The 72089-nt window shown below is 36.4% G+C and overlaps 3 protein-coding genes across 15 annotated transcripts; all 3 read right to left on the reverse strand.

Annotated features, from left to right (window-relative positions):
• Nucleotides 1–14037: 14037 nt before the first annotated feature.
• On the reverse strand, nt 14038–22733 carry LOC110916850 (monooxygenase 2). Of its 13 annotated transcripts, none has more exons than XR_004884735.1 (15): nt 22306–22733; nt 22127–22203; nt 21490–21611; nt 21235–21353; nt 21085–21155; nt 20874–20984; nt 20686–20797; nt 20539–20607; nt 20177–20342; nt 19870–20104; nt 19480–19564; nt 19258–19335; nt 18366–18922; nt 15007–17914; nt 14038–14539 (listed from the first exon to the last, which is right to left on the reverse strand). XR_004884735.1 is itself a non-coding variant. In XM_035986034.1 (10 exons), the coding sequence occupies exons 5-9, from the start codon at nt 20691–20693 to the stop codon at nt 19295–19297; spliced, it is 519 nt and encodes a 172-aa protein (XP_035841927.1). In that variant the 5' UTR covers nt 20694–20797; nt 20874–20984; nt 21085–21353; nt 21490–21775; nt 22127–22721; the 3' UTR covers nt 18626–18922; nt 19258–19294. The 13 variants fall into 13 exon arrangements, 2 of the variants coding, with proteins under 2 accessions (XP_035841927.1, XP_035841926.1); XR_004884734.1 differs by having other exon boundaries at nt 14040–14539; nt 21490–21775; XR_004884733.1 differs by having other exon boundaries at nt 22127–22732.
• Nucleotides 22734–25609: 2876 nt separating this feature from the next.
• Nucleotides 25610–32606, reverse strand: LOC110916849 (WD repeat and HMG-box DNA-binding protein 1). Its single transcript, XM_022161510.2, has 11 exons — nt 32226–32606; nt 30133–31226; nt 29314–29490; nt 29119–29232; nt 28733–28972; nt 28596–28651; nt 28419–28521; nt 28218–28334; nt 27953–28079; nt 26413–26543; nt 25610–26340 (listed from the first exon to the last, which is right to left on the reverse strand). The coding sequence occupies exons 1-11, from the start codon at nt 32500–32502 to the stop codon at nt 25900–25902; spliced, it is 2877 nt and encodes a 958-aa protein (XP_022017202.1). The 5' UTR covers nt 32503–32606; the 3' UTR covers nt 25610–25899.
• Nucleotides 32607–33737: 1131 nt separating this feature from the next.
• On the reverse strand, nt 33738–37502 carry LOC110917966 (rhamnogalacturonan I rhamnosyltransferase 1). Its single transcript, XM_022162386.2, has 8 exons — nt 36538–37502; nt 36314–36381; nt 36144–36232; nt 35904–36069; nt 35524–35813; nt 35238–35442; nt 35001–35158; nt 33738–34400 (listed from the first exon to the last, which is right to left on the reverse strand). Exons 1-8 carry the CDS (start codon nt 36875–36877, stop codon nt 34139–34141), a joined length of 1578 nt encoding a protein of 525 aa, XP_022018078.1. The 5' UTR covers nt 36878–37502; the 3' UTR covers nt 33738–34138.
• Between the last annotated feature and the right edge of the window lie 34587 nt (nt 37503–72089).

The raw sequence follows: 72089 nt of genomic DNA on the forward strand, positions 1-72089 counted from the left end.
ATATGATTTCTCTATGAACAAATGGAAACGAAATTGGTACACATCGAAACGAAGTGAAGTTGCAAGTCTGATTAGTTAAAAAAAATAGGTTTAATGAAACTGGCTGTTAAAGAAAAAAAATATAAAAATATAAAGAAATGGTATTTTTTAATTTAACATTCTTAATAAAAAAAGTCATGTGACTATGCAAGCAAGCATTACCGAGTCTCATTTATCAATCAAGGGGAGGGGAGAGAAAATGAGGGAAAAGAGATGAAAATATAAAAAACCATGTTCTTGAGTTTCATTTAACAGGGGAAGGGGAGGGAAAATTAGGGAAAAAGGAAGAAAATATGACCATATATATTCATCCTCTCAAATTGGAGAGATTCCCCTCCCCATGTTAAATGAGACTCAGGGAACATAGTGTAAAACTTCTAAATTAAAATGTTACCTGACATATCATTAGGGCAATCTAGTAAATTACTAAGGTTGGGGTGTGGTTTAAAGCTCCTAGGGAATTTATAGTGCCACGTCAGATTCACATCAGCGCCATGTCACATAGGGGGCTTTAAAGCCCCTACCTTTAACTTGCATGCAATAATTTAAAGCCCCCTATTAAACAAAATATTTGATTGGTTAATGGTTTAAACCCACCCGCACACACCCTTTAGCGCTCGTTAGTGTGTTGGTGGGCCGTCAATGGCGCCCCCTCTTTCGCGGGAAAGGGGTGGCTGAGGGGTGCTAACGAAGGTGATGTGGTGAGGGGCGGTATACCACACCCCCTGGCCTAATTACGCAAAATTGGAACATTATGTGAAAGTTAAATGAATTTAGAGCATTTGTTGTGGATTCTTTATCTATACATATATTTACACTAAAAACAACTATTGTTTCTCTTTTTTTCAATAAAATAATATTTTTTATACCTTTAACATTATCTTTCTCTCTTCTCCACTCACAACCATTTCTAAAAATATTAAAAAAATATTTATAAGGTTTTCTCTATCCAAGATTTTTTCCCCATATATTTACAGATAAACAGTAACTTTCCCATATATGGAAAAAAATATGGATATAGAAAACCTTATAATTTTTTTTAATATTTTTAGAAATAGTTGTGAGTAGAGGAGAGAAAGATAATGATAAAGGTATAAAAAATATTATTTAATTGAAAAGAAAAGATAAAAGTATTTATTTTAATGTACATATATGGATAAGAAATTCACTGACAATGCTCTAAAGTCACTTAACTTTCATATGTTGTTCCAATTTTGTATAATTAGTAATTTACCAGGTTGCCCTAATGATATGTCAGGTAACATTTTAATTTAGAAATTTTAATGCTTGCTTTGATTAAACATAGTGACATGGCTTTTTTTATTAATAATGTTAAATTAAAAAATGTCATTACTTTATATTTTAAATATAGAATTAGAGTTTTTTTTAGTGAATCGTAAATTCTGTTCTTTATCTATATATTATATTTCAGGCAGTGTCCTTTATCTTTGAAATTGATTAATTTTGTATTTAATGTTTAAAAATGATACATATTATGTCATATGTCTCTAACCCAGTTATTTTATTTGGTTAAATCAAATTACAAAAGGGCATTTTAGTCTTTTTACCTATTTGAGAACTAAACAAGTCTTTTTAAAGTGATTTCGTTATGGGTGTTTGATCCGTGGAACTTTTTCAAGGAATTTATATTTGAGATATGTGATTGCAATTAAATTTGTAATAAAAAACAATGATATTTGGGGGAACTCGAATCTATCAAAAGTTAAAATTTGTGATAAATATATGGTGGACCAAACAACCATGAAAAGATCTAGAATCATCACCATAGTGGGGTTGAAGGCTAGCACAAGGGATGCAAAGATTCTCTGGAAAGTGTTGAGTGTATGTTTTGTAGGGGTGTAAGTGTAAACGAACCGAACATTTAGCTAACAGTTTGTGAACCATTTAGTGGGAAGTTTGTTTATGTTCGTTTGATTAGCTTAACGAACGGACACGAACAAAAAATTTTGTTCAGTTAGCTTAGCGAGCGAACACGAACACAGGTCTCGTTCATTCGGCTACGTTCATGAACGTTCGGTAATATGTTCATTTACGTTCGTTCGTGTCCGTTTGAGTATATCAATTAAATAATAAATAATAAACATTTTATCTAAACATATTGAAAACTTGAAACCCTATTTTTTTTTTAAGTTAGCTAAAATTTGGACATTCTAAGACATTTTTGGGGGATAATTATGTCTAAATTAGTTAAACTTGATTCATCGTTTGGTGGTCTAGTAGACTTCTTGTGTTTTGATTTATCATTTGATGGCTGTATTTAACTAAATCCTGTTTAAGGATAACAATGTTTTTATTTTTTTTATTTTCAAGTTAAATGTTCGTTTGCGTTTGTTTTTATTTGCTTGCGTTCGTTTGTGTTCGAGACCAGTGTTCACGAACTGTTTGTGAACAACTGAATTTCCTTAACGAACGAACACGGACATAAACTTATGTTCGGTATGCGTTCGTGAACAATTCACAGACATGTTAATTTTCTTAACGAACGAACACGAACATGGCCTTGTTTGTGTCCATTCGGTTCGTTTACAGCCCTAGTGTTCTGGGTATAAATTGGGGAAAATTGGAATGGTGTGCGAATGACTGAATTACCCTCATATCATCATATGCAAGTCACATGATTAGATTTAACTGAAAAAAATAAACTGGGTTAAGGCTAAAGGGTATAACGTGTTGCATTTTAAAACATTAAGTACAAAACTCATCAATTTTAAAGATAAAGGATACCGTCTGAAATGTTATATTTAGATAAAGGACAAAACTTGGAATTCATTCTTTTTTTTTCTTTAACATCCATTTTCATTAAACCTATTTTTTTTTAACTAATCAGACCTGCAACTTCACTTCGTTTCGATGTGTACCAATTTCGTTTCCATCGGTTCATAGAGAAATCATATTTTATTCATTAAACCCATTTTTCATTCATCAAATCCCAAAAACCCAGTTCTTGTTTTATTCATTAAACAACCAACCCCATAATTGGTTTATAATTGTTCCTCTTAACCGATACGTTTATAATTGCTTTCTGCGCGCGCGCACACAGTGAAGGGTTCAAACGATAAGGAATATTTTAGAAGAATAGAAAGAATTACATAGTTAATGGTTCAAATGATAAAGGACTTTTTTTTTAAGAATGAAAAAAATAAGTTTTAAAGGAATAGAAATGTTTCATTTGATATTTAACTAGAATAAACACCCGTCGCGTTGCGGGCGGGGCTCGTTAGAAACATCTCCTAAAGCACGTCTACTTAACCTTGAAGTCCGGACTGTTTCTTATGTATATGTTGAGGACTACTCGACAAATTCACCAAGTATTTTATTCACACTATTATGGTTGATAACTTTCGACGGTACGAAGCACCCAGCATGAATCGTATCACACCCAGATGTAACTGCCACTCTCTACAATACAAACACTAAAGAAAATTGTCAAATAATCTAAATTTGCCAAACACTACAACCTTTAAAAGATGATAATTTGATTCTTATAAATAAATAAGGGACACACCGTATCAAGATTGTTTTTCGAATGCTTAACTTTATCTAAACTTTGATCAAAATATTTGTCAAATTTAAAATAACAGTCTAAAAGTAGTTTCTAATCAAAGGTCCAATACCATCTGCTGAATGAATTCAAGATTTAAAGCAGCTTTGCATATTCATCTCTTCACAATGTTGCATCCTTTGTGGTGACCTTACATATTCTTCAATTTTCTGCTTCAGTTGTGTCTGGAATCAGCATGTCTGGTGTAAGATGTTAACAAAAATCGTTAAGAAATCAAATGTAATAATCAATGATTAAATGTTGGGCGAATTGGATGCCCAACTGAGCCCAGAACCTTCAAATGTCACATCTATGATGTCATCTAGTTCCAGCGTACACAAAAAATATATATAATCGAAAGAATGCCATAGTTTGTGCTAAGGTGTGGTTCCATGTTATTTCATATACTCTATATCCCAGGGGCGGATTTAGCATTGTGGCAAGGTTGCCCGTGCTACCCCTCAACTTTATCTTTGAAGTGTAATTTCTTTTTCGGTTTCATGTGTTTTATGTATGGGATACCCCTAAACAAATATTAGGATACCCCCTTAATGTTCTTGTTGAACCGGATGAAAAACGAACAATGGTGGAGCTGAAATAAAAGAGGATAGTGAGGTGTAGCGATCTCTGATTTTTTTTTATTGGCAAGTCGATCGAGGTGGTGTGTACAGGAAAGTATGACGAAGATTAAGATGGTTTATAATATTTAATATCTTTGAGAAGAGTACCCTTCTTTTAATACCTCATAATTTACTGGGAAAGCAACTTCTTTTAATAGATAATTAATATTTCTACAATTTTATCATATATTTTATACCTTTTACTTTTACATATAGTAATTTAGTTTTAAGTATTCTATTAATCAAGAGCCAAGTACTATTTTTCCTAAAATTTAAAATATTATATTTGGAGGTTTCATTTTATTTGATACGTATATGTGAATTTGATTTTGGATTTGTTTTATATAATTAAATTATTTAAATATTATTTATTCAAGTACTATTTTTCCTAAAATTAAAATACTATATTTAAAGGTTTCATTTTATTTGATACGTATATTATATTAAATTATTTCTTCGAAACATACCCACTTTCTTATCACTTGTACTTGAACTGGTTTTTCGTTGTCTCCCTTTGTTAGACCGTGGGGTATGGTGGGGCGTGGGTTTTGTTAGTCAGGATCTATTGGAGACCAATTTGTTAATAGTTGAGACTGTTAGCGGTTATTTTTTAAGTTGGAACTGTTGGCGACCAACGACGAATAGTTGAGATTTTTAAAATCCAATACTCCAAAGATTTATTGATACTCTAGTCCACGTACAACAATAAACAGGAATCGTACCCAAGATAATACGGTCTTAGAAGGATGAGAGACTGTTTCCGATGAAAGTTCAGCTTCAAAACCATACTCGAGTCTACATAGCCCAATTTTAATCAAGTCAATTTAAAATAATTTTACGGCCGGTTTTACATAGGTCAAGACTCACGAGTTAGCACTACACCCATTGGCCATAACCACATCTGAGAAACTGTAATAATATGATATAAAAATTAATTAATGCAGAAAAAAGTTCTTTTGAAAAAAAACGATGGTGATGAAATGCGCAGCTACTTACCGGAAATATGTAAATTACCTTAATTATGATTTTTTTTTGAACGGCAAATTTGGATCACTAACGGACCACTGGAGGAAACCCAACAAATATGGGAAAACCCCCCTTGTGAGAATCGAACTCAGGATCTATTGGTCACAAAGCTTTATCCCACCCATAAGATGACACATACAAAATCGGTAAATCTATGTTGTATTTGCAGGTTTTTTCTATTTTAAACATGTTATAGTTTCTATAATGTTAAAAATGTCAAAATCGAATACTTTTATTTATTGTTTTTAGAGTATTAAAGTAATGGTGGGGTGGACATGAGAATTATTGGGCATGCAAACTTTTTGATGCATTTGATCTATACATTTCTTGAAAAGAAGAAAAAATGTTTTGGAGTGATTTAGGACACCACTATTTATGATCATAAAGTAGTAAGGTACTGTGATGTGTTGCACTGTTTTCTTATGTATTTTTGTATAGTTTTTATTAGTTTTGTTGTTATTTTTGGTCGTTTATAGTGTGTACTTATATAATTTGGTATTTTGTAGGTGAACTTATGAAAGAGAGCTTTAACGAACAAGAAATGAGTGTATAGGGTAGTAAGGATTAGAAAATAAAAAATGTTGAGGAAAGATAATTACGCATGGCGTAAGAGTGATTCGAACCCGCATCACGCATTGCTTGGAGTATACTCAGCTGACATTAATGCACAATGCAAGATTCCATAATTACAATAGCATGCCACCGTTCGTTTGGTTTTGGGATTTGTTTATCTAGGCACATCACGAGTTACACGGGATCGGCCCATCGAGATTTAGGTGGTGTTTGTTTTTCTAAAAAAGATGTGCGCAAGTTTTTCTGTCTGCAGGGCCGTCTCCGAAAATGTTCGAAAATCTTTAGGCCATGTGCGAACAGAAAACACAAGCCCCTTAATAATATAATTTTTTTAAAAGATTATATATAAAAAAATCTAAATTTATGAAAATGAATTAACGTAATTTGAATTAACACCAATCATTTAATGTAACTTGACAAAATTAGGCAATTAATGTCATTTGCATTTAATAAATAGATAAGAAACAAAAAATAAAAAACTGAGGACGCCAGGATTAGAACCCGTGTCTTCTTATTATTAAAATGACTTACAAACCACCAAAACAAGTGCTTCAAGATGGTATTTTACCGATTCATTACGTATATATTGAACTTTACAGTGTAAAACTAATACAAAAACAAAAAAAGTTTGGGCCCTCGATGGGTTTGGGCCCTGAGTCGTCGCCCATCCCGCACACCCTTTGGGCCGGCCCTGTCTGTCTGCGCCGCGCAGACATTGTCATCTGCAGACTATTTGTTTTCGAAAACGTTTCATTAAAAAATGTATGCGCGGTCTGCAAACGTTTCTTGATGATGTTTCGGAGTGATTTAGGATGTCTCTATTTTTTGTTCATGAAGTAGTAAGGTACAAAGGCTCCTGCTTTGCATGAATTAAAGAGGAACGTTTTCTCTTGCAAATTTTTTTGTATTTTTTGTGATAAAAAGCATTTTAAGTGTGTGTGTGTGGGGGGGGGGGGGGGGGGGAGGGGGGTTGTTTAAAAAAGAAAACAATTAAAATAAAACCAGTCAATCAAAATAAACCAAACAATAACATCCAACCACATCGCATCACCACTCCCTTACCACATGCCCCCACATCGGTGGAATTCTTCAAGCCCCTACTCAGAGGGCGGTGTTTCGGGCGTTGAGGGGCTTCCACACCCCCCTTCAAGCCCCACCACATGTAGTCTTAAGGGTAAAGTAAGAAAAATATTGGGAAAGTGCAAGGTAATGCCAATTAAAATGAAAGGGACATGTAAGATACAAATTATGATATGCCATCATATTGATGTTTGGCTTTGCTAGCTACAGACAAAAGAAAAGTTCAAGATGAATAAAATAAATGACAAAACTCATATCAAAATTGAAGAAAGTGGAGGGTCCAATAAAATGCAAGTGGCAAATTATAGATGTAAAATTCAATGAAAAGCAACTCAAATAAACTACAAACGACCGATCTTGAAATTTGATAAGTCTATTGAACCAAATGGTATTGAGTTTGAAAATTAGCAACGATGTGGTATCTTGGTGACAACTACGGTGAAAAGCGGATGCAATAGCCAGTGACATTTAATAAATGAAAACGATATAATTAATAAATATCTAAATGGTTGCATGTAAGTTTAAAACTAACTAATGTGAACTCTATTTTTCGAATATTCCTATCCTATCTATGATTTATTATAGTGTATGAAATTTATCAACCATTTGTTGCATACCAATCAAAATTCTATTTTATATAAGATAGAGGGATGGCCTTTCATATTATACCCTAGTGGTATTTTGGTAGTGAGATAAGGCTTATGACCATTAGATTATGGGTTTGATTTCCACAAAGGGGGTTTTTTCCCAAATTTATTGGGTTTCCTTCTGAACGGGTGTATAGACATTATTGCCTAGTGGAGATGGATATGATCGGATGATTTCGCTAATGACACGATGATACTCTAGTGCTTCGTCAGTGATCCAAATTTGACGTTCAAAAAAAAGAGGGATGAATAGTGCCATGCTCCATGGTAGCTGACCATTGGTCACCTTTTTTTTCTTTTTTGCTTTTAATAAGTTTTTCTCATTTTACCATTTATTCTTCAACGTTTAGTATTGACACTTACAATCCTTCAACTTTCATAAAATTTTATAATCATTTCGTACGTGCTTATATTTATGTATGTCTCAATATAAATTCAGGTTAATTGCGTTTCTTTGAAAATGGGCTAGCTCAGATACAATATGTTTTTTTTGTTTAGTTTTCAATTGATCTACATTTTTGACGTAAATTTTGTTTTACAACAAGTTGGGTTAAATATAATATGTTTTCATTAGACTTTAAAAATTCGACTTACTTTACTTTTCATCGCCACCGCAACGCACGGTACCATTTTTAGCTTAAAAACATAAATTTTTTTCTTATTTTTATGAACATGTCGGTATAGGTTCAGGGTTTTTCTTTAAGTTTTCAGTTGATCTACGTTTTGGCATAAATTTTGTTTTACAACAAGTAGGGTCAAATATAATTGTTTTCATTAGACTTTATAAATTCGACTTACTTTACGTTTCAACACCACCGCAACACGCGGTACCATTTTTAACATAAGTAAATATTTTTGTAGGTGTCGGTGTAAGTTCAGATTGGTGTTCAATGTAAATTTATTTCGCAAATAAGTGGGCCCATATAATACATTTATGTACTTATCTTTATGTACATCTTCAGTTCATTTACGTTTTGAAGTAACTTTTGTTCTAAAATGATTCAGGTCTTTACCGTACAAATCCGAGTTACTTTACATTTGCAACGCGCGGGCAAATTTACTAGTTTATACAGAAAGCAATTATAAACGTATCGGTTAGGAGTAACAATTATAAACCAATTATAAAATTTTGGATTAACCAACCATCCCAAAAGATTTGTTCTAAAAGATCAGTGTTTCGCAAATAAAAAAATCCTATCTGTTTATCAAAGATTCAAATCCATAAATCAAATCGTTTTAAAAAGTGTTTCCCTTGTTCATCCTTTGCTTGTGCGATGATTTGCGTCTTATTCACAATATGGGGTTGGTTGTTTAATGAATAAAACAAGAACTGGGTTAGGTATTTGATGAATGAAAAATGGGTTTAATGAATAAAATATGATTTCTCTATGAACAACTGGAAACGAAATTGGTACACATCGAAACGAAGTGAAGTTGCAAGTCTGATTAGTTAAAAAAAAATAGGTTTAATGAAACTGGATGTTAAAGAAAAAAAATATAAAAATATAAAGAAATGGTATTTTTTAATTTAACATTCTTAATAAAAAAAGTCATGTGACTATGCAAGAAGCATTACCGAGTCTCATTTATCAATCAAGGGGAGGGGAGGGAAAATGAGGGAAAAGAGATGAAAATATAAAAAAACCATGTTTTTGAGTTTCATTTAACAGGGGAAGGGAGGGAAAATGAGGGAAAAAGGAAGAAAATATGACCATATATTCATCCTCCCAAATTGGAGAGATTCCCCTCCCCCTGTTAAATGAGACTCAGGAACATAGTGTAAAACTTCTAAATTAAAATGTTACCTGACATATCATTAGGGCAATCTAGTAAATTACTAAGGTTGGGGTGTGGTTTAAAGCTCCTAGGGAATTTATAGTGCCACGTCAGATTCACATCAGCGCCATGTCACATAGGGGGCTTTAAAGCCCCTACCTTTAACTTGCATGCAATGATTTAAAGCCCCCTATTAAACAAAATATTTGATTGGTTAATGGTTTAAACCCACCCGCACACACCCTTTAGCACTCGTTAGTGTGTTGGTGGGCCATCAATGGCGCCCCCTCTTTCGCGGGAAAGGGGTGGCTGAGGGGTGCTAACGAAGGTGATGTGGTGAGGGGCGGTATACCACACCCCCTGGCCTAATTACGCAAAATTGGAACGTTATATGAAAGTTAAATGAATTTAGAGCATTTGTAGTGGATTCTTTACCTATATATATATTTACACTAAAAACAACTATTGTTTCTCTTTTTTTTTCAATTAAATAATATTTTTTATACCTTTAACATTATCTTTCTCTCTTTTTCACTCACAACCATTTCTAAAAATATTAAAAAAAATATTTATAAGGTTTTCTCTATCCAGATTTTTTCCCCATATATTTACAGATGAACAGTAACTTATAATTTTTTTTAATATTTTTAGAAATAGTTGTGAGTAGAGGAGAGAAAGATAATGATAAAGGTATAAAAAATATTATTTAATTGAAAAGAAAAAAGAAAAGTATTTATTTTAATGTACATATATGGATAAGAAATTCACTGACAATGCTCTAAAGTCACTTAACTTTCATATGTTGTTCCAATTTTGTATAATTAGTAATTTACCAGGTTAATGCTCTAAAGTCACTTAACTTTCATATGTTGTTCCAATTTTGTATAATTAGTAATTTACCAGGTTGCCCTAATGATATGTCAGGTCACATTTTAATTTAGAAATTTTAATGCTTGCTTTGATTAAACATAGTGACATGACTTTTTTTATTAATAATGTTAAATTAAAAAATGCCATTTCTTTATATTTTAAATATAGAATTAGAGTTTTTTTTAGTGAATCGTAAATTCTGTTCTTTATCTATATATCATGTTTCAGACAGTGTCCTTTATCTTTAAAATTGATTAATTTTGTATTTAATGTTTTAAAATGATACATATTATGTCATTTGTCTCTAACCCAGTTATTTTATTTGGTTAAATCAAATTACAAAAGGGCATTTTAGTCTTTTTACCTATTTGAGAACTAAACAAGTCTTTTTAAAGTGATTTCGTTATGGGTGTTTGATCCGTGGAACTTTTTCAAGGAATTTATATTTGAGATATGTGATTGCAATTAAATTTGTAATGAAAAACAATGATATTTGGGGGAACTCGAATCTATCAAAAGTTAAAATTTGTGATAAATATATGGTGGACCAAACAACCATGAAAAGATCTAGAATCATCACCATAGTGGGGTTGAAGGCTAGCACAAGGGATGCAAAGATTCTCTGGAAAGTGTTGAGTGTATGTTTTGTAGGGGTGTAAGTGTATACGAACCGAACATTTAGCTAACAGTTTGTGAACCATTTGGTGGGAAGTTTGTTTATGTTCGTTTGATTAGCTTAACGAACGGACACGAACAAAAAATTTTGTTCAGTTAGCTTAGCGAGCGAACACGAACACAGGTCTCGTTCATTCGGCTACGTTCATGAACGTTCGGTAATATGTTCATTTACGTTCGTTCGTGTCCGTTTGAGTATATCAATTAAATAATAAATAATAAACATTTTATCCAAACATATTGAAAACTTGAAACCTTATTTTTTTTTTAAGTTAGCTAAAATTTGGACATTCTAAGACATTTTTGGGAATAATTATATCTAAATTAGTTAAACTTGATTCATCGTTTGGTGGTCTAGTAGACTTCTTGTGTTTTGATTTATCATTTGATGGTTGTATTTAACTAAATCCTGTTTAAGGATAACAATGTTTTTATTTTTTTTTATTTTCAAGTTAAATGTTCGTTTGCGTTTGTTTTTATTTGCTTGCGTTCGTTTGTGTTCGAGACCAGTGTTCACGAACTGTTTGTGAACAACTGAATTTCCTTAACGAACGAACACGGACATAAACTTATGTTCGGTATGCGTTCGTGAACAATTCACAGACATGTTAATTTTCATAACGAACGAACACGAACAAGGCCTTGTTTGTGTCCATTCGGTTCGTTTACAGCCCTAGTGTTCTGGGTATAAATTGGGGAAAATTGGAATGGTGTGCGAATGACTGAATTACCCTCATATCATCATATGCAAGTCACATGATTAGATTTAACTGAAAAAAATAAACTGGGTTAAGGCTAAAGAGTATAACGTGTTGCATTTTAAAACATTAAGTACAAAACTCATCAATTTTAAATATAAAGGATACCGTCTGAAATGTTATATTTAGATAAAGGAAAAAACTTGAAATTCATTCTTTTTTTTTCTTTAACATCCATTTTCATTAAACCTATTTTTTTTAACTAATCAGACCTGCAACTTCACTTCGTTTCGATGTGTACCAATTTCGTTTCCATCGGTTCATAGAGAAATCATATTTTATTCATTAAACCCATTTTTCATTCATCAAATCCCAAAAACCCAGTTCTTGTTTTATTCATTAAACAACCAACCCTATAATTGGTTTATAATTGTTCCTCCTAACTGATACGTTTATAATTGCTTTCTGCGCGCGCACACACAGTGAAGGGTTCAAACGATAAGGAATATTTCAGAAGAATAGAAAGAATTACATAGTTAATGGTTCAAATGATAAAGGACTTTTTTTTAAGAAGGAAAAAAATAAGTTTTAAAGGAATAGAAATGTTTCATTTGATATTTAACTAGAATAAACACCCGCCGCGTTGCGGGCGGGGCTCGTTAGAAACATCTCCTAAAGCACGTCTACTTAACCTTGAAGTCCGGACTGTTTCTTATGTATATGTTGAGGACTACTCGACAAATTCACCAAGTATTTTGTTCACACTATTATGGTTGATAACTTTCGACGGTACGAAGCACCCAGCATGAATCGTATCACACCCAGATGTAACTGCCACTCTCTACAATACAAACACTTAAGAAAATTGTCAAATAATCTAAATTTGCCAAACACTACAACCTTTAAAAGATGATAATTTGATTCTTATAAATAAATAAGGTACACACCGTATCAAGATTGTTTTTCGAATGCTTAACTTTATCTAAACTTTGATCAAAATATTTGTTAAATTTAAAATAACAGTCTAAAAGTAGTTTCTAATCAAAGGTCCAATACCATCTGCTGAATGAATTCAAGATTTAAAGCAGCTTTGCATATTCATCTCTTCACAATGTTGCATCCTTTGTGGTGACCTTACATATTCTTCAATTTTCTGCTTCAGTTGTGTCTGGAATCAGCATGTCTGGTGTAAGATGTTAACAAAAATCGTTAAGAAATCAAATGTAATAATCAATGATTAAATGTTGGGCGAATTGGATGCCCAACTGAGCCCAGAACCTTCAAATGTCACATCTATGATGTCATCTAGTTCCAGCGTACACAAAAAATATATATAATCGAAAGAATGCCATAGTTTGTGCTAAGGTGTGGTTCCATGTTATTTCATATACTCTATATCCCAGGGGCGGATTTAGCATTGTGGCAAGGTTGCCCGTGCTACCCCTCAACTTTATCTTTGAAGTGTAATTTCTTTTTCGGTTTCATGTGTTTTATGTATGGGATACCCCTAAACAAATATTAGGATACCCCCTTAATGTTCTTGTTGAACCGGATGAAAAACGAACAATGGTGGAGCTGAAATAAAAGAGGATAGTGAGGTGTTAGCAATCTCTGATTTTTTTTTATATTGGCAAGTCGATCGAGGTGGTGTGTACAGGAAAGTATGACGAAGATTAAGATGGTTTATAGTATTTAATATCTTTGAGAAGAGTACCCTTCTTTTAATACCTCATAATTTACTGGGAAAGCAACTTCTTTTAATAGATAATTAATATTTCTACAATTTTATCATATATTTTATACCTTTTACTTTTACATATAGTAATTTAGTTTTAAATATTCTATTAATCAAGAGCCAAGTACTATTTTTCTTAAATTTTAAAATATTATATTTGGAGGTTTCATTTTATTTGATACATATATGTGAATTTGATTTTGGATTTGTTTTATATAATTAAATTATTTAAATATTATTTATTCAAGTACTATTTTTCCTAAAATTAAAATACTATATTTAAAGGTTTCATTTTATTTGATACGTATATTAGATATTAAATTATTTTTCGAAACATACCCACTTTCTTATCACTTGTACTTGAACTGGTTCTTCGTTGTCTCCCTATTTTCACCCTAAATTACACTAAAAAACAATACATTTTCTCTCTCCTTTTCAATTAAATAATATTTTTTATACCTTTATTATTATCTTTTCTCTCTCCTCCACTCACAACCACTTTCAAAATATATTAAAAAATTATAGGGGGTGAACAGTGTCCCCCCAAATACACAGATGAACAGTAACATTTTCTCTCTCCTCCACTCACAACCACTTTTTATACTCTTTATATTTTAAAAACACCACACACATAATTTGGTTATTTGGATGTGAATGCTCTTACATGCCATTTTTTTATGTATATACAACCTTTTTCACATGACAAGAACCCATTAGCCAACCCACCCAATCTGTGATGATCTTACTTCTATTTGTAGCAATTAGTACTTTTCTTAAAGGCTTTGTCCTAGAATATTTTTTTCATTCAGATGCTGGAGTATAAAAGGAGATGAAATATCAACTATAATTTAATGGGTGTTCTATTTTTTTAACCCAGATGCAAGATACCAATAGTTATTTTATATGCTTGTCATTTGTCAATTAAGGGATACATCAAGGCATACTGCATTGTTTCAATTTTTCAATTATTAGTTCATGAAGTTTAGTCCCTTAGATAGGTGTCAAATATTGAAGATAATGGAAGGCCCATATGCATTTAAAATACTTCCCAGGTATTTAACTTTGGGCATCATGAGATATTGTTGTACTCCATGGTTCCCCTAAGACAACAACTCAAACGCTATTTTTCAAATCAAAACGCTAATTTTCAACCATCTTTTGCAAACGCCTAATCTCATGTAGCACCTGAGTCCCAGGCTTAAACCGACGTGGCTTCCTGTTTTCTCCACCTGCTGAACCTACATCCCAAAAACACTCCTAACTTAAGCAAGATTCCTTTTGATGTACATTCCATTGTCATATTTTGCACCTGCTGGGAGTTTAAATCCTAGAGTGCATATGTGTACATTCATCTCTTAAATCAAATAGAGTGACATGATTTTCAATATATGCATACAATCAACTTAAATAAAACTTCCTAGTAAAATCTAAACCAAACTTCAAAACCAAGCATGAAGCTAGTAACCATCCATTCCATCACCTACAAAACCTCATTTGCAATAAACAATACAATCATCCATAACAACTTCACTAAACCATAACATCACAACACAAATTTCAACAACAATATCCTCCATACAAACACAGAAACAGTATCACAACATCATAAACACACGAATATCAAAAGTAAACATCAAAAAACCTACAAACAAACACACTTTTCAAGCTAATTTAAGTAATAAGTAAACACATGAGCAGTAATTACCGCGTAATTCAGGAAGCATGGTCTCCAAAAACCTTCATATCAGGGAAGAAGCATCTGAAACAAAATTTGGAGATTTAACACAATGAATGCAATGACGATCGAATGGTAGTGAAGGGGAACATGGGTAATATTAATGAGTGTAGTCGTTGGAACCCCAGGCGCGGAAAGAAGGACCACTGAATCACACTACCGGTGTGGCATCTCGGTCGTTCGCCAGAGCTGAATGATCGGCCGAAGGCGATGGCCAACCCACCTTCATCATCAAACTTCTAAATCCCTATCTCTCTTAACTCTGTCTTTATCTCTCGCTAGGGTTTTGAGTTGTGTGGGTAAAATGAAAACAAAACCAAGAAAAAGGGCGGTGCCTTGTAAGTCACAACGAAATGTGGCACCAATTGGCAAAAAGTTGCATAAATGATTTGTAAAGTGCAACAGGCTTGGTACAAGATCACAAAACACATAAGCTAAAGTTGCAACTCCTTATGCCCACAAATGTTACCAATTTATATTATACTAGATTTAATCCCGCAACGCATCACAATCACCAAATAGTTTAACCCCAATACGCCCCTTATTTTTCTTTTCACGCCTCTTTAACACGACAATCTTATATTTTTCCATTTATCAAATAGATAAGGCTTGACATGAATATGAGAACATATTGTACACTTGAAACTGGCATCGAAGCAGAGCCTAACCTAACCACCATGAGACCTACATAGAAATATGTCTTCAACTCCATTCAACCTGTTATCCTATGATATGTTCTTCCACTTGGGAAACAACCCACCAATAACTCGATCAGCTTCCGAAAGGGAGTGTTATAGCACTTAAATTTCGTTTCTGCGCCGTCATCGCCTCCGGCATGCTAGTAGGAACACCTCATTTTTCTATCCAATGCCTAACCCAATGCTAATAGCAGGAGTCAGCGTTGGGTATGTGCTTCATTACACTGTAAACTATGATTACAACGTCATACCCTTGTGCTGTCAAATGAGCTAAACTATGTAAGTTTATTAGTGAGCTGTATAAGTACATACCTGGTGTTTGGAAAAGTTGTTCGCGAATGCGTGTTCATCTTCGGTTGCAGCTGGTGTGTTAGGAATTGGAGTTGCTTGAGTCGCAGCTGAGGTGGATTTGACAGGTGGTGTGCCAACGGTATTTGTTGTTTCGGTATTTCTATTGAAGACCCCGTTGACAATGAATTTTATGGCACCTCTATTGTCTTTTAAGGACTAAAGGCGTCTGATGTCAAAAGGAAATGGCAAAACGAAAAGAGCATAGTAAAACTACTATGCTAGCATATTCTTTCAAAAAATGTACAAACTGTAAAAGCAGAGGCTCTAACATGCAATCACTAATACCAAAAGGCGTCTGTTAGGTTTTTTAAGTTTATCAAAAAATGTATAAACGATAAAAATAGAGGCATTCATACCATGCTTTAGGATAGTTGAATGTGATATAGAATCTTTTTTATATTAAGAATAAAAAGGTGGATAATCATCATATTTGTATTAATATTATAAGTGGTCATGATATATTCAAAAAACCCAACATAATTCTACATATTTAGCATCACCAAAAGGATTGATAACTCCCTCGTGATCAGAAAACTACCTTGTTCTTGCCAACTGTCTCGCCATAAACTTATGCCGCAGAATCCGTTTTTCGGCACTATCGTACTCAAATTCGTCAAAATCGGAGCCGCAGAATTTCACTCGAATCTTCTTTCAGCATCTTTGTCAGGCACGTTGACCGACAACAACGACACCACTCCTCCAACCACCGCAGACGCGAGTTCTTCGATAACACCTTTAGATTATAACAATTTATATCCGTCCGCAATAATTATATTTAGAGAGTTATGTTGTCGCTAATCCGCAGAACGACATATAATGCTGATTAGACGTCGTCAAACTAACGATGTAAACGATTATATACATTTTAAAGACATGGTCAAACTAACGACGCAAACGATTATATATTATGTGCCAAGGATAGCATAGTAAACGATTATATACTTTGCATGACCCATCTTTAAAGATAAAAAAAGATTCTATAAACATATTATTTTCTAAAAGTTTCATGATCTCAGTTCTTAATCTTGACATAAAAGAAAAAGACACACCGAGACTTTAAAACGAATCAATTCAACCACATGTGAAGTGAATTTTTTCATTGAGGCATTAAAGCAAACACCTTGCATGCATTAAAACCATCAAATTTTGTTAAAAAAACAAAGCTCACCGGGCAATTCCCATGGATCACATTTGGACATTTCTACCAACGGAATCACTTCAAGTTCGATTTCAAGCCCTTGGACCTTACCTTTAAGGTAATAACCAATCAATTCTTCATCCACCAGATGAATTGGACACCTATTAAAATCTGAAAATCTAAAAATAAACACTTTCTTAAACACATAATACATTTTCAAGAATTGCAAGCAAGTTCCATAAAATGCTTCTGTTGTTCAACACGATCATCTTGTTCAAAACCTTATTGAATTCGGTTCGATCAAACCTCCGCCCAAACACCCAACTGATCAATTTCTATAAAAATTATTGAAATAGAACAAAAAAGAAAAACAGGAATTTTTAAACAAATGAAGCACAAAAGATCTTTAGGTCTACAATATTAGCAAAAAACAGTTGCTTGAAGCTTTTTCGTGCTGGATTGGGTTGTAGACCTAAAGTCTTTTTTGCTTCATTTGTTTTAAGTTGTTTTCTTTTAAATTTTCAGTCGGTTGCAATTCGGGCATTCTGATTGTGTCACAGTAACCCTACCGTCATCAACCAACATCGTAGAACGATCTTTAAACGGGCAGTAGAACTTATCAGACTCCATGATCAGAGACTCGCACAGAATGCTCTTCCATCTTTCCAAGACTTCCTTTGGAACAATGGATCTGCATGCTTCAGGCTATCACCCCTACACAATTCAGGTCAGGAGGGGAGGGGGGGGTGGTTCACTAGTGATAGAATTTATCACTCACAAGCACCAATCAAGTTCCGCCATGTCAGCAACCATTTTTCCATCACTCACAACCTTTTTTAGTAGGGGTGGTCATCACTCACCACCACACCCAACAATTTCCCCCCAACCAACAATTACCCTCACAAAATAAAACAATAACGGCGTGATAAAAATAACGAAAATTTGATTTTGTAATCGTATAACGTGTTATAGAAAATGGCGGGGTGGGAACTTTAGTTTTTCCACGCGTTATAAATTGTTTCACGTGTTAATCTTTGCACCGCCCCATGTGCTCTAATAAAAAAAATTAAAAGAAAGTTCTTGATGAAACCCTACTCTTGATGAACATCATATTTTCATGATTAAAATAATCTTTTTGGTACCTTGATGTTATGATGATTGGGTTTCTCTTCATGCTTTTACATCAAGCTCTCAAGCTCAAGCTTATTTCAGAAATATTTGATCTCCATTTTTCAACTACTTATCAAGCTCAATTACAACTAGTTTAATACCCGTCCGGTGGACGGGTTACGTTGATGTATTATATTATAACAACATGAAGAAATAAAATATTACACAAAATTATATGAACAACGTGACAAACAAAGCTAACCTATATTTAGTGTGCACAAAATTAAACAACTTGACAAACAAAAGCACTATTCTTTAATTTATAAAAGGAAGACGAACGTCAACAGTTTACAACCACAAAACAATAGAAAACATAACTAATAGAGTACTAAAACATGAAATGGTCTCATTGAAATACCTTCACGGTTATAGTTCAACAACAGGTTGATGACTGTTGATTAGTCATGGTCAAGATCAAGCTTGTTTTCCTCTTACTTCTATATGTACCCTCAGTATGCAGCTAGCACCGGAAAAACCTTCACCCATCTCTCCCTCTTCTGCTTTAACCCATCCCCACAAACAGGCTGGTCTGTGTGATTGAAAAACCGGTCAAATGGGTAACTTTTTGTATGCCTCGTGTCATATTTGGTTGACCAAAAAAAATGTTTCAAGATATTTCAATAAACAATTTGTTTCACATCAGATGATTTAGGAAGTTGTATGCATAATATACGAATATTGGGTCACATTCAACTTCTTGAACCATTCCATTTTACCAAGTCTTTTTTTTTACCTGTTTGACCCGTAAAAGATAAATAACATAACTTGCACTAATCCATTTGTGAGTATATTGGTCTAAAATGCCACATTACTCGTATAAATCCCCAAAAAGTATATAAAAGATATTATGAGAACAAAACTCACGGTACATTCTTCCATTGGCATGATAATTTTGGTGTCTCTATGAGAAATGTGAAGAGCATCCACATCTAACCCCTTGACCTATAAGATAAGAACATCAAGAAATATGATGTTATCATATGTATTCTCGTACGTATAAGATAATAACATCAAAAAGAAAAATATCAACATAAAATATAAGAAATAATTTATATAACATATATCTTATCATCAATGCATACTTACATACGCTATATTATGCAAGAAGTTGCACTACATTTGTCCACTAGTCCAAAAGCAACCATAAAGTGCCCAATCCATAACTGTTCGGCTAAAATGTTATTAGCATGTGCATTCTACATAAATACAATATTTAAAACATACGATTTAACCTATTGGCTAAATAGAAATTTCATTTGAACATGGTATATAAAATATGGGCTAAAAATAATGATATATACAAATTTGGTTTGAACCGAATTCAGAATCTTGGAACTGAAAACAAAAGATGTAATTCGGCTTGATTTGCATTTTAATTGGTTTGAAATCAGATATTGAACACTCCTACGGTTTTGTTCTGTTATTGATTTTTTAATGGTCACCCCTATTTTTCGTATTCATATTTTAGTGGCTTACAAGTTGGAACTTGAGACGGGGTGAAGGTGCAAAACCAGTAAACCGTCTTTTCGTCAACCGGAAGAAAACCAAACCAAACACCGCCTCCAAAGTTCACATGGAACATTGGATCAAAGCCGGAGCCATCTGGGAATTCCACCAAACCCCGAATAGCTGATCTACCAACACTTACAGGTGTCTCAAGACCCAACCATTTTGCCACCACTGAGTTCACTCCATCACACCCTATCAACACCTACATTGATATAACTCATATTAGAGAATATGTACCACACAAACCGGAACCAGCATTGAACCAACTACATACCTTGGTTTTAATAATGGACCTATCAGCTAGGTGAACCAACTTAAAGCGGCTGAGTTCATTGATGGCTGCAACCTTTGAAGAGTACCTAATGGTACCCAATGGCAGCTCCTTCACTATTGTCTCTAGTAAATCCTTTCTTCTAACGCATCGGCTTTCGTAACCCTCACTAGAATCAAAATGTAGTTAATTAATCAACTATTTCCAGTATTAAAGGATAATAAGTATCATTTAAATTTTATCTAGCTGTTATAATTATCTTTATGCAAACATGATGAGACACCCCACTCACAAAAAATGTTAGGTACTTTTTTGGAACATCAAATGTTGGTTTAGAAGTATAAAGGAAATGAAGTGTGACTCACAATTTTCCATCTTTATCAAGTGTTTGCTCAGAAGTAAACAGACCAGTATCAGGAGAGGCGATCTTGAATCTACAATATATGACATAATAACTAATTTCAGATTCTGATTGTAAACAGTTTGTTTTTATTAAATGAGAATTTTATTACCCTTTCATTTGGGTGGATGCTTGTCTCAGGGTATTTCCAATTCCTACAGCATCAAGCGCCCTCCAAGCATTGGTCCAAAGCGTAAGGGCAAATCCAGTAATTCTCAAACTCTCTGAAGACTCCAACACCAAACTAATTAGAGAAAATGCTAAGAAACTATATGTATGTGTGTTGTTTCTAGGACATACCAACATTTTATCCAAACTTTTAAACCATGCAACCTGCCAACAACTGGAATCATACTCACATTCCAAAACTGTTCATCTCAGAAATGCATCTGAGTAACATAATACGAGAACCTGTTACAGTTTATCCATAAATTGCAAATCAATTGTTACAAAATTGAGAAATATCAGTCAGGTTTCCATCAAATTTCAATGAAAAATCGAAAAACAGTACCTGCAAACACTGGACTGACGATTGAGGAGGAGATAAACGCGTGTGTCGTCTTCAATCGAAAAAAATTAGTCCTTGTACATGTAATCAAATAAAATATTAGCAAGCACCATACATCCATAAAAAAACTGTTGAAACATGTACCAAAATCACCTCAAATTCTCTCACAGACATTTCATCGAACATGTGGAATGCACATATTAAATTGAATCTAGTAATAAGACCTTTTAATCAGGTCATCCTCAATTAGTGACAACACCTTTGAATAAACCCTAATTTCCAAAGAACTGAAAAAATATTAACCCTAAGCATCAAGTTTATAGCATTTTATCAAAATCTCATGAATCAAAACGTCCGTATGAAAGAACTGCAAAATTAAATTACATTAATTGGGGTAATGAGAAATACCTGACTAGCAAGGAGAAGAAGAGTAGAGCAACTGCCATTGATAATTGAAGGTATTCATCTTCTTGAACTTCCTTTCTGATGATGGAGCTAGGGTTGTATAGGAAGCTCACAGGCGAATTGTACTGCAAATAGAAGGATGTATGGAGACGAATATTTGAATGCAAGGGTTTGTATTATATAAGAGAGGTCGTCAACTGCATTCTACCCACGTCCCAGTTTAGTAGCAACCGTGTTGAGTGGGAAAGATGGGCCGGAAAATGATGGGAGCGTCCATAACCGCCCAGAACTGCCACAATAGCAGTTGAAAAATGGAGTTTAAATGGTTAGGATTTGATTTCAGCAAGATCCAATGGTGGAGAATGATTTGGAAAACAGTTAGACTTAATGGGTTCCATATATATATAATTTTCACAATTTGTAAAACCCAAATGAAGTAAAGTTCACATAATGCATGTATATTAACTTATTAAGAAACTCAAGTTCAAAATCTTAAAGCTTTATGGATGACACTTTATGTAAAGAAACACACACACTTTAACATCCGACCTCCTGTTGAGTTTTCACTCCCGGAACCAAGAAAAAATATGTATGCTACGAAGCATAAAACGTAAAATTAAATGAAAAAGTAGTGGATTACCTCAAACCATCAATGATCTTCGTCATAGAACTTAGAAGTTGAAACGGCCGCCGGCAACGACTTGCTTCCGCCCTACACTGCCACAGTCTCCAAGCCTCAGATCACCCCAAAAATTAGGGTTTACATCACCGTCATCAAGTAAAACAACATCAGATATCATCCATAAAATTAGGGCTTACATCAAGAGCGCACAACATCGAACCAACATAACTCTAAACAAAAGAGCCGGTGGCCCGTTTCAATTTCTAAATAAGAACTCACAACTACCGCTCAACCGGAGCTCCGGTGAACGCCATTGCGCTTTGCGGCAGCGATATCGGACTGAAAAACTGGGACGATTGCGTAACTAACTCCATCTCCTCACTCAAACAAAACTATCCTAATCAGAAGCAGGCAGCGGTGGCTGATGGTGACGCCGGTGCGGCGGTGGACCGGTTGATAAGCACGTCCATCTCTCCCTCTAAAACGGGAAGAGGAAAGAAAGGTAGGCAATGTAATGGAGATATGATGGAGATGGGTTAGTGCTAGAGTGTTAGATTGTAAGCCACGTATCCCTGTGCTGACTCTTCAGCAAACCATATTCACTGTACAACTAACACAATCCATCGTATAATATATATGAGCACAAAAAACAGTTTATGCATAATGTATAACCACCTATTGCCCAACTATGTTTTAAATTAATGGATTAGGATCAAATACAAAAAATATAAAGGATCCTAATTGTAAGAAGTGTAAGAAGGATTTATAGAGTGACAAATTTCCAATAACCTAAAAAAAACCCACTACACAAAAAAACCCCACTAAAAAAAAAAAAAACCTTAAACATCAACCACCACCAAAAACCTAACCCCCCCCCCCCACCAACACATCACCCACCCTAAAAAAAAAAATTTTTTTTTTTTTTTGCCGAGGGGGTGAGGGGTGGGGGTTTAGGTTTTTGGGTGGGGGTGGGTGTTTAGTTTTTTTTAGATTTTTTTTTAGGTTTTTGGGGGGGTGGGGGTGGGGGGTTAGGTTTTTTGGGGGTTTTTTGGTGAGGTATAGTTTTTTTTTGCCGGGGGGGGGGGGGGGGTTAGGTTTTTGGGTGGTGGTGGGGTGGGGTGGGGGTGGGTGTTTAGGTTTTTGGTGGTGATGTAGTGAGTTTAGTTTTAAGTTATTGGACACTTGTCACTCTATAAATCCTTCTTACACTTCTTACAATTAGAAGCCTTTGTAGAATAACTTGACCCTTAAATTAATAATATATAAATATAAATATGTGTATTTATTGTTATTGTAACGATGTATAAGTAAATATATATTATCTCTATATAAATTAATAGAAGATAAATGGTGATTTTTTCGTCCTTTAGTCTATTTCATCATTCAGTGTAAACTTTCATTTGTAACTCATGTAGTTTAATCATTGTATTTTTTTTTCTTTTACTTTAACCAAATTACTTTTCTACCCCTAAATATATTTTTTAACGAATATGTTAATATCATTTTAGACATATTTTTTAACTTTTCTTTTTCTTTGTTATAACAAGTGTGGTGAAAGTTTTTTTTACTTTAGTTTTTTTCGTTACTTTTCTACTGTTAAATAGTTTTTTAACAAACACGTTAATACCGGTTTAGTGCACCGAAGGTCCTTTGGTCTATTTCGTTCTATAGTTTTTTTTCCGACCGAGTTTCTATCGTTTTCTTTTTCGTTTACTTTTTTTTACCTTTGTTATTTACTACATTGTTTTATTTTTTTTCTTATTATGTTGATGTTCAGAGACGAGTTCGACACAAATAGCATAACACATTTAGCCGAGTTACACCCTAGTTTTAATTAATTTATTGTATTCCTTAAGTTAGTTAACTAATTAAACTTGTAACTCATTTATTATTGTATTCCTTAAGTTAGTTAACTAATTAAACTTGTAACTCATTTATTAAATATAATTTTTCAAGACAATCTAATTTATGGTAAAGAACAGTTTTCGATATGTCTAAGTTAAATTTTAAAATGTGTTAGATAAAGTGTTTTTCCTAACTAATGAAAAAGAATATAATTAATTGTCAGAGCTATAAACTATTTATTGTTTTATTATTATGTTTTTTTCTTCTTTTTTTCTCACATTAAATTTCCCTCAAATACACATACACATACAATTAGGAGAAGAGATTTGGTGTTGACACACGACATTATTTAAAATCGTTTATTAGAATCCGGATTTAAAAAAAATGTTTTTTTATATCGTTTTTACTTTTTTTAGTGTTTTTATTTGAAATATTTTGTTTAGAAAAGAAAAGAGTCATATTTTTTATTTTTTAAGATATTTCATTTTATTTATGGTTTTATTACTTTTGTTTTATATTTACTATAAATTTAATTTTTTATTTTGTTACAAATCTTCATCGTCTAGTTATGATTGATGTGTACAAAACCCAGTTTGGGCTAAAACCGATTTAGTTTATAAATGTAACCGGCTTTTTTTACTTTAGTCACAAACCAGTTTGACCTAAACTGATTCGGGTTCAGAACCAGTTTAAGGTTGAAAATCTCAACCCACTCAAACCGATCTGGACCGGTTTTTTTATCAGCTTTTCTTAGGCGGGCTCAAACCGGTTCGGATTGGAACCGATTCTCAAGACAAAAAAACCTAAAAATGTACCAAACCGTCAGGTCGGGTTGGACCCAAGCTAGTTTTTTACTGGGTCATCGGGCCCAAACCGGTTTTTTTACACCTGGCTCTAAGTTATGATAATTGATAACTTCATCTGGCTGGGCTATTAATAGAGTAGGTTGGATATGGTAGTTGATTTTGTAACCCACGAAAGCTCAAGAAAAGGAATGTCTTCTCAAGGTCGGTCTTTCAACCGCCTCCTTGAAAAATAACCTAACATTCCTCTTGTGAATCTGTGTGGGGTAGAGAGGGATTAATGAGGTATCGATAGCAATAGCTATTTTTCCAATTAACTTGAGCGAAGCCTCCAGACTCCAGTGCCTTCTAACGAGTTTTTCTTGTGGTTGCTAACACCTATTATGACGCGAGAAGACAAAACGGCATCAAGATGGATCTGAACCAGAGTTGTCGTCTTCTTGCACTGCACCCCAATCACAACATCAATAATATGTGCGGATTTTGAAAGCAACAAGCTAGTATTATTAGACTTATAGATTTTTATGGCTGCATTTGATATTAATGTGATGTACTATAATTAACAATATGTTGATTTCAACTAAAGTAATTTTATTATTGTATGGTCTAAGCCTAAGAAGTGCTAGAATATTCATACCTAATGTTTTACAAATGTAAGACATGATCACAATACCTAAAGACTAGACATAGGCCATGTCAACACAAGAATTACATGTTAAATAACTTTATTCATTGTTCTTGTTAGCATTTAAAAAAATAACAAAATTCTAAAATAAACTAGAAAAAAATGCATGCAGAAAATTATGTTTCATCCGGTTACTAGAGCCAAGATACCTGAAATTGTAAGTTAAAATCAAGTGAAACAGATACAAAAATTTAAACCAGCAACGATAACATATACCAAAACAATCCATGCAAAAAAAAAAAAAAAAAAAAAATTAACCACTTAAAATGCTAACAATTCCCGAACCAGATCGAACATCATCCATCTCAAAATCGACTTGAAACGAGAATGCCTGCGCCTTGAAAGCTCGATACTTTAATTAAACCGTTTTGCAGACTACTAATACAAGGAAACCATCGGCGCAAATCAAGTTGTATATACATATGCAAACGACCCAATTGCAATTCTTCCTCCACGCCTTATTTTTTTCCTCCATCATCATTCTTCTTCATCTTTTTAAGAGAATCTAACAGTGAAGTTTTTTCTTGATTATTTGAGGATTTTGCAAACGGGTTAGTTGACCGTTGACCCTCTACTTGTTTCACCTCACCAATATTTTTCTTCAGTAAACCATTATTTTCAGATTTGGTACTAGATTTCGGTTCTGGCACATTCACAACCTTAGCTGGCTCTTCGGTCTTCTTTTTCTTCGCAAAAGAAGGTGATGACAGTTGACCAGATTGTATCCCGTTCACGGGTTCTGGAGCCTTGAAGACATCTGGCGTTGTAAACGTTTTGCTCATGTTAGTATCAGCAGCATTCTTGGACTCTGTTGTTTTGCTCGTATTAGTATCGGTAACCTTGAGCTCTGTTGTTTCTTTAAGAATAGTCTCTTTGGCTTCTTGTTCGAGTAATCTTTCCTGAAAAACAATGGTTTAGAATGAGAATCTGATGATTAGAAACATCGAATTGTATACGTTGAAAATAGTTACCTCCAGTATGGAGTTGAACCTTTCTGCCAAATTTGGTAGCTTCATTGCGGTCACAAGCTTTATTGCACCTCTAACAGATTTCTCCATCGAAAGAAGCTTTACAAGTTCTATAGCCCTCACAAGTTTATCACCTAATATAAAACATAGTAGAAATCAGGAGTTCGGTTAACGAGAAGGGCAATTCGGTCATTTTATATGGCCGAATTGCCCTTATAGTTAACAGAATTACATATAAAATGACCGAATTGCCCTTCTTGTTAACAGAAAAAAGGGATGAAGTTAACCCAGTGGACTAAAATGACAACGGTGAAACCTTTTTAGACCCACAGACAAAAAATAAAACCTTTGGACTAAACTGGCAAAATGGCCCAAACCACAAGGACTAAAATGACATTTAACTCTTTATTTTATATTAGAGCAAATGCCATAAAAAACCAACATACTTTCTGTTTTTTCTCGTAAAAATCCTTCCACTTTTTTTGCACTTAAAAAACCAACATACTTTCTTTTTTGTCTCACAAAAGTGCCTAAACAACTTTTTGCATATAAAAGTCCCTCCAAATGTTAAATTTGAACAAAATTGTGAATAATTATTTTTACTTATTGATATTATGTTAGAAAAGAATTGAGATGAATTAATGTTTTAAGTTGGATATATGACAAACAAAAGTATGTTCAATGTTTGTTATTTCTTTTCCATTTTAAAGTCAATAAATTGATAACGATAAAGATTATTTGGAAAACAATATAATAAAATTCACGAGCGTGGATGACATAACTTAAAATAAAATAAAATATAAAATGGTATGTATAATTTAAATCGTCAAAATGTATAACATAATTTGACAAATAATGTTTTCTTGATTTCATCCGATCCCGAGATTATTTCTTTTTTGTTAAAGTTTATACAAGAGTAGAAAGTATGTTGTTTTTATGTTTAAAAAGCGGTTAGGGGAATTTTATGAGACTAAAAAAAGTACGTTGGTTTTTTATGTGCAAAAATAAAGTTGAGGGATTTTTATGAAACAAAAAAGAAAGTATCTTGGTTTTTTAAGTGCAAAAAAAAGTGGAAGGACTTTTATGAGAAAAAATAGAAAATATGTTGGTTTTTTATGACATTTGCCCTATATATTATAATAATATATATATAAAAGATGATAGCCTTAGCTATAGTAGACAATATAAATTCAAGTTACTTTAGTTTTAGTGCTTATCTTATATACATTTTCAGTTGGTCTACACATTTTGACATAAATTTTGTTCCGAAACGAGCCGGGTCAAATATAATACGGTATTAATAGACAATATAAATTCAAGTTACTTCACGTTTCATGCGTCATGTTATAAATATAATATGTTTTCATGTTTCTATGGATGTTTTCAGTTGGTCTACGTTTTGATTGCTAAACCATTACAAAAAAAAAAAAAACAAAACAAAAAAAAATCCAGTACGCCTAAATCAGGTTAAAAAACCGACCCCGCAACGCGGGGAATCAATTCTAGTAATTATAAACTTTTGGAACACAGAGTTAGAACCAACCTGTACAGCAGGATGCAATGAGCCTCAAAATGCATCTATCCAAAGCTGCTTCCGAGTTAAGGGCCTCATCGTCGAGTGATGTGGCATCCTGACCCCGTGCCTCTGTTTCTTGAATCAGCCTTTGGATCTATTAAAATCGCAGATGGAAACGTATAGTAATTAGTATGTAAACCCGCATCGTATCATTTAAATACCAGCAAAGTCATTCGCACATTATTTGTCCAAGAAACATGCAATTTTATACAAACTTGAGGCATTTTTTTACCTGGGATAGATGCATGTTGCTCAGAATGAACTCGTTTTCAAGATTTTCGGCTCCCAGATCGGATGATGCAAGAGGAATCGAAAGATCCAACAGTGTAAGAACTGGTTTAGGGACAGCCTGAATAACGAAAAAAAACAATATTAGATTCGAAAATCGAAACACAAATTAACAAGAAAAATGTAGATTTCATATCGGTAATACCTGTGGGAATTTATCAGGGGATTTGCATAGAATGCAAAACAACTTGCTTGAGTTCAATCCAACCATCCAATAGTTTTCATCTTTCTTCTTTAATTTACTCGCACTGCAGCATATATAAAGATAATATAAGAAGAAGAAGACGGCAAAGCGTTGCTACGTTATTCAAGTAATGTTTACCTGAAGAGTGGGATCCATCTGCCTCCGTACTGGTTAGTAAACACACGGAGAACACCCTGGACATTTAAATTCAAGTTTCTTACTTTCCTGTAAATAAACATCTTAATGGCATAGGCAATGAATGAGCTGAGGCGTACCATGGAATCGAATGAACTTAGTTGACCTTCTTCACTAAAACCAAACCAGGTCAAACATGCGCCGGGACTCAATGGCAACCGCCCTTTAATAGGTTGTGTTCCGTTAGAAACATTAAACACTTCAAACGTTAGCATCTGCTCGTTTGTAGGGAGGGGAGGAGACGAATGTGTGACCACTGCAAGTTCATCTCCAAAGCCCGATGCAGTCACTACCGGTCCATCAAGAGAAACCACATGCCTCTACAAAAAAAAAAAAAAAAAAAAAAAAAAAAAAAAACTAAATAAAATTTTGGTTTTGCCATAAAACCAAACCAAACCGAATCATGCACACCGCTACTATTGTACTGTCACAACTAAATAAAATTTTTAGGATTCAAAAACAAAACCTGCAAACCACCCTCGGTGAAAATGCGAAGAAAATTTAAACTTGTAACAGCAGCAACCCAAGAAGATCCTAGTGCTACCGCTCTTACTTCTTCTTCTTCGAATCGCATATACCACTGAATATGTATACAAAGCAACAAAACTTAAATATTTTAAAACTCTTAAACTATACCTTAAAAGCTACAAAAAGCACAAACCTCGCTATTATTCGCCCAGCTTTTAAACGGACGGTACATGAGAGTGCTCATGTTTTTCTCCCCTTTGCAGAGATTCGCAAAGACACTTCCGTTTTCATTCAACGAAGCCATGGTGAAACCAAAGTGATCTGTCATTGCAGGAACTCGGGGCCCACTTCCGGTGTCATGAAAATCGATCTGCAACCCATATATAGTATAAACTAGTGAATTATAACTCGTGCTTCGCGGCAGGTTCAAAACGTAGATAAAAATAAGCAAATCACGAACGTCACAATAAAAAGTTACGTCGTTGTATACAAAAGCCAAGATATTCGAACAAAATTTACACCAAAACGTATATAAAGATAAAAACAACGGCCGCAAATTACAGTGGGTTAGTTTAAACATAGATATAAAACACATTGCAATGGTGAATTAAAGATGTGCGTCAGGCGGTTTAAAAGACCAAACGTTTCGGGTCAGTTAAACGTAGATAAAAAAACACATCGCAACGGTATATTATAGATGTGCATCAGGTGGTTTAGATGACCGAACGTTTTAAAACAACCGGTCAGTTTAAGAACAACGTTACCAAATTCAAAAAAACACGTCGCAATGGTGTATTTAGAGATGAGCATCGCACGGTTTAAATAACGTTTAAAACAACAAGTCGGGTTAATAACAACATTACGGAAACACACGTCGAAACATAGATAAAAATAATATATAAACGAAACCCATAAAAATCACGTAACAGAAAATTTGTTAATGTTATATTAATAATGTACAGTTTCATGAAAATTTGATAACCAAAGTAGAGATTTGAAAAGATAATAATACCTCTATATGAGAGTATTCATCGTGCTTCATCGTGGTTATACTTCCAAGCATATTATAACATAAAAACCGCCTTTTACCAGGCTGTACAGGAGTAGAACCGGACTGAAAAGCTTCCTGCATTATTGGACCCGGAACAGCCACTGGACCTGCTGACGCGACGTTTCGGTTTTTCACGCTTTCCTTACCGGAAACGTAAGGCTTTTTGCGAGATTCGACTTCCGGAAGCAAACTCTTATCCTCATCTGAATCTTCATCATATTGAAACTGTCTTAAGCGTTTCCTGTTAGGTGGTTCGGAACCAACAAGGCTATCTTCACCGTGATCGCTTAAACTGCCGGATATACTCGGCTCATGTTCTTCCTCTTCGAAAAAAAGTAAACCGTCACTTTTTTGCGAGATTGAATCAGGAAGTCCTTCTGTAGGAGATTTCATAGATGACGGTATAACCATATCCCAGATACCATACTTCCCCATAACGTCGATGACAGCTAACGCGTTGCCATGTGGCTTCCATGCCAAGCAACATATTAATTCATCGAACTTCTGTCGTTCGATGTCTTGTTTCTTATCAACGTCCCATATCAAAACTTGTTTATCTAATCCAGATGTAGCAACGTATTTTCCGTTAAGCGACCAACCCAAGAAACACACTGGTTGCGTGTGCTCGCCTCTTAACGTAAATAGTTTTTCAGCGGTGTCTCTATCGTACATAACCACGTCATTTTTCAAGCCGGAAACAGCTAGTGTTTCACCGTCTGGACTCCAGCCAAGTGCGGTTAACGTTGAAAAGTCGGAAGAAGTACTAGGAGCGATATTTTTGAGGTTGTGGATTGTTGTACCGGACTGGAGCTCCCAAATAATAACGGTTCCAACTGAGTCAACAGATGCTAAGTACTCGCTTTTCGGATCGAAAGCTATACCTGTGATGGACCCTCTGTGCCCTTTCAAAACCCTGGCAATTGAACCATCTATTGTATTAATAAGTTTGATACCGTCATCGTCACCCCCAGCTGCCAGCATGGTACCCTGTCTGTTGAAGGACAAAGCGCGTATGGGAAGCGTAAATCGGCTAATATTGGACTCGAACTCTCCTCCTGGTAAAAAGATAATTCAAATGCTTCAAAATTAGAAATATTTAAAAAGATAACAAGCTATGAACATTTCTGGTTGCTAAACTCTTTAGACTGGAACACTTTTTACAATCACAACTTCTTTTTCGAACAGAAAATGTTACTCTTACTCTGCTTTACACTGCTTTACACCAATTAATCTAAACTAAAGTGAAAACCACCGATTTTTTTAATCGTCAAGTGTTACTCTTACTCTACTTTTACAAGCACAACTAACTCATGAAAACAAAATAAATGTAAGTTCCATAGATAACCACACTTGTGAAAGCACAACATCATCATCATACTCAGTAAATCCCACTAATAGCAAAGCAAAGGTAGGGTCTGACGAGGGTAAGATGTAGACAGCCTTACCTCTACCACGTAGGAATAGAGAGGTTGCTTCCAGTGAGACCCCCGGCTCGATAGTAGTTTTGCATCAAGCCTTGGACATAAGGCACATAACACTCAGCAATCGGGACAAAGACCGATTAGTGCATGTACCCTTTTGTCTTTCAGCTATCAACGCCACTACATGATGCATGATTAACCATCCTCAGCTCTTAACGTTATTTTCACGAAATTAGTAAAATAACTTTAAAATTAGTGCATTTTCACTTTTGTCCCCCGATAGCCCACACATATATACATTATATGTGCATACTGAAAGCGGGGCGTAACTTGTGAAAGCACAACAAGCTAATGAAAACAAAGCTGCAGTAAATCATTCAATTTACGTGTAAACCAAAAATAATTACTTATTCTTAACAATCAATGAAAACTGAGACAAATTATTCATAACAATGCAACCACAAAAACAGAAGTACACAAAAATCAAAGCAATAACTCAATTAATTTCACAATTTCCCCTAAATCATAACCATTTCACAACATTAAGAAAAAAAATCTCTAATAACACAATCTAAACGATCTAATTGAACACATAAACCATCAAAACAATAAGAAAAAAAATACTTAAATTACCAGGAAACTTGTACAGTTTAACGGATCGGTCACTAGATCCAGAAGCAAGACAGGTGGAATTAGGGCTGAGAGCCAACGCAGTGACGCCATCTTTATGATAACGAACAACTTTCGGAGTAACTGACGGCAACAGAGCGTCGTGTATTGAAACGGAAACATCGGAAGAAGACGCCGTTACGATGTGCTCCGCGGTGCGGTCCCACAGTATCGTACAGTGGGAGCTCACACCGTCGTCGCTCTTGTGAGCTTCACGCAGCTTCATTGATCTGATCTTCATCGTTGATTTTTTTGGGGATCGTACGATTGAGTTAGCAGTATTTTGAGGCCTTATGTTGTTGTTGATTAAGGGTTTGAAAATGTATCAGATTTTTTTTTCAGTTTTGGCGGGAATGTTTGGGGTTGTTTCGCGGGATTTTTTGTGCCCTGATGTGGTGAATATGTGATTGAACCGGGTTATTTTGTTAGTTTGATCTAGGCCGTTTTTGGTGAACTTTGGGCCCAAGAGGCCCAATACTTTTTTTTATTGTTGTGTTACTTTGTTGTTTTATTATTCTTGGTAAAGGTGTGTAGATGGAATCATGAATTTGTTAGGTGTATTAAACTAGAGTAGTGTGGTGATTTGTGTATTAAAGTGATTTGAAAAGTAAATGTAATAAAATAAAAAAAAGTGTATGGTTTTTAACGCAAAAAATCTCTAGAGCCCAGCAAGAAGCTGAAAAAAGAGATAAAGTCACAAGTCCAGCCTACAGGATAGCAACAATATCAAACTCTACCCAATTATCTCAAACATGGCACTTAAACGTTCATTTTTAAGGCAGATAAAAGAATCGTCCTTGATAATCTCCACAATCTTCATAATCGACATCGACTTCTCATTGAACGTCTTCTCATTCCTTATGAACCAATTCCTCCAAATAGTGCCCAAGACCACCATGTACACGACTTTCGTCCACCTTTTTGAGCTGGTTTGATCTGCCACGAAGTTTAGAATTTGATCAACTTAACAAAAGTCTTTCTGTATACTTAACTTCATCCACACAAGAATGTGCCACCACACAATCCTTGTCGTAAGGCACGTGACGAAAATGTGGTCGCACATCTATTCAGCCATCCAAATATGCAAACATGAATAGCTTTATGTAAAAATATATAAATACTTTTTTTTAACATTTGGTATTTCTGAAACTATCAATTATTTTACCACAAACAAATAAACTATAAGTAGAGCTCGGCAAGAGCATATAAATACTTTATTTTTTAAGTTATAGTGCAAACCAATAAAAGGTTGTTTTGTCAATTTTAATTAAATTTGGAATTGTAATTTGCGAAAGGATGTCAGAAAATTAAAATTGGTGACATATTTAGTTGGTTGATTTGTAAAGTTACAATTGTTAAACAAGTTGGGAGTGTAGGTCAAACAACATCACATCATGTAATCACAGTCAGTCCAATAACATATAAGTGGATTTCTGGTTTTCAATCAATCCCAAAATGATATTGGTGATCCACTAATGCCCACATCAATAAACATTATATTGAACAATAATTATGCTATTTATTATATAATTGCATATACTCAAATGTCACAACTGACATTGAATAATAATAAAGGCAAAAAATGGAGCACCAGCAAAAACACACCTACGGTTTCGACTCTCTCTGTGTACATACATATCACTAGTAGTGAACAACCCTGGTATCTCAGCAGTTTTTCTATACAAGAAATAAAAGCAACAAGACAATAATAACGGATTCCCCTTCGCATTCGTGGAAACATTGTCATCTGCCATGGTCTCTCGCCAAAATGCGCGGCATCCTCGTATTTTGAACAAACACTCATTGTACACCGACAGGGTCGAGGACCAAAAATCATACTCTCGTAAGTTCATATCAAATTAACCGCAAATCCTTGATCATAGGATGTTCACAGCTTCTTCTTCATCATCATCATCCGATGGCTGCAAGCACTCTTCTGGATTTGCATAGAAGTAATCTTCTTCTTTGGGTCTATCTGTAATAACCAATCTTTTTCTAGGGTTCCCCATACGTTGCGCATGTGTATCCTTAACAGCACTCGAGAATTCATCCCAACCCAGCAAGCCACTAGTATATTTGTCGATTAATTCGACCAGAACCCTCCTGTCCAAGAGTATTGTCTTCTTGAAACCCAAAAATCTGTCCAAAAATAATAATAACATTTATATGTTGATACCAAAATTAGGGTTGAGCAAACCTTAACCATTAACCGAAATTAACCAATAACCGATACAAACCAACGTTTATGGATAATGTTATTCGGTTAACCGATAAGTCGGTTATGGATATGGTTAAAGGTGTCCCATAACCGAACCGAAATGAATTAAGACATGCTTTTATAATATATCTGTATTTAAAAGATACATGTTCAAGGAATCAAACTTGATATACATAAAAAAATATATGTACGAAAGCTTTTTATGTTATTTGATTAGTTTTAAAATGTTTAAAAAATAATTATTGTATAAAAGTTGACTCATTTTATGCATGTGTATGTTTTTTTGTCTTTTTTTATTTATAGATACGATTGTAACTGAGACGATAATTGTCTAACAAGCAAACTTAGATCGGTAAAAACCAAAACCGAACCATAACCGAGCCACGTAACCGATTAACCGAACCGAAGTTCGGTTATGCTTATGGTTAAGGAAATTCCATAACCAAAGCTAGCGGTTACGGATATGGTTAAAGGTAAAAACCGAACCGAAACACACATTAAAAGCTATAATAATGGTGTACCTGCGATGGCCTTCGACAACTTTGGCCATGTTTCCATCATAAGTAGGTACAAAAATATCACTCTCGAGTGACACAAGATAATCCAATGCTGCCATTTGTGATGAGTGATTTTGGAAATATTGAAGGTCAGCTGCTCCTAACAGAGTCTCCTTTCTTACCTGTTAAAACATAAACAAATTTCAGAAAGCACGCTTTAAACATTTTAGAAGATAAAGATACATGTATATAAGTATTAACCAGTTTCGGGTAGGCAGCAGCAAGGCTATCCATTCTCCTTTTTCCACCATATATTTCACCGGCAGCAATATAAATCTGGATATCACGGTCAATATCGAGTGCTCTAAGTGTAAGAGCAGTTTCTTCAGGGGTCAAAGGGCATAAACCGTCTTTCCGTTTCAAATCAGAGTTTATTATCTTTTCCTTCCACCACGGGTAAGCATATCTGCATAAAGAAAACGCGTCACACACGCAAACGAGAAAAACGTTTTCCATTTCTCAAATTGCTGATGTAAGAAGGTCAAACCTCATTCTGGTCAAGTCTTCAACCTCTTCAGCGTTGCATCCTTGTGTACAGCCGGAAAATGCTAACATGTCCATTTCATATCTGAGATGAAGCACCAAAAAGGGCCCGTTTTGTCTCAAAAGTTTAACAACACGTCTACCCAATTCCTCTATTTGATTGGTGAATCTCAGAGCACGGAAATTTACTCGACACCTAAGTTTTTGAAGCTCAAGGGGTTGACCATTATTGGCAAGACGAGCATCTGTTCTGTTCAAATGCACAACTTTGTATTTCTGAATCAGAGGAAGAATCTGCATATGCATTAAAAAAAACTATAATTCACAGTGTACGCATACATACAGACATACATTTTTTAGTTAAAGAACGAATATAAACGGTACCTGGTTATGATAGTAAGAAATATCAGACCAGCTAACGGGAGGCATGGTATGCACGATTCCCATTTCAACTCTCTTTTTAAGCCTTGGAGGAAGTTGTTTAAGTATCCGGACTTCATCTCTCAATGATGTAATGAAATGATCAACATCAAAAATGTTCGCAAACTCACTGTAATTCATGAATCAGAATAATCAAATGCCATATACTTCAACACGTAGTGAGATTTAAAAACTTTAACATACCTTGGATCAGCCCAGAAAGAAGTTTTATCCAGCTCGGGAACTATTAGAGTAACATTTAAATATCTAGCAATCGCGACCATATCACAAATCTGCATGGTGAAAAAACAGTTGAAACGTTTATTTACATCATAATGAACTTGTGAGTTTAAGTTAAAAGGGATAGCACTCACAGCCGAACGCATTTGATTCAGTCCTCCATTACATGAAACCACTAAGTAACCATTGTTCTTGTAAACCCCTACATTATAATACAAGATTTGTCAGTAATTTAAATGTGAAGATCATATATAATTTCAAACAAATGCCTTAATTGATCGATCTAAATTTCAGATATATATCATATAACCATCACTGTAACTACAATTAATGACAAAAGGAAGAAGAAGCAACTCACTCTTGTGCGGAAGAACTCTGGCATGAACAGGCAACAACTTAACATCCAACGCAGCAGCCGAATGAGAATCTTGAGTAAAGCAAGAAGGCCACCCTTTCAAAACCCTAGGTCCCAAAGAACCTCCTAATGCAGTCAACTGAACCAAACAAATCCACAATAACACCGTCGTCATCGCCCTTATTAACATCATCTTCATCTTACCCGACCTTACATTCACCATAGAATTCTTCAACTTCTCAACCCTAATTTCCCCCAATTTCCTTAATCCCATTGTTCCAATTGCAAACCTCCTCCTCTTCTTATCTCTATCCTCCACCCTACACATTTCTCTGTCACACATCCACACCTCAAAACCCTAATTATCTAAACAATGATCTCGATTCACCACGAAAACCGCTGAATTGTCACCAAACCGCTGAATGTATGCTACTTGAGGCTAATTATCTACCTTACACATCTCTCAATCACACATCCACAACTCAAAACCCTAACTATCCCTAAATATCTAAATAATGATCACGATTCACCACGAAAACCGCCGAATTGTCACCGAACTGGTGAATGTATATGAATAACACTTAGGGCACACAATTATATCAAATTCAACCAGAATTTAACCGTAAACTAATCTACCAAAATACAAGTTTTCCGGTGAAATTGATTCTCAAAACAATGCACAGTTATCTCGATCATCAAAACAACATAATATCTCTAACATTTGAGCAACATTTAGGGTAGAATTTGAGAGAAAAGTAACCTGTTGGTGTTATGTGAGATTAATTTGGAAATAAAAATATACCGACGGTGAAAGTTGAGATATGGAATGCGGTTTTTACCGACGGGTTGATGGATGTGAAGGGAGTGGTGGTGGCCGGAGATATGGCGATGTTGCCGGAATTAGAAAGTGTCGGTGGCCGGCGAATGGGGAGACAAATGGTGTATTTGTGATGATCTCACTGGGTGGAAAGGTGCACTAGGATCTATGTGGAATTATATACCATTGAAGTGTGCATTGTTTTTTAATTTTTTTTTTTGAACGGCCAACAAACTCAATCCCGAGTACTCCCGGGCACCCACTGGACAAACGGAGTACTCCGAGAGTAATCCGAATCCACCACCAATTCCGGGGAAAACCCGGTAACCCACCCGCCCGTAGGCACGACGGTGAAATTACCGGTAAAACCCGTTTGGCTCAAGGATCCAACCCAGGTTTCCCTGGGTCTCCTATCATTGCCCACCAATGCCTCACTCTGCACCAAGTGGGAGTCGAACCTGCATCTCTCAAGAAAAATACAAACCCTCCACCACTTGATCTAGAGATCATTGGCGTGCATTGTTTTTTAATAAAATAATAATAATAATTATGTTTGGATATACAATTTTAGTAAATATCTTTTCCAGCTACTCAATGAAATAATATAATAAAATGGTGCGTTTATTTGATTTGATTAAAATAAATTAATGTATTTCAGGAGACAGTATAATAAAATTATGGGATATGCTCATAGTTTTTGCTATTCGTCGGCACTTCGACCGTCACAAATAGTTGTTATAATAATAATAATAATAATAGCCAATGAGCTACCTTGTGTTCCCAGTGACCCAAGTTCAATTCCTACCCCTAGCATTTAGTTTCTGCGGCACCTGGTGATGATGGGAGACTAGGCGAGTAGGCGGTGATCGCTAGTTCGATCCTTGAACTGAGCGGGTTTTACCTCACCGCACTGTCGTGCCTTCGGGCGAGTGTTCACGGGCTTCGGCCCTAGGTGAGGGTTTTCCCCGGTTCGGAATGCGAGTGTATCCCGATGTGGTGAATTTCGCCAGTAGCTCATTTGTAGGATTCGTTGGCCGTTCAAAAAATAATAATAATAATAATAATAATAATAATAATAAATAATAATAATAATAATAATAATAATAATAGTAGTAGTAATAAATTAAGTAGTTTGTTTTTTAAATATGTGACTTGGACATGTTCAAAGAATTAACGAAAATGTCCGGATTTGCAATCAAAAAGTCATGATTTCACTACTAAAAAATTATATATGGCCGTAAGTTTTTTAAATATGGGTGTTTTTTTTTCGATACGTTATAAAAAATATACGAAAATAATCAGGTTTTGAGTTGTTATGTCTAACTCATTTAATAAACATATTGTTTTTGGGTCTACTGAATTAAACAAGTTAACCCTTCAAATTTTATAGAAAAAAACTATATTCTATATATGATTGGTAACTTTTACCTATTCTAACATAGCGGTTTAGTTTGTTTTCTCGTTTGACTCGTTAATCCATTAATTTGTTTGACTCCTTTAAATACCCATGCTTACACATGTCTTGTTTGGGGTATACCGTATACACCGGATTTATATTTTTTTTTACAAAATTTGTTAATCCATTAATTTGTTTGACTCGTTTAAATACCCATGCTTACACATGTCTTGTTTGGGGTATACCGTATACACCGGATTTATATTTTTTTTTTACAAAATTTATATGGATCATGACATCATGTTGAGATTACCAGGGGCGGACCCAAGCCCACTTCAAGGTGGGCGGGCGCACCCCCGGGGAAAAAAAAATTAGTGTTAAATTCCGTCGAAAATCCCGTCCGCACCCCTTGGAATTTTTCGTCCGCACCCCTTGGATTTTTCGACCGCACCCTTGAACGCACCCCTTAGGTAAAAAGTGTTATCAATTTATATTTTAATTTTTTTTAAACTCTTATTTAAAAAAAATACTACCTAAATTATATAACTTTTAATACCTAACTAACTAAACCCAAATACCCATACATTTACCAACTTATAATTCCTAACTAGCTAGCCCACTAAGTCTTAGCCCATTAACCAAACCCAACAATATTTCAAACTATAATAAAATAATTAAAGCCCAAAACCTTTAGAAATTCTCTCCCGCTATCCGAACACGGGTAAGTTTTCTTGTTATTTTGATGATTTTGGTTGATATTATAGGAGAAAAAAGGTAATAAAGTTGTTAAATAGGTTTGAAATTTTGTATGTTTTGACGTTGTTTATGGTTTTTAGATGATTTTTAGGGTGATTATGTTGTTTATATGTTTTTAGGGTGATTACAACTAATGTTATGATTTCTAGGCTTGAATAGTTGAAAATTAAAATTGAAACATTATGTTATGGAGCGATGAACTTATGTTATATAGAGAAATAATTGTTTAAAAATTTAGTTGTAAATGATGTTTTGGATAGATTTCAAAAAATGAAAACTCGTAGGTCGTCGACGTTTTAATTATGTTTGTAACAAAGTTTACATGTTTTTGATTATTATATAAATTTAGTTTGATGTTCGTTTGTTTTACATGACCCGACCCGATACGAACCGATTTTTTTACTCATATACCTAGGGGCCTAAAATTTTTAAAAATGTTCCGCACCCCCATGGAAAAATTCCTGGATCCGCCACTGGAGATTACTTAATTAGTTTACCTATTCGGTTATCCGTAAATCCAATACCATTTGCACCTTACTTTATGCATGCGCAAAATTAATCCTAAAATTAGTTTTAAACAATTAACTATAGAATTCACAATCAATCATGATCAGAACAGGAAAAAAAAAGTTTGTTTGTATTCGCATTTTCTAAACGTTGTTTTATATAAAAAGCTGAAACACAAAAAAAATACGCATTTTATTCTCACACCCTCAAATTCTTATTCTTACACTATTTTCACTCTATCTTTTTTTTCTTTTTTAACAGCAAAGAATCTCACATGTAAACCCACCCTAATCGAGGCTATGTCCAAGGTCGACTCCTCGACCACCATTAGACCGTGCCCCCCTAATGCACAGGAACATGATGGAATCCGTAAACCCTTGCCCCTGTCAGGTTCGAACTCGGGATTGAAGCCCCGATTCACCCCTTCACACAGATGTCCCTTAAAAATGGCCTAAGCGGAAATCGAACATACGTCTTCACTAGGAAAGACAAGTCTTTTGACCATTGGACCAACATCTCAAGCCTTTTCGCTCTATCTCTATATATATATCAATGTGTGTGTGTGTGTGTAGAGAGAGGAGGAGGAGGATGAGGAGGAGGGGTGTGAGAATATTAACACCCTAAAAAAATAAGAAAGAGTAAATGCCAAAATGGACTTTGAGTTTAGGTCACTTTTACCACTTTAGTCCAAAAACGAAACCTTTCGTATATGGGTCCTTGAGGTTTCAATTTTTTGTTGTCAATTCCATCCAAATGGCAAATTAAGTTAGAAATTTCTGTTAACTTCTCCCATTTTTGTCAGTTTTCTCATTTAAATAAAGGACATAATCATCAATTTGTGCCATAACATATTTTAATTAAATGAGAAAAACGACAAAAAGATGAGAAGTTAATAGAAAATTATAATCCAGATTGCGAATTGAATGAAAATGACAATAAAAATGAAATTTTAGAGTTTCGGATAAAAAAAATTCTTTTTTAAACTAAACTAAAAAAAATGACCGAGCGACCATTTTAGAAAAAAAATAATAAACTAAACAAAACAAAATAGATGTACGCAGTGCAAGTAAGGTTGTACATGAAATCAATTCGAACCGAACGTGATGGCGAGTTCGAATGACAGGTGTGAAATGGTCAATAAATGCAACCTAACTAAAACAAGCAAGTGGTCTCCACCACGTATTTAATCAGCAACCCCCACACGTGTCACGACAATCTTTCACGCATCACGCCTTTCTATACTCGCGTAACCAATTCGAGATCCCATCTATTCTATCGTCGGCAACACCGACAATATCTCGCGATACAACTCGTGATATTCCGGCAGATGTCGGCCTTCACGGATCATATATTCCGATGTCGCTTAGGCTGGAGGATTCGGGGGTTGGGTCACCAATTGCCACATAGGATTATTAATCAAATGGTCTGTCGTCTTCCTCCTTGATTGATAGTATACCGCCTTTCCTTCTATAGCAGTGTTTTATTTTACTTGGTTGACTCAATGTAACTTTTTTTTGTGTGTCAAGCAAGCTGTCTAGCACTCGTTTATTGGTTCTAACACTCGTTCATTAGTCCTAACAAATTACTATTTTGCCCCCCAGCTCATCGTTTTAGTTTTTTTAATAAAACTATGACAGTGTTTTGGTTAATTGGTTGACTCGGTGTTTTCTTTTTTTAAGATTGTGTTATAAGTAGTATATATAAGTAAACAAAATACATGCGTATATGTTATGAAACTAAAAAATAATCAGCTTAGCGTCCCGCAACACAAGCAGGGCATAACACTAGTTAAGATATATATTAGATGTGCTCTATATCTACGTATTGAAAATCATTTGTGTAATATCACTGAATCAGACACATCACATTCATGAAAATATACAAAGATAATATTATAATAAAAAATGGATATGCATTTCGGCTACCGACAAAATTGCCTAAGAACAAAGTCGATATTTTGAATTTAAGATAAATTAAAAAAAAAAAAAACAATCTATTTCTCAATCAGAATTCAGAAATAAAGGAAGATTACATAACACGGCACAATGGCACATCACACGGATGGATGGAACATCAACGATTTATTGCTCACCTACGCATTCTAGCTTTTCTTCTTGCTAGCAGGGAGAACTAGTTGAAATCTTCATGTGATGGATCTATGAATTTTTTTCACAAGTGTTATCATGTTTTGGTATATGGATTCATGGAGATTTTATTTCAGATCTTTGTATCTAATAATAATAATAATAATAATAATAATAATAATAATAATAATAATAATAATAATAATAATAATATAAATAATAATAATAATAATAATAATAATAATAATAATAATAATAATAATAATGTACATTACCAACAATAAATACACATATTAATAATCACATAAGCGATTTCTCGGACTTAACTCATCACTTTCGTAAACAATTTCAAAATTGCCACACTTCTCTTTTTTTGCATCTATTCTGCTATGGTTTGAAAATATACGAGATAATTTGAATGTCAGATATATAAATATCATATAAAAATTACCAGTAGCACGTAACATTAGTACATATAAGTATATAACATGTAGCATAACAGAGAGGTCAAGGGATCAATTGATCAAATATTGGCTTCATGTAGTTTCTTTGTAGTTTAGATGATTTAACTCTTTTGTGTTACTCGTGAGATTGGTCTATAGACGACTAGGAACGCTCTAGGGTGGGTTACCTAAAGGAATGTAACTTTCAACGGTCGAATTATTTGATTAAATGATAGTCACTGAAAATGGCTGTGGTTCGCTATCAAATGATTACAATTAGTGAAATTAGTAAAAAGAAGGTTACATCTTAATCATAGTTATATAGGACTCTACTAACTTTAAATACATTTGTGTAGGTCTCGCATATTTATTTAGAATATAAAAAATCAACCATATTTTGAAGATGGTGGAGTACAAATGTACAATGAGACTATACAACATTGTACCATATCTACCGAGGTGGAGGACCTCGTCGGTGTATCCTAGTTGTAAATGGTCCACAAGAAGAAAATCGTTACAGTCTTTTTTTTTTTTTTTCAAATTAATCATTGACATTTGATGCTCATAATTCGTAAAAGTTTAAAACGAGTCAATCTTAACAAGCTTAGACCTAAAAAATAGCTTATTTAGTAAACGAGAATAAGCCCGAGCTTCATTTATCAAGCTCAAATCGACTTACAAACCTAAACTAGTTAATTTTTTATTTAACTTTAGTCAATATATTAAATATATTTGCATAAGAACTTTCATGATATATATATAATTATGATACAAGTGACAAACAATAAAAATTATGTTATATCTATCATTATTCTTGAATGTATATAGAGATAATTATAAGTATATATAAATAAATTAATGTAATGACAAATAAATAATAAACGTGTCAAGCTCGGACTTGAAAAAGTGCTTACAGGTCGAGCTCAATTGTTAAAACTATAACTTGAAACCAATTGAGCTCGAGCATTCATAAGTTAAACAAGTCAAACTTGAGCTTAAAAGAATTCAGGCTCAACTCGGTTACGCATTTTGAAATGACATCTATCCCGAATTCCAAAAGGTCATATCAACTTTTTAATCCCGGTTTTGACTTGATTGTTAGTTGTTCTGGCCCCGTCCGTATTTGAGTACCCTAGTCGTATAGGAAGCATGGATCTGTCTAGTTTTGTTATTGTCTTAAACTAAACCATAACCGAACATTTCATCTATTAGATATATTTTAACCGTTCAGTTTCATTTAAATCGGTTATCGATTTCTAAATACTGTTTTGGTTAAACAGGGTAACCGACTTTTTTTAAGTTGTGGCCATTTTTTTGTTTTCTTAAGCGGGTCGGGATCTCTGCCAAAAAGAAGGCTCCATTAAATTTCCTGACTGACCCCTTAGAGAGGAGGTCCACTTTACGCCCGGCGGACGGGAAGGGGGAAACACGCTTGTGTAGACCTAACTGGAGTCTCCCCCCTTGTCGGGCTCAAGGACAAGGGCTTTGTCGTAGGGCAAGCGGTGCTCAAGGCAGAGGCGAGCAAAGTGGCAAAACATGAGAAAGCCTGCATGGAGAATCAACATGTGTTTGTCCCGTTTGGGTTTGATACCTTTGGTGGTCTCGCTCCTGACGCTGTGAGACTTTTGAATCGGGTTCAAAAAGTCGTTAATAGTAATTCTTCGTCGCTAAAGGTCTCAAAATTTGTATTTAGTAGAATTGGTTTTTCTATTCAAAAGGGGGTGGCGGCGCAACTTGTTGCCCGACTACCTGCCATTGCTTTGTAATTGCCCTTTTTCGTGTGGAATGACCAATTGAGATTTATCCAAAAAAAAAATTATTTCATTAATGTGTGCATTAATATCGTGTGGTTATTACATTTTATAAGGTGTTATTACGTACGTGTATTATAACTTGTGTTAACTCAGAGTCATTTCTACATTTCATTGGTGAAATCCATGTATATATCAATTATTTGTATGTGTATATATATTGGTTTGGTTTTTTTCTTCGATTATTTAAATACTAGTAACTTAAACTGAACCACTATAATCGATTACTACAATAACATGACAAAAGCTTTGGTTCGGTTTCTCGGCTAAATCAATTATGGTTTGTTTGTTCGTTTTTTCTGTTCACCAATACTTGTCAGCTTTTGTGTTTGGCGTCCCAAACTCGTAAGAATGTTGGAAATGACATCCAAAATCACCATCTAACTCGGAAACTTACCTAGTTAGTTTGCAACGATCACTTACTCTACTAAATTGTCGGTGATAAACCAAATAGTACTTTGCATATAAACAAAAGACTTGACATTTTTCATGGTGGGGAAAGAGTTGTGGGTTTCGTGGAACGATCCATGGGTGATCATGTAATAATGTTAGGATATTGGCCTTAAGATGGGACGCCTATAGTATGTGGTATGCAACTATGCATGTTTTAGCTTAATTCGAGTACATTGGCCAAGGCAGTAACAGGGGCGGACCTAGAGTGATAGAAGGGGTAACCTCTGTTGCCCCTGCCCCTTGGCGTTCTGGTAACGCTCCGACAGTAATGTAAATTTGGAAAAAAAATGACGTTTTTTCGATTTCGTTACTCGTTTTTATTGAAACGTTACCCATATATGAATTTTCTAGATCCGCCACTGGACAATAATTTTGTAGAATTGGGTCTTTGTGCTGATACAAGAATTTACATCTACATCAACATCTATTATTATTAAACACCTATGGTACATATGTCTCTCATGTTAAGCTTGTAATATATTGTATATGGTGTGGACTTGGTTCATGAACAAGTTGCCAATAATTTATAAACTGAGAACAAAGAAAATAAATATACTATTTTAAATGATTGGATATACTGGTGGTTTGATTTGATTTGATTTATGATATTCAGTTAGATATTGGGGCGATAATACCTGACGCTGCACAAACACTTACGAAATAACTAGGTTTACTGTCGGACCCTTTTATTACACATATCAACCTGAACTTGATCCGCTTAATAAACGGGTTAATCCAAACACGATATGTTAAACAAATGTGTTAACATATTACCCGTTTAAGAGTTTTTTTTTCTCCATATTTAGATTTATATGGGTTAATTAAAAAGTGTCAAACTTTATTTTATTTAACTAGTATTAAGCCTCTGCGTTGCAGCGGTTGTCATAAAACTGTGTTAAGTAGTAGCAATACTATACCATTGTTAGCGACCACCAACACTGGAAAAACTCGTAAAAACAAAATAAATATAAACGGGAAAAAAATAACGTCGAACGAAAAGCAGACGTAAAATCTTTGAATCACGCACACTCGTTGCTGAGAAATTAAGCCGAAACGTAAAACATAGAAATAATAACTAAGTCCATCCAGGACCCGCGTGTTGGACGAACTTGTCAAACGCAGAAAAATAGTTGTGACGCGATGGGCCAGTCAAACGGGAAAAAATATACGAAAAAATGTTGAACCCCACACGTACATTGCGGTGCGTTAACTCACAAAATTTAGAACGAAACGAAAAACTTGGGAAAGATGAATAGTATGGTGGACCAAAATTGAAAATAACAAAGAGTTGGATTAAATTGAAAAGATGAAAATATTTGGGTTAAAAGTAAAAAAAAACAAATGATTTAAATTGAAAAATTGAAGTTATTTATTAATTTTATATAAAGATAAGGATAAATATAAGTGATATCTATATATTAGTTATTAATTAATATTAATATTAAAAGAAATTTATTAAACAAATATAAATAAAATTTATGAGGTTGAAGAAGAGAACGCCATGTGACATTATTTGGAGTCTTTTATTATAAGTTAGATTTTAGTGTAAATGTCATTTTCGTCCTTAAGATTTGGCCAGTTTTTCGACTCTTATCCAAATGTTTGTTTTTCTGCATCTGTATTCAAACGGTTTGAAATCTTGCTATTTTCACCCGGCTTATTAACGCCATCAATTTTCTTTCGTTAAGTTAGGGGTATTTCTGTATTTTTGTTAACTTAATGGACAATTCAGTCTTTTCCAGGAAATACCCCTAAAAAAACTGAATTGCCCATTAAGTTAATAATAAACAAAAATGGCCCTGACTTAACAAAGAAAAATGAATGGGGTTAACAAGTATGAAAATGACAAGATTCCAAACTTTTAGATCCAAATACGGAAAAACAAACCTTTGAACGAAAGTCATAGAACTTTTAAAACCTCAAGAACAAAAATGACATTTTACTCTTAATTTTAATATTTTTCTCTGGTTAATTTTCAAAAGTAAGATTAATTTTTCATCTTTAATTCTTTATCACCTATTAATTTCCAAAAACTTTATTTATTAATACCGGGGTTGGTTATGCTGTTACGGTACAAACCATATTTATCTTACAAACCATGAGAACAGATCCTAGCACTTAAAAAAAGTTAGATTATCACATACTAAAACAATACATACATAAAACTAACACTTTTGAATTATATTAACACATGAAAATCAATCAAGATAATTGATTTTAGCACATATGTGAATGATATCAGCACTTTTCTTTATGAAGAATTATATAAGCACGTTGAAAAAACAAAGATTTAAATAAAGAATTAATTGATTGTTAGCATAACTACAGGGAATTTAATATAGTTGATATTATACTATACAGGTTATTATTATTTTATCATTTCCCTATAATTGGTTGGATGTCAAATGACACTTTTTAAATGGTTTTACACTTTGTATACGAAATGTGTTTGCATTTGATCCTACTCCCATTAATACTAACCACGTATTCTTCACTTTTTTATTATAAATAAAGAAAAATAAACAATTAAAATGAAACCAAATATAAGAAAGGAGAATGAGTATTTTTTGTGTACAAAGTCTAAAATCTAAATACACTCCCGATTCACCTATTGCGTCCATAACCTTTGAATGGATTTTCTTTTTCACTTGTAGTTTATACGAAATATTCTAGAGGAATAATAAAATATCTTCCTCTTATTAAAATCAAGATAAGGATGAACAAAAGATATAAATATCATAGACAAGTTCCATCATTTACTTGTTATGGTCCTCATGGAGACCATTAAATTGAATTGACCAACTTTAATGATATAGTAAAAACGATATAAAATTCCATTCATGCATCTTCAGTATGTACATTAAAAATATTATTTTACATATGAAATCACCCAAAACTCCCGAAATTCAAGCTAATATAGCATGATGATCAACAACATCCTTAACGTCCAAATTAACTTTAGTGTAACGTTGTTCCTTACAATATAAAATCAATTTCACTTTTAACCATTTGAACTAACTTATCATTGTTATATATTTTCATCATATCTTCATTAATTTCTATTATATATATAGTTAACTAGCTTTTTATTATTTTTTTATTTAATATATTATAATTGTTTTATTATTATATTTGTTTTTAATAACATATTTTATTTTATTTTTCCTTTTTTAAAACCATATATTTTCTTTACCATTTTTTAATAATTATTTTTTTCTTATTTTTGAACATATATTAATTTATCAAATAATTATATACTTTTTTAATAATTTACGTTTATAACTTTTTTTTCTAAAAACTTAAGTACGTAGTTGTGCCTGATTTTTTCCCTCGACATTACGTTATAAGTTTTGTAAAAACAAAGTTGTATTCAGAATAAAATGTTTTTTTTTTTGTATCATAAAACGGTACAATGATAAACTAAACCGTTTCAATGGTCTGACTTTCTAAACAACATGGTTTATTTTCAAATCACGTTTGTTTTACATTATCATTTGTTCGGTTTCACCGCAACGCGCGACGTTAAAAAAGCTAGTATCTATTAAAATTTAACAAAAAGAATAAAGATAGTACGTATTAATATGGTTTTACAATAAATTTGTAATACGTTCATTGTATGTTTTTAATTTGTGTTTTACAATAACTATTAACCCATTATACTTTTTTACAGTCTCCAGTCAGTGATCCAAAAAGAATAAAGATTATACGTATTAAAGTGGTTTGTTAGTGATCCAAAGTTGTCGTTAAAAAAATACTTTTATAGTAAAATATAAATGTCTTTATATAATTAATGTAAAAACAACTAACTTGTTAAATTAAATTGATTATATAACATCTTGAGTTAGTTATCTATTTTATACATTAAGCATTCCCATTTAAAACTTGTATAATTATATTATTATATTAATATATTAATATATTAATATACATATAACAAACGACGTAGGTTTTTATGAATAGTATATCAATTGGCCAAATTTAGAGTGTTATTTATAGTACTATCACCAGCCTTTATTATTTGAAAACAGAGACTGAGACTTGATAAAGAGATAGTCAATAGGGAGGGTCCAACGCAAAAGTGCAAAGATGCAAAAGATCAGACGACGGAGGACGGCAGTGTCGTCGGTCGGAAGGAAAAGTTAATAGACGGAGAGACTGAGAGACGGCAGGCTGTGCCAGAGCAAGAATCCAGGCACGAATTCTTATATATGTTAGGGTTAACGACCTTTGAAACCCTAGACTTATTGTTGTTCGAAGGCATACAACGAACGTTGGTTGAAGTCCATTGTAGATCTAGAATCCTAGGATCCTTTCGCGTGTCGCCTGAGAGGTCTATTTTTCCTAGACCCGCCTTGCTGTGTTTCTAGCCCTGTGGTGTCGAGATCGACTGGTTTTGACATGTATTAGTGCCTTTCGCGTGTCGCGGAAGGTTTAGGGGTAACCCCCATGACCCCCCAAAAACCCTAAATCCTGATTTTCGTTTCGGGTCGCGTCGTACATGTTTTGGGGTCTCAATTAGGGTTCCTTGTAATGTGTTTTTGAGTGTTGCTACAGGGGGTTCACCACATTTTGCATTAATAACTTACTTAATTATCTTTCAATATTCCGACCTTGTGGGATTGTATCCTTGCTGACTCAAACCACTAGGTTGAGGGTAACGTCGTCTCCAAAAGAGGGGCCTACCACTATAACTAAGATAATCTCTTAAAATGCCCATAGTGCGGAAATCATCAAAAGGGTACATGAAAGATAAGTTGGATCCAAGTCATTCTTTCTTGTCTGTCATTTTTATTTTATTTTTATTTTCTGTTTCTATCTTTTTATTAGGTTAAAAATCTTTTCTAAAAGTTTGGTTCGATTAGACGTTGACGATAAGCCGGTACTAAAAGCTCTTGTGTCCTTGGACGACCTTGGTATCTTGCCATCACTGTACTACGTCCGCGATGGGTGCATTTGCCCTAGCGTGTGTGTAGAGTGATAGTAGAATATCGTGTTTTATAAATTTAAAACTTGAAATCGGCGAGTAAAAAGAGCTAAAAATATAACTAAAAAAATATAGACACCCGCACGCACGTCAGGTTTCCTGCTAAAAACGGACTGGACTGTTAAAGCTCAATTATAAACTAATTTGTAAGGTAATTGTTTAGAAGCTTCGAAACAGAAAGTAAAATGGTCAAACGTTGTAGATGACGTTAAAACAGAAAATGAAGTCGATTCAGATTACGAAGAATGTCCTGTTCGTGCAGATGGGCATAGGCCGTCCATGCGAACTGACTGTTAATTTGCGTAAAGTTTAGTTATTATACGGTTTCAATTGTAAACAGTGAAGTAATTGTTTAAATCATCCAAATCAGGAAGTAAAATGTGTAACACCTCATGTTACCGAAAGTCAAAGTCAAAGTCAAGATTGACTCCTTTGACCGTAGTTAGTCTATTTTCTGCTTTTACGATTAGTTGCATTATGTGGAGTAATTAATCACAATCGAATTAATCGAAGTTTATTTATCGACGCGAACCGCTTTACGACTGTGAATGATAGGAAGTAACAATGCGATAAAGTCAATTAATCAATGATCGAGCTAATCTAATCATCATCGAACTCGAGACTCGAATTACGCGAATTTTGGTGTTAATATATGTGTGTGTGTGCCTTATGTGTTGCTTGTGCGTGTTTACTTTATGATGTGTGTGGTAATCAATCGAAACTCGAATCGAAACTCGAAGCTCAATCGAACTCAAATCGAAATCGAATCATGATTTTGGTGGAGAAGAGATAGCACGAGATATAGATGATTGTATGTTAGATATAGTGATTGGGATTATAAGTAATTTGAATAGGAAACTCTATTGAAACTCTATCGTACTCATATCATCCTCGATCGAGATCGAAATATCAAAAAATCGTCGCACTGAACACTCGGATCAGGCAGCTGAACGATCAGTGTCACACCCCAACCGATGGCGGAATCATCGGGGCGCGGCACTGAGCGAAACAGATTGTTCAGAAGTTTCCACAACAACTATCATACAATTCAGTTATATAACACGTCCCATACCGTGTCCCAAATAATAACAAGTTATCATAGAAATCAGCTAAACAATATGGGAACTGTTCCGACAACTCAGATTCTTAATTATTACAGACCGAATTAAATATTGTTTTAAGACTTCTAGACGGCTAACTGCAGATCTTACTGACTACAGGTGCCAGTACAAGATCTACAGATAATTATGGCCCTGGAGCAGGTATGTGGACACTGTCCTAAGGTCACAGGCTCCTAGAAGCTTATTATTGCCTCGCTTCCCTAGCACGCTAGTAGCTTAAACACCTGTCACATACGTTAAAATAAAAGTCAATACATATAATGTAAAGGTGAGTACACAAGTTTGATATAGCATATAAAGTTCGAAAAGTTTACGCATAACCAAGCACGTACACAAGGGCAAACGATGCATGTAAATTATCAACATGGGACCATCGATACCAACGACTTCGAGTTGACTGTCCGAGACAGTTCGCAATACATGATTACCACTGTAATCCATGCAAGTAATTGTCCTTAGCAACCCCCGTGTGAACGGGTGCTGAGTCCAAACTATAGTACTACGTTGCTAAAGCAGGCAGATAGCACTCCACGTGTAAACATAATAAACAGCAATCATTTAGACAAGTAATACATGCAAGTAGGTTAGCGTTCAAATAGTTTGTGTTGTTTGTGAATTTGATAGATTACGTATGTAACACCCAAAAGTGCTGAAAGCAAAAAGGGATCGAGTATACTCACAGTGGTTGGTTGTGGATTGAGAGGAGCGCTGAGAATAGGTTAGCCTGAATAGTTCGATAACACAACGATGAGTAACGCGGAAAAAGTAAACAATGTACTTGGATCGAGTAGGCCATTCGATCGGACGGCAGTTCGATCGAGTGGGCTGTTCGATTGGTTTGAAAGTCCGTTCGAACATCCATTCGATCGGCCGGCTGGCTCGATCGGCTGGTTCCTTCAAGTGGATTGTTTCTTCCTTGGATGTGAAGGATGTGTTTGTGTATGATGGTTGGTATTTTTGAAGTTTTTGCAGCATTACCTTTCAAGTTGGCCGATCGAACTGTCTGTTCGATCGGTTGGTCCAACCGATCGGTTAGCAGCTGAGGTTTGGCAAAGTGTCACTCGATCGGGTGGCATGCTCGATCGGGTGACATTCTAATGTTTCGAAAAGGTTAAGTGTTGGAGTATAGTATCTCATGATTCGAGCAGTAATGTTCAATCGAGTGGCGTAGTCGATCGATCAGTACCTCGTCAATACTACACTTTTGTGAGTTGGTGGGTCCAGGTGCTAGCCGATCGGTTAGCCTAGCCGATCGGCTGGCGTAGTCGTTCGGTTGGGCTGTTCGATCGAACAGCCTAGCCGTTCGGCCAGCTTCTCGATTCGGTTAACCTATCACTTAACACTTGGTTATTCCCGTTAATTGTTGATGTTTTAGAGATATTTTGACTACGAGTTGAACCACAAAGCTGAAGTCCCTACTTAGTCTACTGACTCGAGCAGGAATCACCCAAGCTCGGTCAGAGACGGTTTGGAACCTAAGTTTAACGTTTAACCCGAAATCGGTATATCTCTCGGTAGAACCCGAGTCTTGAACCATGTGTTTGTTTAGATTGATTTGTAAATCGGTTCAAGTCTCGTTTTCACCCTTTTTGAGTGTAAAAGAGTTGAAAGATAGATGAAAACCCATCTTCCAATCCTTTTCCACCGTGAAATGTTAAGATCTTTGGTAGATTTTAGGTTATTTATGTGGAAATCGGTTAGATCTAAGCTATTCATGGTGGAATGATGTCAAAACTTAGTGTTCTTGAAGAACACCATGATGACATCATCCAAGAACACCTAGATCTTGGTGATTTCGCGGTTGAAATCCAAGTTTTGAAAGATAGAAAGGTGTAGAATCGATTAATGAACAAAAACGTACAAGGATTAGAGCGAAATACTTACCGGTTTGAGAGAAATCTGAGAAATGGCGAGAATAGAAGGCTGGTCGGTCAGAGCTTTTCCAAAAGTGGAAAGCTTGACAAGGACAGCCCTATTTATAGGCTTCCAAAAGTGGAAAGGGTTGGCTGATCGAACAGCATCCCTGATCGAGCGGCTGTCCGATCGAACAGCCTGTTCGATCGGCTAGCCTGTTCGATCAGGTTGCCCTGTTCGATCGGCTTGCCTGGTTTTGAGTGTTTCGCGTCGAATTTTGATATTTCGAGTTCGATAGTCGAGGAGTAGAGTAGGATAGAGTTTCTATTCAAATTACTTTCAGTCCCAACTACTATATCTAACATACAAGCATCCTTACAACCTATTTTCAAAGTCGGTTTCGATTGAGTTTGATTATCCTTCGATTCTTGATTGATTTTGATTGATTCACCACACACTTTAACATAAAGTAAGCATGCACAAGTAACACGTAAGGCACACACACACGTATAAAAGCATTAAAATTATCCACACTTGAGTTCGATGATTGATTTGATTAGCTTGATTATTGATTGACTAGCTTTATTGCATTGTTACTTCCTATCATTCACAGTCGGTCGTTGATTCACAGTTCGATTATCGGCCGATTAGTTTGATTATACAACACTTACTCCAAATAATATGAAAATCAAAATGAAACTAAAATGAAATTAATCTTTATTGATCTTTAATTCCAATAACAGTCAACTCTTGACTTTGACTTGACTTTTGGGAAAACACGGGGTGTTACAGTCTCCCCTCCTTTAGGGAATTTCGTCCCGAAATTAGGCCGAGAACCGTACATCGCCGTGTGGTTTTACCAATTTGATGCTTCAGATCTATCTGAACAACTGCGGGTACTTGGCCTTCATGTCACTTTCGAGTTCCCAAGTGAACTCCGCGCCTCGTTTGCCTTCCCATCGTACTTTTACAATAGGAATGCGAGAGCGTCTGAGTTGCTTGGTCTGTCGGTCCATGATTTCGACAGGCTTTTCCACGAAGTGTAGCGTCTCATTGACCTGAAGATCGTCGAGTGGTATTATTGCGTCGTGGTCGGCTACGCATTTTCGAAGGTTTGAAATATGGAAAGTCGGGTGGACATTGCTGAGTTCCTCCGGTAATTCGAGTTTGTAGGCAACTTTACCGATCCTTTCCAGAATCTTAAAAGGTCCAACAAATCGAGGCGCAAGTTTCCCTCTTTTGCCGAATCGGACTACTCCCTTCCAAGGTGATACCTTTAGGAGTACGTAGTCGCCAACTGCAAATTCGCGGGGCTTGCGTCGTTTATCGGCGTACATCTTTTGTCTGTCCCGGGCCTTTACCAAGTTTTCCCTTATCTGGTGGATCTTGTCAGTCGTTTCTTGCAGAATCTCGGGCCCAGTCAATTGTGAATGACCGACCTCGTGCCATACAATAGGCGAGCGACATCTCCTACCATACAAGGCTTCGAAAGGTGCCATTTCGATGCTGGAGTGATAGCTATTATTGTACGAAAATTCGACCAACGGTAGGTGTTTGCTCCAACTACCACCAAAATCGATAACACACGCACGGAGCATGTCTTCAATAGTTCGAATCGTTCTTTCAGTCTGCCCGTCGGTTTGCGGGTGGAATGCGGTACTCAAATTCAGCGTCGTACCGAGAGCTGCTTGAAAAGTTTCCCACAATCTCGATGTAAACCGAGCATCGCGATCAGAAATGATGTCTCGAGGCGTACCATGATTCTTAATGATCTCGTAGGTGTAGATTTGGGCTAGCTTGGCCACCTTATAGTCTTCTCGTATTGGCAGAAAGTGGGCTGATTTGGTTAGACGGTCGACTATAACCCAAATACTGTCGTGACCTGATGGCGTGGTCGGAAGCTTAGTTATGAAATCCATAGCTATGCTTTCCCACTTCCATACGGGTATCGGCGGTTGTTCGAGTAAGCCTGAAGGTCTTTGGTGTTCAGCCTTGACTCTTGCACAAGTTAAACAGCTACCAACATATAGGGCAATATCCCTTTTCATCCCAGGCCACCAGTACTTGTAGCGAAGGTCCTGGTACATTTTGTCCGCACCGGGATGAATGGAATATCGGGATTTGTGGGCTTCGTTCATGATGATTTTTCGCAAATCTGTCCTCCTCGGAACCCAGATTCGGTCCAGATAATAGAATATCCCGTTGGCTTTGCTCACGAGCTGAGTTCCATCGTGATAGATTCGTTCTTTCTTCAACGTACGCTCGTTAAAGCAAGCGTGTTGTGCTTCGCGGATGAGAGCTTCGAGGTTATACTGAGCCTGGATGTTTCGAACACCTATCACGTAATTCTTTCTGCTGAGGGCGTCTGCAACTACATTCGCCTTGCCTGGGTGATAACGGATCTCACAGTCGTAATCGTTGAGAAGTTCTACCCATCGGCGTTGACGCATATTGAGTTCTCTCTGGTTAAAGATATGTTGTAGGCTCTTGTGATCGGTGAAGATCGTACACTTTGTACCATACAGGTAGTGTCGCCAAATCTTTAAGGCAAAGACAACTGCACCTAGCTCAAGGTCATGGGTTGTATAGTTCTTCTCGTGGATTTTGAGCTGTCGAGATGCGTAAGCTATAACCTTGTCTCGTTGCATGAGAACACAGCCAAGTCCAAGGTTTGAAGCATCACAATAGACAACGAAGTCATCGCTTCCGTCCGGCAGTGTAAGAACTGGTGCATGGCACAGCATGTGTTTGAGGGTTTGGAAAGCAGTCTCCTGCGCGGTTCCCCACACAAAAGGCTTGTCTTTATGAGTAAGGGAGGTAAGCGGTACAGCAATCTTTGAGAATCCTTCGATGAATCGCCGGTAGTAACCAGCTAATCCGAGAAAAGAGCGAACTTCTGACGGATTCTTTGGCGTAACCCATCCCTTGACTGCCTCAATCTTTGCGGGATCAACGTGTATACCCCGACTATTCACAATGTGACCCAGAAATTGAACCTCCTCCAACCAGAACTCACACTTGGAGAACTTGGCGTAGAGTTGGTTTCCCTGAAGCAACTCGAGAACCAATCGCAAATGCTGCGCATGTTCGGCCCTCGATCTGGAATAGGTCAGGACATCGTCGATAAATACAATGACGAAACGGTCTAAGAACGGTTTACGCACGCGATTCATCAGATCCATAAAGACCGCGGGTGCGTTGGTCAAACCAAAAGGCATGACAACAAATTCGTAGTGGCCGTACCGGGTTCGAAAAGCGGTTTTGGGTATGTCTTCCTCTTGAATCCGCAACTGATGGTAGCCTGAACGTAGATCAATCTTGGAGAAACACTGAGCACCTTGTAGTTGGTCAAACAGATCATCGATTCTTGGTAAGGGGTATCGGTTCTTGATGGTCAGCTTGTTCAATTCCCGGTAATCGATGCACATTCGGAACGACCCGTCCTTCTTTTTGACGAAAAGGACTGGTGCGCCCCATGGAGAAGTGCTCGGGCGAATGAAGCCTTTTTCAAGTAACTCTTGGAGTTGGTTTGAGAGTTCTCGCATCTCAGATGGAGCGAGTCGATACGGAGCTTTGGCCACTGGGTTGGCTCCTGGAATAAGGTCGATTCGAAAGTCGATATCACGACTTGGAGGTAATCCAGGAAGATCATCAGGGAACACCTGAGGAAATTCTCGGACAACGGGAACATCCTTGACTTCAACTTTCCTTTTCTTGTCCGTCTCTGCTACAACAATGTTGGCCAAGAAGGCTCGATATTCCTTGCGGAGATATTTGCGAGCTTGAAGACATGACATGAGCTTGATATCTTTTGCAGTAGTTTCACCATAAACACATAGAATATCACCACTAGCTAGCACAAAACGAATCATCTTATCGGAACACACAACTTCAGCATGGTTTTCACGAAGAAAGTCCATGCCTACTATGACATCGAAACTTCCGAGCTGCATTGGAATAAGATTAATCGGAATATATGATTGTTGAGCTCGAGAGTACAATCACGGAGCACAGAATTGACAGCAATGGTTCTTCCGGTAGCGACTTCTACTTCGAAGGGTGACGAAAGATAAGAGCGCTTACGTCTAAGAAGCTTCTCAAATTCAAATGACACAAAGCAGTTATCGGCTCCAGTATCAAACAAACATGATGCATATATACCATTCACGAGGAACGTACCATTGACCACGTTGTTGTCAGCTTGAGCCTGGCGTGCGTTGATGTTGAAAGTTCTGGCGTGTTGTTTCGATTGTGGGCTTCTTCACTAATTGTCCTCCTCAAGGTCGAATATCCTTCTTGCTGCTGAGGGCGTCTAAGCTGTTAACAGCTGTTGGCTGCGGATGAGAGCTCGAGGTTATACTGAGCCTGGATGTTTCGAACACTATCACGTAATCTTTCTGCTGAGCGTCTGCAACTACATTCGCCTGCCGGGTGATAACGGATCTCACAGTCGAATCTGTTGAGAAGTTCTACCCTCGCGTTGACGCATATTGGTTCTCTCTGGTTAAAGATTGTTGTAGGCTCTTGTGATGGAAGATCGTACACTTTGTCCTACAGGTAGTGTCGCCAAATCTTTAAGGCAAAGACAACTGCACCTAGCTCAAGGTCATGGGTTGTATAGTTCTTCTCGTGGATTTTGAGCTGTCGAGATGCGTAAGCTATAACCTTGTCTCGTTGCATGAGAACACAGCCAAGTCCAAGGTTTGAAGCATCACAATAGACAACGAAGTCATCGCTTCCGTCCGGCAGTGTAAGAACTGGTGCATGGCACAGCATGTGTTTGAGGGTTTGGAAAGCAGTCTCCTGCGCGGTTCCCCACACAAAAGGCTTGTCTTTATGAGTAAGGGAGGTAAGCGGTACAGCAATCTTTGAGAATCCTTCGATGAATCGCCGGTAGTAACCAGCTAATCCGAGAAAAGAGCGAACTTCTGACGGATTCTTTGGCGTAACCCATCCCTTGACTGCCTCAATCTTTGCGGGATCAACGTGTATACCCCGACTATTCACAATGTGACCCAGAAATTGAACCTCCTCCAACCAGAACTCACACTTGGAGAACTTGGCGTAGAGTTGGTTTCCCTGAAGCAACTCGAGAACCAATCGCAAATGCTGCGCATGTTCGGCCCTCGATCTGGAATAGGTCAGGACATCGTCGATAAATACAATGACGAAACGGTCTAAGAACGGTTTACGCACGCGATTCATCAGATCCATAAAGACCGCGGGTGCGTTGGTCAAACCAAAAGGCATGACAACAAATTCGTAGTGGCCGTACCGGGTTCGAAAAGCGGTTTTGGGTATGTCTTCCTCTTGAATCCGCAACTGATGGTAGCCTGAACGTAGATCAATCTTGGAGAAACACTGAGCACCTTGTAGTTGGTCAAACAGATCATCGATTCTTGGTAAGGGGTATCGGTTCTTGATGGTCAGCTTGTTCAATTCCCGGTAATCGATGCACATTCGGAACGACCCGTCCTTCTTTTTGACGAAAAGGACTGGTGCGCCCCATGGAGAAGTGCTCGGGCGAATGAAGCCTTTTTCAAGTAACTCTTGGAGTTGGTTTGAGAGTTCTCGCATCTCAGATGGAGCGAGTCGATACGGAGCTTTGGCCACTGGGTTGGCTCCTGGAATAAGGTCGATTCGAAAGTCGATATCACGACTTGGAGGTAATCCAGGAAGATCATCAGGGAACACCTGAGGAAATTCTCGGACAACGGGAACATCCTTGACTTCAACTTTCCTTTTCTTGTCCGTCTCTGCTACAACAATGTTGGCCAAGAAGGCTCGATATTCCTTGCGGAGATATTTGCGAGCTTGAAGACATGACATGAGCTTGATATCTTTTGCAGTAGTTTCACCATAAACACATAGAATATCACCACTAGCTAGCACAAAACGAATCATCTTATCGGAACACACAACTTCAGCATGGTTTTCACGAAGAAAGTCCATGCCTACTATGACATCGAAACTTCCGAGCTGCATTGGAATAAGATTAATCGGGAATATATGATTGTTGAGCTCGAGAGTACAATCACGGAGCACAGAATTGACAGCAATGGTTCTTCCGGTAGCGACTTCTACTTCGAAGGGTGACGAAAGATAAGAGCGCTTACGTCTAAGAAGCTTCTCAAATTCAAATGACACAAAGCAGTTATCGGCTCCAGTATCAAACAAACATGATGCATATATACCATTCACGAGGAACGTACCATTGACCACGTTGTTGTCAGCTTGAGCCTGGCGTGCGTTGATGTTGAAAGTTCTGGCGTGAGCGGCTTGTTGTTGTGGCTGCTGTTGTTGTTGCTGGGGTTGTTGAGCTTCTTGTTTCACCACTCTGTTCGGGCACCGGTTTGCTAAGTGGTTAGGGTCACCACATGCAAAGCAGGTCCGAACATTGTTTGCCGGGGCCTGTGCAGCTTGAGGAGCTTGAGGAGCAGGTAGCAGGGCTTGATTAACAGCGGCTTGAGCTTGCGTTTGACGAGGACCATAGCGGCAATTCGCAGTGAAATGCCCGTAAACGTTGCAGTGGGCACAGTAACGGCAGGCCACACCCACCGGGTGATGATAAGAACATGTAGCACAGAGTGGGTGGGGGCCGGTGTACGCACGCTTAGCCGGCGGTGCATTGATCACTGGCGCAGTGCGCTGTGGTTGTTGCTGTTGTGGCGGTACTGGCTGAAGAGGAGCAGCATTGGTTGCGGCGGCGCAACTCTTGTTCTTCTTTCTTCTTCTCGAGGACTTGGAGGCTTGAGCAGTAGGGTTGTCGGTTGATGTGGCAGTAACTTGATGCAACGACTTGGATGGCTTATCCCAGACACCAGCCTTAACTCGCTTGTCGTTAATCTCGGCAGCGAGTAAGTAGGTTTCCTCGATTGATGCGGGTTTGGCGGCGAACACAAAATCTGCAACACAATCCGGAAGAGCACGGATGTATTTCTTGATGGTCATCTCGGGAGTCTTGACCTGGTCTGGACAGATAATGCTCAGTTGTTTGAAACGGGCGGTGAGACCAGCGTTGTCGCCCTCCTTCTGCTTGATGGTCCAGAACTCATCCTCCAACTTTTGGCGTTCGTGGGGAGGACAGAACTCGTCCAGCATGATAGCCTTCAGTTCCTCCCACGTCAGCTCGTAGGCAGCGTCGTTCCCGCGCTTATTCCTTTCGGCTGTCCACCAGTCCAATGCCCGCGACTGGAAGACACCGGTAGCATTGAGAGTTCGAAGATGATCCGGGCATCCGCTTTGACGAAGGGTAACTTCCACTGAGTCAAACCAGTGAAATAAGCCTGTAGGGCCCTCTTCACCGGTGAACTCCTTCGGTCCACATGCCTTAAATTGCTTGAAACTGAACGGGGCTTTGCTGGATTCAGTGAGGGTTCGGGATTCTTCCGACGACTTGCTGGTGTTTTCGTACACCTCACTGACAGCTTTCGCTACAGACCTTGAAATGAGCTTGGCGAGACGTCGGTCTCTCTTTTCCTGACGGGAAAGGTTTTGGCGAGTTCTTGATGATGACGACATGGTCTGCAATAGACATCGCCATAGGGCTCAACACAACGAATTCGAATCTCGCACGTCTTAGTTTACTAAAGCTTAGAATCACGTCGCATCTCACGTCACGTAACACATATAAACACGTAAGCACATAATCATAGAGGCACATAGGCACAGAAGCAATTAGAGCACATAAGCAATTAAGCAAATAGAGCACCTAATTTCCTAAATACGTACGCAATTTTATCACAGAGGCTGTCAGAAAACAGAAACCTATAACCACAAGTCGAGTGTCGTTCGTTTTGCATATTAGATAGCATCACATTGTATCGTCTAACTTAGTCGTATAGCGTAGCATAGCACACTGGTTTCGTTTAGATCACATCAACAGGGGTTTGAATCGAGATTGGATAGCAACAAAGGTCACGCAGATTGATAACAAATGGAGTAACCAACGAATCGTAAAACACGTAAACAGGTAAATCATATAAAATCAACGAAGCAACACTCAAAAATCGGAAAATGGATTGTCTGCGGCTACTAGACTTTGACTAACCATGGCAATTTAACTATTCACAGTTGACTTGTCGTCACTTTCGACTCTAGGGGACATGTTTCTGCCTCGATCCTTGGGCATTATGCATGCGCATTCTAGGCCATACTCGTGAGTTCAGGTCGTTGGAGTCCGTCAATTGCCTTGGCGAGATAAAATAAAGTCGGAATAGCTGCCAAGGTTAGGGTTTCACCCCTAGCTCAGCAATTTCTTCCTTGTTTTAAGAAAAATTTAGAGGAAAATTTTCATCAAATTACGGGTTTCAGCCCTGATTTGGTATAATTCTCCCCCGTTTGTTGATAGAAATTTGCACAAAGTAATTGGCAAAATTTGTAATTCAGGCAGGAATTCGCGGGTTTCACTCCTAATCCCGTCCAAACTACAAAATTTGGCTCGGAGTTCGGATGTAATGATAGAATAGAAAGGAACAACATAAATTAGACACATAAACTTGGTCTCTTGGTTCCTAGCTATAGTCTAGGTCTCTAAGACAGCGATCCGGACTAGATCGTGTCTAACCTAATTCCCTATAGTTATGGCTCTGATACCAATCTGTCACACCCCAACCGATGGCGGAATCATCGGGGCGCGGCACTGAGCGAAACAGATTGTTCAGAAGTTTCCACAACAACTATCATACAATTCAGTTATATAACACGTCCCATACCGTGTCCCAAATAATAACAAGTTATCATAGAAATCAGCTAAACAATATGGGAACTGTTCCGACAACTCAGATTCTTAATTATTACAGACCGAATTAAATATTGTTTTAAGACTTCTAGACGGCTAACTGCAGATCTTACTGACTACAGGTGCCAGTACAAGATCTACAGATAATTATGGCCCTGGAGCAGGTATGTGGACACTGTCCTAAGGTCACAGGCTCCTAGAAGCTTATTATTGCCTCGCTTCCCTAGCACGCTAGTAGCTTAAACACCTGTCACATACGTTAAAATAAAAGTCAATACATATAATGTAAAGGTGAGTACACAAGTTTGATATAGCATATAAAGTTCGAAAAGTTTACGCATAACCAAGCACGTACACAAGGGCAAACGATGCATGTAAATTATCAACATGGGACCATCGATACCAACGACTTCGAGTTGACTGTCCGAGACAGTTCGCAATACATGATTACCACTGTAATCCATGCAAGTAATTGTCCTTAGCAACCCCCGTGTGAACGGGTGCTGAGTCCAAACTATAGTACTACGTTGCTAAAGCAGGCAGATAGCACTCCACGTGTAAACATAATAAACAGCAATCATTTAGACAAGTAATACATGCAAGTAGGTTAGCGTTCAAATAGTTTGTGTTGTTTGTGAATTTGATAGATTACGTATGTAACACCCAAAAGTGCTGAAAGCAAAAAGGGATCGAGTATACTCACAGTGGTTGGTTGTGGATTGAGAGGAGCGCTGAGAATAGGTTAGCCTGAATAGTTCGATAACACAACGATGAGTAACGCGGAAAAAGTAAACAATGTACTTGGATCGAGTAGGCCATTCGATCGGACGGCAGTTCGATCGAGTGGGCTGTTCGATTGGTTTGAAAGTCCGTTCGAACATCCATTCGATCGGCCGGCTGGCTCGATCGGCTGGTTCCTTCAAGTGGATTGTTTCTTCCTTGGATGTGAAGGATGTGTTTGTGTATGATGGTTGGTATTTTTGAAGTTTTTGCAGCATTACCTTTCAAGTTGGCCGATCGAACTGTCTGTTCGATCGGTTGGTCCAACCGATCGGTTAGCAGCTGAGGTTTGGCAAAGTGTCACTCGATCGGGTGGCATGCTCGATCGGGTGACATTCTAATGTTTCGAAAAGGTTAAGTGTTGGAGTATAGTATCTCATGATTCGAGCAGTAATGTTCAATCGAGTGGCGTAGTCGATCGATCAGTACCTCGTCAATACTACACTTTTGTGAGTTGGTGGGTCCAGGTGCTAGCCGATCGGTTAGCCTAGCCGATCGGCTGGCGTAGTCGTTCGGTTGGGCTGTTCGATCGAACAGCCTAGCCGTTCGGCCAGCTTCTCGATTCGGTTAACCTATCACTTAACACTTGGTTATTCCCGTTAATTGTTGATGTTTTAGAGATATTTTGACTACGAGTTGAACCACAAAGCTGAAGTCCCTACTTAGTCTACTGACTCGAGCAGGAATCACCCAAGCTCGGTCAGAGACGGTTTGGAACCTAAGTTTAACGTTTAACCCGAAATCGGTATATCTCTCGGTAGAACCCGAGTCTTGAACCATGTGTTTGTTTAGATTGATTTGTAAATCGGTTCAAGTCTCGTTTTCACCCTTTTTGAGTGTAAAAGAGTTGAAAGATAGATGAAAACCCATCTTCCAATCCTTTTCCACCGTGAAATGTTAAGATCTTTGGTAGATTTTAGGTTATTTATGTGGAAATCGGTTAGATCTAAGCTATTCATGGTGGAATGATGTCAAAACTTAGTGTTCTTGAAGTACACCATGATGACATCATCCAAGAACACCTAGATCTTGGTGATTTCGCGGTTGAAATCCAAGTTTTGAAAGATAGAAAGGTGTAGAATCGATTAATGAACAAAAACGTACAAGGATTAGAGCGAAATACTTACCGGTTTGAGAGAAATCTGAGAAATGGCGAGAATAGAAGGCTGGTCGGTCAGAGCTTTTCCAAAAGTGGAAAGCTTGACAAGGACAGCCCTATTTATAGGCTTCCAAAAGTGGAAAGGGTTGGCTGATCGAACAGCATCCCTGATCGAGCGGCTGTCCGATCGAACAGCCTGTTCGATCGGCTAGCCTGTTCGATCAGGTTGCCCTGTTCGATCGGCTTGCCTGGTTTTGAGTGTTTCGCGTCGAATTTTGATATTTCGAGTTCGATAGTCGAGGAGTAGAGTAGGATAGAGTTTCTATTCAAATTACTTTCAGTCCCAACTACTATATCTAACATACAAGCATCCTTACAACCTATTTTCAAAGTCGGTTTCGATTGAGTTTGATTATCCTTCGATTCTTGATTGATTTTGATTGATTCACCACACACTTTAACATAAAGTAAGCATGCACAAGTAACACGTAAGGCACACACACACGTATAAAAGCATTAAAATTATCCACACTTGAGTTCGATGATTGATTTGATTAGCTTGATTATTGATTGACTAGCTTTATTGCATTGTTACTTCCTATCATTCACAGTCGGTCGTTGATTCACAGTTCGATTATCGGCCGATTAGTTTGATTATACAACACTTACTCCAAATAATATGAAAATCAAAATGAAACTAAAATGAAATTAATCTTTATTGATCTTTAATTCCAATAACAGTCAACTCTTGACTTTGACTTGACTTTTGGGAAAACACGGGGTGTTACAATCAGGCTCTCAGGCGATCGAACAGCCCAGCCGATCGAACAGCCCAGCCGATCGGATTGCCCAGCCGATCGGACTACCCAGCCGATCGGACTGCTGTCTGATCGGACACGCTTTCCGATCGGGATGCCTGGCCGATCGGCCAGCCCTTTCCTCTTTTGGAAGCCTATAAACACCCCTGTCATTGTCATACTTACCACTTTTGGAAAGCTCTGACCTACCAGCTCGTGCTCTCATCCTTTTTCTCAGATTCCTCTCGATTCCGGTAAGATTTCATCCTAAATTTTGTACTTTCTTGATCTATACACACTCCTACACCTTTCTATCTTTCAAATCTTAACTTTTAACCGTGAAATCATCAAGATTCAAGTGTTCTAGGATGATGTTATCATGGTGTTCTTGAAGAACTTCATGTTTTGGCTTCAATCCATCAAGAATAACTTCGATCTAGCCGATTTCCACATAAACAAACAAAGATCTATGATAGATCTAAACATTTACACGGTGAAAAAGGATTGAAAGATGGTTTTCCAACTTTCTTTCAACTCTTTTACACTCAATGCCTTCAAAACTGATAGAAACGGGACTTGTGCCGATTTGCTAATCATTCCGGTGGTTGCGTGACTCAAGATCCGGATTCTATCCACGAGGTTCACCGATCTCGGGTTAAACGTTAAACTCTGTTCCGAACAGTTCACCGGCCGGATTTGGGTGATTCATGTCCGATCAGGAGGAACAAGTAAGAACGAGGGTTGTATGGTTCAGCTTGTGGTCAAAACACCTTGATATAACGACAAATAATCAGAACAGCCAAGTGTTAGACGAACAGGCCAACCAGGTCAGGAAGCTGACCGATCGGACTGCTGTTCGAACGGACAGCCCATCCGATCGGACAGCCAGCCGATCGACCAGACCAACCGATTGGCTAGCACCTGGCCCCACTGTAACACCTTGAAAATTTATGTCCAATAATGTATGAACACGTGTCATGAGCTCTGAACGTGTGAAAGAATACTTTAGAGGGACTAAAGTTGACAAACGGGGAAACTATGTGAATATAAGGGTCCAAAGTGTCAACAATGGATAAATATATTCAAAAATAGCCCCACACAATGTTTATACCTTCAAACGAATAAATCATGGATCACACGAAGCTAAATATGAAAGAAAGTGAGGAATTACAAACTACAGGGGCTAAATGTGTCAACATGTGCAAAGTATACCTCTGAGTGACCTTTTGGCAGACCCGATGCTTTGCAACGATAAAATATACTCACTAGAATATGTGGTTAAAATTTCATGAAGTTTCGTTATCGTATGAGAAAGTTATGATCAAATTCGTGTACGAGGGGTTAAAATCGTCAACGTTGAATTCTAAGGCCTTATGAGTGGTTACAAGGTTAGTCAAGGACTTAACCAAGTTAGTAAAAGTCCCAAGGCCCTTAAAAATCAAGTTAGAAGGCTGGAAATGCAATTTAAGGACTTAAAACCACGTTACAAAGGACCAGGGACTGAAAATGCAAACTTTGAAACTTGTTTGGCAGGTTCTGCAGGTCCAGGCGACCCGCGTAAGGGTCCCCTATGACCTTACACGGGCAACGTCAGGGTGCCAGCGACAGAAAACCTGCAGATGCCAGTTGCAGGTTTGTTAACCGACTTAAGGGCCTGTAAATGGATACCAGGGGCTGTGCAAATTGGTTTTCATGCATTAGGGACAGATGTGATGATCAGGGGACATGCATAGGCCTTTGTGGCGTCATCTAAATCATCTAAGATTACTATATAAGGGACTTGAAGTTGTAACCATTTGAACACTCACTTGCAAAAGTTCACAACTTATTTTCTGGAGCTCTCTGGACAGCAAGCAAGCCTCTTAGTGGTCCCTAATCCTAATTAGGACTCTTGTAAGTGTCCTTAACCCTTCTAAATTCGTTTTAGCTTAGTTAATTAGCTAAAAGTCAAACCGCCGTAATTAAGGTTTGACTTCGAGATTAGTCAATAATTACTCACTAATATCTCGAATTAAAAATACCTATAAGTAGGTAATTATGTGGGTAACAAACCCTTAAAAGGGTATTTCCAGATTCCCACTCTAACTATGTTAATTTCGAGTCAAAGCACATCTTAAAAAGTCAACAGAATGCTTATTTTCAAATTAATGCGTAATTAGCAATGTAGGATACATGCAACCTGTTTGATCATTAAAATAACTTGGTAATTAATGTAAGAACATGTCTCAACATGTTCAACTCGACAATTTTCAGTTTAGGCTCGGTTTGGAACCGAAAGTCGCAAAGTTTGACTATTGCTTTGACTATCAGTTCTGACCCGTTTAAGCCAAGTTTAGGATTGCCTTAGAGCTTCTTTTGGACCTATTTACATGTTTAGTATAACTCCCTGAGATTATACAAATTGGTTCATTAGACATCCTTTTCACATGCATGTTTCCGTTAATCGCTTATATGTTGACCATTATGCCTATTTGACCTTAAACTGTGATTTTTGAAAATATAAAAGTGTAGACACCTTAGCTACTGATTTATAAACTTGCATCTAAAATTTGAGATCAGTTTGAGGTGTAGATTAAGAGTTATGCTCATTAGCGTAAATTAAAGCTTCTTTAGTAATTAAATGGCGTAAATTGCATATAGCCTATCTAAACCCAAATTTTTATACAAAACCTTATACCTACTGTTATAAATAATATTTTGGGATTTTTGGAGATTTTTATCTATTTTTAGGCTGAGCATAACTTAGTGTTCTAAGATTAATTCGGTTTATGCCGGTTTTGCCCTTTTAAGCCATAAAATGAGTTTTATAAATCTTTTTGACCCCAAACATTTTTATACTGATTTGTTATGTTAAATAAATTATTTTGAGCCTGCTAGAATATTAAAAATATCAGCTTTTTACAGAAAACCGGAAATGGCTCCAAATCGCCTTTTTAAGCGTTTTTAGCACATAAGTATGCACTAGAACCTTGCTAAGCATATGGTGTGACATCTCGTATTTTCAATCTTTCCATTTTTGGCAAGTCTGCTTGTACTTTCTATTTTTGTAAGTTGTACCTTCGTGGTATTTGTTTCAAATTCCAAATTGTACTCGAGACTTGAAATCATAATGAAAATGCATGATTTTATCCATATTTGTGTTTGAATGCTATGTATTGTCGAAACAATTGAAAACACGTTGAAACTATGTTAAACACGTAAAAACAGTGAAATTACATCTTAATCTCAGCTCTTAAATTCATCGTTGCCAAGAGATTACCCTAAACCGTACAAAAATTGGGAATTTATACGCTAATTCGGTAAAAATATTGAAGTTTGGGTTAAATTTGATTTTTATATTATTTTATTTATATTTTAGATAAATAAAATAACAATTTAAATTAAGTAAATAAATATTTTCTGAATTTTTTTATTGATTTTTAAGCATTTCCGTTAGCGAATCTAACCCCGTTGGTGAAAACCGGTTAAATAAGACTAACCAGGTTAAGTTTACTAAAGGGCAGCACTAACTGAGTCAGAAAACTCAGTTAGTGGCTAACCCAGTTAGTTGAAACTAACTGTATTAAAAAAATGGGATTTTGTGCAAGAACCGGGACTCAAACCCGCGACCACAACAACTCAAACAGCGTGCATTACCAACTGGTCTACACCTCAGCATGTGAACAAATTGAATCAGTAATACATTTAAGAACGTATTAACTGCGAATTTGAATCAAAAATGTAACCGCCTGTTCTTCGTCTTCTTCAACCCTTGAACTGCTTACCGGACATGACTGTTCGATTCCGTAACTGGTCACCTGCATTGTCTATAAAAACCGACCGAAACTCAGTCTCTTTGGTCCCTTCATTCTCGATCACCGATCATCGAAACCGAAACCGTAACCTTCGCCCACCGTCGTTCAAGACCCCGCCGGAAGTCTTGCACCACCACCGGAGCCGTCACCTTACCGGAGTTCACCACCGGAGCACCTCCGCACGTCCGCCGTCGCCGGTAACGATTTTCCGTTTCCGTTTTCGTCTGTGTTCGATTATTACTGTTAACATATTATTGTTATTATTATTATGATTATTAATATTATTATTATGTTATTATTATTAATATTATTATTATTAATATATCAGGTTTAATATATTTAATATTTATATAAAATCAGAATTTATTTAACTTATTTAAATAATCAGAATTTTTTTATAAAATCAGAATTATTTTTATATTTCAGAAATATTAATAACAGAATTATTATTTTATATGCATCAGAATTATTGTTTATATATATTAAATCAGAATTTTTAAATTAATAAAAACAGAATTTATATTGCATTTATTTATTAATTCCATAATTTATTATTTAATTTTTTTGATTTATTATCTTATTTTATATAACTAGAATTTTATAAATAGATTTGTTATTTATAGAATTGTTAATTGATACTAGATTATTTGTTTAAGATTGTTAATCTAAAATAATTATATACATATTTAAATTTTTATTTATTTAATCCAACATTTTGGAAATTCTATTTGTGATGTTTTGGTAAGATTAGTATTTATTTTACCTATTTAATTGTCATATTATAATTCCCAAAATTCCCAATATTTAACAAAATCCTTCCAACTTAATAGGGTAATCTTCTTGTGCACGCCTCTTGGGAAATCTATTATTCTATTATTCTATCTTATTCCAAGAATACGCAACGCACTCTAAGGTGAGTATACTTGACCCATTTTCGATTTTACACTTTTGGGTGTAGTATGCATTTCCTATATCAAAAACACTATGTTAAACATTTTTGCACTATCTATCCACATTTCTTGTGAATCTATTTGACTCATGTTAATCATGTTATGCTAATGTTAAACATTTATGGCTGTGTGTTCATTAACTTTGCAAGCCTCCACTAACAATGGCAGCGCTGTAGGTTGTAACGCCCCTCCCGTAATATTATGGGTATTGTTAGGATTTTTAACTCTATGTTACCACCCTTTCGAGGGTTAGGCTATGTTAATTGCGTTAAACTATGGTTTGAACACATAGTTTCATCGTTACGAGTATAACTGTTAATATGAATTCAAGTATTCACGTGGACTAGATCCTGTTAAACTATTTTAACTCTATTATGCTATGTACAAACTTGTATACTCGCCAGCATTATTTGTTGACTTTATTTTAAATGCATACTGCAGGGTGATGATACAAGGAGTGAAGAAATAAATAGGATGGCTTAGAAACCCACCTACGAAATAAACTTGTTTAATGTTATGTTATTTCTTTTTGAGACTTTGTATGAAACTTTGAATTATTAATAAATGGAATTTTAATTATTGTCACATTTAGTGTTATGATGTCTTTGAACAGTTTGTACGTCTCATCTCGATGTTTCCGCCATCGGTTGGGGTGTGACATATGGGGTTAAAACCTACTAATGTACTCAGTAAGATTTTTATATTTTAACAGTAGGCTAATGTTTTCAACTCAGAAGATCAGTTTTGACCCTTTAAGCATATGCGAAATTACCAAAATGCCCCTACGGAGCATAGTATGGTTATAAGTTATAAATTTCATATATGTTGGATACCCTACTGTTATGACTTAGTAAATTGAGCATATTTACTAATTTAATCAGACCTGTAACTCAGGTTATTATTTAAAACTCTTTTACACCTTATAAAATGACCAAAATACCCTTATGAGGCATAGTTTTGGTTTAAAACCATTTGGGGCATAATGGAAGGTATCATTCTGATATCACAACATATTTTAGGCATATTAACTTCAGGAACTTGTATTTGACTCTTATGGTTACTCGTTACGCACTTTATGCGTTCGGATCGGCTTATGTAACTAGTTTACCCATTTTAGCCGAAACGGGTCAAACCATATCTTTTCGGTCTCAAAATCCAGAATGTGATTATGTTACCCATATTAAACAAGCATGCAAGCTTGTTGGGTTAAAACCACATTCTAAAACGGTCTTCGCCCTATCGTGCGTTTAAAACCGTAATCTTTATATAAAACTAACCGGTCTAAGCTTAAGACCCGTTAGGATTCTAATAGGTTATTAAAACCTTAATTTCCAGATCTAGGAGCCCAGTAAAAGCTACGTGCACTCGCTATATTTGATTTATACTTTGCTCAGGTAAATACGTTTAACTTATTTTCCCTATACGGGCTTGGGGTACGGTATATAAAATACCGCTTGGTCGGGGAATTGACCTTAACCAGTTGGTGGCTAAGTATTGTCAAGTTAACCCGTTTAAAAATGATGTTTTGTTTGTTTAACGCCTTTGGGGGTTTAATGACCATGTCTCGGATATCCTTGGCATCATTCAAAGAATGGCCACGACCTTAGCACACGGGTGTAGGCGTACACCCGTAGTGCATTTCAATAAAGTATAATCGTCGGTCGAGAGAAGTCTCGCGGCGGAATTATATTTAGTGTGTGTCTATTAATCTTTAACCCGGCACGACCCGGGCAACTGAACGCATAACAGACATGTAATTCTTTTACAAGATTATTAAGCAAATAATTATCCCAAGTGATCGGAGTGTCGCGCTCCGGTCAAAGATAATATTTATAAGCCCAAATTACCCTTAACAATGTGTTAGTGGTAGTAAGGGGTCGATCCACGAAGAGTATGTGGTTTGTGTATGGATTCGAATGAATTATAAACAATTGTCACAATTTATGAAGCTTGCTAAAGTATTTTTGGGTTTTCGTTTAATTGAAAGATATGATTTTTTTTTAACTAAATGGATTGATGAGAATGATTGACAAATACTAATTAATGATTGCAAGAAAATGATTACTAGAACAATAATAAATAAAAGGAATCACACCCGGTTTCGGTAATTATTAATCTAGGATTTCTACAAGTTTTAGTTTCAACTCAAATGCATTCGATTAACGGATTTAGTGTACCGTGACTTAGGTGCTACTAACTATCAACGCCCCGAAGAACGGACAAAAAGACACTTTGTAATCAACACAAGTAAATCCTAACAATGATAATGCACAATTACATATCACCGTTTCGCGAAGTCATAGCTTTTAACATCGCTCGACAATTCACGAATTCGCAACAAATGTAACACTATTATCAAGAGTTTCAAAAATCAAATACAAATTGTCACTAAGTAACAAGAACAATTCGAAACCTTAGAATTAACAACTACCTACACCGGGGTGAAACCGAGATGATTAGCCGCTCATGGTTGACGAAGCTTGATCACCGGATGTTTGGAACGCGGAAGGATTCATCTTGAAGCTTGATTGGATGGAGGAATGATGGAGAATTAGGGTTTATGGAATGATGATGGTAAAGTGGTGAATAATTGGATGAACTAGGGTTTGATGATTGGTGGTCACGATTCTTGATGATTCCGGATTGTAGAGATGAAGATGATTGAATGGTAGGTGATAGTTGGTGAGATTAGCCCCAAGATGATATTCAAAACTTCAAAATATGATGTAACTCCCGAATTGATGACCAACAACCAATAAGAATCGATCCAGCACTTCAAAACCCCAAGTTGCGCGTTTCTGATTTTGACGAGCCGTCGCCGACGGCCTGAAGCCCCGTCGGCGACGGTGCCTGCTTTTCTATGTTTGGCCGACGGCCTAGTTTGTTGTCTACGGCCAAATGTTGCTACGGGAAATTGCACCAACCGTCGGCGACGGCCCTTCTGGGCGTCGGCGACGGTGCCCAGAAACTGCACTTTCTATTTTTCGCTTCCCTTACTCCCGGTTGACCCGTTTCGCGTTCCGGTGGTCCAGTTTTCACTCCGGTGACCCGAAAAGCTTCCGAAAAGCTCCTTAAACTCCGGTAGACCTGCAAAACACAAATCTAATCAAGAGTAGGCAATTCGAAACTAAAACTTGTGTAAAAACATCAAATTAAACAATTACAAGCA

The sequence above is a fragment of the Helianthus annuus genome, chromosome 16 (genome assembly GCF_002127325.2).
Source record: "Helianthus annuus cultivar XRQ/B chromosome 16, HanXRQr2.0-SUNRISE, whole genome shotgun sequence".
Classification (NCBI taxonomy): Eukaryota; Viridiplantae; Streptophyta; class Magnoliopsida; order Asterales; family Asteraceae; genus Helianthus; species Helianthus annuus.

Excerpts from the sequence above, each read along its gene's own strand:
- LOC110916850 (XM_035986033.1), bottom strand. Across the intron at positions 20,343-20,538 it reads CTTGATAAAGATGGAAAATT|TGAGGGTTACGAAAGCCGAT; the intron begins GTGAGTCACACT and ends TTTTGATTCTAG. Across the intron at positions 20,105-20,176 it reads GGTCCATTATTAAAACCAAG|GTGTTGATAGGGTGTGATGG; the intron begins GTATGTAGTTGG and ends ATATCAATGTAG.
- LOC110916849 (XM_022161510.2), bottom strand. The coding sequence starts at position 32,502 with ATGAAGATCAGATCAATGAAGCTGCGTGAAGCTCACAAGAGCGACGAC. Across the intron at positions 29,491-30,132 it reads ATGAATACTCTCATATAGAG|ATCGATTTTCATGACACCGG; the intron begins GTATTATTATCT and ends TATGGGTTGCAG. Across the intron at positions 28,080-28,217 it reads GCAACATGCATCTATCCCAG|ATCCAAAGGCTGATTCAAGA; the intron begins GTAAAAAAATGC and ends CGATTTTAATAG.
- LOC110917966 (XM_022162386.2), bottom strand. The coding sequence starts at position 36,877 with ATGTGTGACAGAGAAATGTGTAGGGTGGAGGATAGAGATAAGAAGAGG. Across the intron at positions 36,070-36,143 it reads TCTTTCTGGGCTGATCCAAG|TGAGTTTGCGAACATTTTTG; the intron begins GTATGTTAAAGT and ends CATGAATTACAG. Across the intron at positions 34,401-35,000 it reads GTTGTCGAAGGCCATCGCAG|ATTTTTGGGTTTCAAGAAGA; the intron begins GTACACCATTAT and ends ATTTTTGGACAG.